Source organism: Haliotis asinina, chromosome 1 (assembly GCF_037392515.1).
Source record: "Haliotis asinina isolate JCU_RB_2024 chromosome 1, JCU_Hal_asi_v2, whole genome shotgun sequence".
NCBI classification, from domain to species: domain Eukaryota; kingdom Metazoa; phylum Mollusca; class Gastropoda; order Lepetellida; family Haliotidae; genus Haliotis; species Haliotis asinina.
Genome location: NC_090280.1, coordinates 51,963,613 through 52,035,701, shown reverse-complemented (window position 1 = coordinate 52,035,701; position 72,089 = coordinate 51,963,613). Strand labels below are relative to the sequence as shown.

Genomic DNA, 72,089 nt, shown 5'->3' with positions numbered 1-72,089 from the left:
TCACCAAGACTTCCACAAGTGGTGGTTGTCACGAAGACCCGAGTTTGATTCCCCACACGGGTACAATGTATGAAACCCATTTTCTGGTGTCCCCCGCCGTGATATTGCTGGAATATTGCTAAAAGCGACTTAAAACTAAACTCACTCACTCACTAAAGAGAAATGGCTTTGGAATGAAAGTTTGATGTGGTAAGGAAGTGAACTCTATTTGTGCTCCCATAATGGATGAAAGTGTTCCAAACATTAGACAAGTGAGCGATATTTCCTGGTACAAAGTTATCTTTGCCATCAATAAAATTATACACTTGTTTGATTGTTTCGCCTGTATGTCCATTTGGGACACACTGTCCACTTGGGCTTCCTCTCTCCCTCCCTCTTCTGTAAGAAAAGGATATTCAACTTCTGTTGATGAGGCATGGTGTTACGGTCACTGTGGTTTCGAAATCTATTTCCGTCACGTGTATTGTCATTCTCTTCCCACAGAGGTTACTTGTCATATCTTCCTAATAACCTCTGTTCTAATACGGCCATATTTCTCGGTTCTCATAAAATCCCCTAGCGGCAAAAAATGGTAGCAGATTTATCTCCCTTTTTTCTGTCCAATCAGAACACGTGTTACATGGACTTAGATTCAACTTGACAAATGCAAGTAATGTGGAGAAACAAAATTGACATGACTGAGTTCTGTCTAAAAGAAACATTTGAGTATCGCGCTCGGGAAGAGGTTCTAGTTTTCACGATGCATCTGGAAATTACCGAGATCTTTCGAACGATCACTTTTGAAACAAGGTCGCTGATTGCACTACTAAATCTGATTGCCTCCAATCACTAGTCTTGAACACTCGCACCATGAAAGGATCGTATTAGAACAGAGGTTACGTTGGAAGATGTAACCAGTAACCACTGTGGGAAGAGAATGGTGTATTGTTGACCGAGTAACTCTCATTTTCTGACACACTCATTTCCTTCAATGCTACGTCGGTCTGTTGCTCTTGAGTCACCTGTGACATCGTGTATCTGTATTGTGGAGGTTAGTAGGAAAGAGGGGTCTCTCATATTTCCTCCTATGTCTTCGTAGGCCCCACATGCACGTGATAAGAGAGCAAGCATACATTCCGAAACGCCGTGTTATTCACAAGAATGAAGCTGAAATAATTAATCTTCCTATTAATTTACATATAACACTTACTATATCAACAAGTCAAACCACGACTACGCTTGTCTTCACGGGATCGGGTGGTCAGGATTGCTGATTTGGCTGTCATCGGTTCCCAATTGCGCAGATCGATGCTCATGCTGTTGATTATTGCACTGTCTGACCCAGACCCCATTATTTACAGACCGCCACCATAGAGCTGAAATATTGCTGAGTTTCGGCGTCAAACTAAACCCACTCACTCACTCAAATCAGTAACATGAGTTGTACGTTATGCAGAAAACAACATTGTTTTCAAACAACTGTCTACTGATCAACAAGGTGAATCAGTAGAATGAACTAACCTATTGAATAGTTAGTTATTAGAACAATATAGCAAGGATGTAATTAGAAGTGACGACTACATTATAATAAATTGTCGATAAGTGAGTCGATGCTAGCCCTATTCCACTTAAATGTATAATACAACCGTTTGTGTTTCCAAACAATAAATCACCCAAACGGAGCAATGTATCCTCATTCTGGACATTTGTTTAAACACAGGAGGCAAACCTGGGATATTTGTAGCTTTACCAGCTCATGGTCATATAAACACATGAGCATTGATTCAGATTGTGTTTAACAGAACACACTGGTCATTCATGATATTGAAACCAAACACATGGTTATAATTTCGTTAACTGAACCATCTAAAGTGTCAGTGCATCAACTAGCAACACTGGCTCATTGACGGTCATAAGGGGGCACTAAAAACGTTACAAATAATCATGTCCAAAACTATGGTCACACAGACAATGTCTGTGGTCCAACGTACACAACGTTCTAAAAACATCGTTCACTGTTCAGTCCTAAGCCAACAGTAATGGTGACATCAATACTGCTACAACCCTCCTCTTCATGCTGGAAATCAAACGCCGAGTGCGCATCATTAGAAACCTCTGCCATTCGTCATGAAGAGCCTGGGCTAATTCCTGTAGATTTTGAACAGGTTGATCCCTTACTTGAGCTTGACGCCCAGATGGTCCCATAAATACTCAGTTGGGTTGAGATCAGGGCTCCTCACAGGCCAAGGTAATATGTCAACTGCTTGTTCTGCAAGTATGCGATAACAGCTCTGGAACGATGCGTCCTAGCATTATCGTCCATAAATACTGGTATACTAGCTAGGGGATGGTTATCGGGATGGTTATCAAAATGCGGGACAACAGCAGCATCCAGTACTTCCTGTTGATATCTCTAACCATTGAGTGTCCCTTGAATGGTGATAAGATTCAGCTCACAGGCATAGGAGACACACACCCACACCATTACAGAGTCACCGCCAAAGGATTCAGCTGCATGGATCATCCGCTGTTGATAAGCCTCATTACTCCTTCTCCTAATTCGCCAACGGCTATCAGTAACACGAAGAAGAAAACGGCTTTCATAGGACCAATGGATCAGATTGTGGTTTTTTCGTTGATTACACCACGCCAAACGTTGAGGCTTGTGTAAGTAAGGGACGTCTGACTGGACACCGTGCACGGAGTCCAGCGGACCTGAGCCTCCTTTGGATGGTGCTGGTTGAGAGGCGAACACCCATTTTCCATTGTTCTCTGAGATCTTTGGCATTGGTCATTGGCCCGCGTCTCACTAGGCGAACTAGGGCACGGTCATCACGGGGAGTGGTCTTTCTCGGCCTTCCTGATCGTGGACGATCCTTGACGTCACCAGTGGCCGCATGTTTCCTTAGAAGGCGACTAATGACAGTATGACTGATATTCAATTTGAACTCAATTTTGCGACAGGACAGACCAGCTTCATGCTGATACACACGCATTAGTTCAATGAGCATTGTGTTACTGTATTGTATATGACACTGCCTTCAGTGTCAAGTGTCGTTGTTTGTCGACTCTGAACAATTGACCTGTATGGTGTGACTAATCGGCTTATATATTACGGCAAGGTACGAGTTATACCGAATATATCCGAAGCAGCACCAGGAAGTAACAGTTCAGGGTAGTGTTGGGAGTGTCGACCAACTCCGTCTACTATCCGTCTAACTCCGTCTAACGTCGTTCAGTATTCAGCAGTATTGCTGTTGTGTGACAGGTCAACCTTGTCCGCCGTTTACTTAGTTCTCCATTGTACACTGGAACCGTGTTTGTGAGGCGTCCTTGTAACCCACCCGGATATCAAAGGAGGACACTGACAGAGGTAAGTCAGATTGTCTGTCTGTCTGTCTCTATTAGAGTGAAACATTCCAACATGCTTTGTGTTTCGCAACAACAAATCACTTACAATCAGAGTACAGTATTTATATACTATAATCCATGTGTGTGTGTGTGTGTGTGTGTGTTATTTACACTTAGAGAAAGTTACCAGAACATTCGTGACACACGTGTGTTATTCCGGGACAAGCCGAATCATGCTTGTCAAACTACTCGTCTCTTTCCGTGACCTACAAGAAGCTTGCCGGAATGACACGAATACTTTTGAATGTTCTTCTTGGAGTTAATGGAAAGGGACGAGTGGTGACGAATGGGGACATTCCATTCGTATGGAATGTTCTAGAATCACACTCGGGACTGGAAGGGATGTGCCCTCAGTACTTCATGGGTCGGTGGAATTAATATTAAACTTCACCTTACAGGTAAATCTTGTGTAATAATTTAGTTCCACCTCCCTATTCCGTACTATCAGAAACCCGTGAGATTTTCAGAGCAGGAAACAATTTTCGGCTAGAATGCAGTTTACCGAGCGCAGCACCAGCCAGCTACCACCCTTTACGATCCTTAGAGTCAGGGTTTGGGGTTAATGTTTGGCTTCCTTTACGACTCTTAGGGTCAGGTTTTGGGGTTGGGGTTAGGCACCCTTTCAGAACCTTAAGGTTAGAGTTTGGGTTTAGGGTTAGGGCTTTGGTCTTTCCGATCTTTATGGTGCGCTAATTAATCTGATAAAGTGCGCCCAGTAAACCGTAAAGTGCAGTACTCCCCATATTTCCACAAAGGGTTTACCTAAACACATGTCAAAAGAACTCACATAGGGCTCATTGTCTTGCAGTATGTATTCCCAAAGTACAACGAAACATGTTAGTTTGAAAGAGGGTTACCTCTTAACCTGTGCATTAGAGATATCCACATTTCTGTTGTCAATGGAATGGAGTGACTGGATTATCTGTCCTGACAGAGGTAGGATCAATGTTACAACCTTTATTGATAGAAACAGCAAGGATTTATTTTCGTTAACACTTTTAAGAAAGTTTACCGCCGTGCTTCATCCCATGTCAAATTATAACGAGGTAAGGAAGGTCTCAAACAGAAAATACCTCTCATAAATCTTGTGACAATGGGGTGCTGTCCAAAGTGTGGTCAGTTCTGGTGTCTTTGCAATAGTAGACAGGGCTGATGTGGCAGTGTTAGTTGCCGAGTAGCTGAGCCTAAACTTAAACGGATGAATTAGGAACTAAAAAGCTTGCCTCAAAGTGGGTGAAAAGGGATTAATATTCTATTTGTTGCAAAACAACCTCCACTTGGACAGATATGTCCCATATTGTCTGTAAGTGGCATCTCTCCACGAATGCAGTATGACGCCCTCAACTTCTGTTGAAAAAACCTTCCGTTTGGGTAGATCCCCTGATAATTTGACGGCTGCTAGTCACAGTCTTTGGTGGAGTGGGTGTAATGCTTGTGGTCAGCGTCAGTAGGTTTGTTGATCTTGGCAATTGCTTGGTGAACCATGGCTGGGTTGTACGTATAGGCATCACCATCAACATGTCGGCAGCTTCTTTCTGTATCTTCTGGAAGGCTGGTCCGATCACACTAAAAGGACAGAAGATATAGTCATAAGAATTGCGCCAAAAGAGTATGGATCCACCGCTTCTGCATATGGGTAAGGGTGCCAGAACACATATCTATCCAATTGTCTGTTAAACCGTGAGGCAAACAAGTCTCTAGTTGGGGTACCATAGACGGATGTTAAGGCTTTAAATAGGCAGTAATTTCATTGCCATTCCTTATCATCACCCATATTTCCAAGGTGCCAGACTGCTTCAGACGTTTTGCGTCCCTGGCAAGTAAGCTGCAGAGGTCCAGATGTCTTGTTTGATGCACCCCTGCCAAATTTTCCTTTTTATGCTATTGCATCCTGTTTCTGTACCATTCTGTTTCAGATTAATATAGGCAACTGCAGTGGCACTGTCTATCATTATTCTAATGTGAAAATGATTGCATTCTGTGCAGAGGGATTTAAGCACTAACCAGGCTGCATACAGGTCTAGGTAGTTTATATGCATATCACTTTGCTCACTGGACCACAGTCCCTGTGCACTAGCTCCGTTCACAACTATTCTATCTTTGAGGCATCAGATGTTATCTCTACGTCCGGTTGACATTGGTCAAGCGGCTCTGGCAATTTTCCCACACTGTCCATCCATCATTTTGATTAAATAGTGGATACAAGTATTATGAAGCATGACTTTCTCATAGCCTTCCCTTTTTCCCTCATGACGACCTGGCTCTCGACAATTTCCAAATGTTTATAGCACAAAGGTGCAAACATCATCCCGTGTCCATTAACGATAGCTGCAGCCAGAACTCTGACTGAGATGGTTTTAGACATGTTGGAGTTCAGGAAATCGTGACACACTTTCTTAATTTTCTTAATCCTTTCTTGTGTTAGAGTTACTGTCGTGTTTTCACCGTCAATTACAAAACCCAGGTAGGCTGTAACACCGAATTTCGGGATGAACTGTAAACCCTAATTTGCCTAGAGTTTTCACTGTGCCTTTCACATTCTGCATGCAGAAGTCTTCTGTCTCCCCCATCAACAGGGAATCATCAATGCAAGCAGTGTTATCAAATCCCTGTTTCCTTAGGCTTGAAAGCACCGGTTTCATAACATTTGTGAAAAGCCTTGGGTCAGGTGCTAGCCCATTTGGTAAACAAGTGAATTCATGTAAAATCATTATTCCAGTAAAACCTTAGGGATTTCCAGTCTTGCACATGTATTGGGACAGACATCTTTCAAATCTAACCCATGCAAAATAACAGTCTCTTTGTACCAGATAGAGCGCTGATTTGAAAGTGTCCATGAAATGTGACGAGACAGCATCTTTTTCAAACATTTTAAGTAAAAAATATTTCTCACGGACTGGCACTCTAGAAATATGGGTGATGATATTCCCCACGGGAACATTTTTCAATCGCACTTCTGTGAAGCAAACTGGAAGTTTCTTTATATACCCGTTCCCACACGTCACTGTATAGCCGAAAGGGTGTAGGTATGACAGACTGGTATGTTTGATGCTTATACCCTATTCGCGCTCCCTGAATGCATTTTAGTGTCTGACGTGATAACCCTCTAATTGTCACAATACAAACCAACTTTCCCTGTCATAAAATTCTGGGGCGTATTGCCAATACCATCAAGTAGGCAGCTCACCTGAGCAGTTTCCACATCACAGTACGGCTCCTTTGTTTCCGCCACCTTTCCTTTGTCCTGTATGGTGAATCATAAGGCATGAATATATGTTTCAAGGTGGGATCCAAGTGAAAAGGACGGTGAAGCAGTAAAACACCTGTTAGGTTTGCCAGCGCTGCGCAGTTTGTTACTCAGTTCTCAGTTGTCTTTGGGAGGTCATTCCCAAACTAGTTTATTGTAGTCACAGTTTCCACTGAACAAAACCGTTTATAAGGAATACACAGCCTAAAATGCTCTCGCCTTGTGTTGTTCATATCACTGTGCAAGCCCACAAGCATTCTAACAGCATCCTTGGTCTTCCCCAGGAACTCTTTAGAATTAACGTCCTTCTTGTGAACGACTGCCGAATCCATCAGCTGAATAACTGGGGTAGTGGCCTTATCAAGCCAATTTTGAATTCGATGCATATAAATGTGTTTGAACCTGGTCATAGCTCTCGCCTCAAGTCAAATGACCAAATTTATGCGGGTTGCCCTTAGGTAATCCAGGTTTTGGAGATGATTACAAGCTTCCATAAGTGGCTTACGTTTTTCCATGTGCGGGCTTTTTGTGAGCACATCGTTAATGGACTTTGCCAGGTCGCTGTTTATCACGGGCCCCGATGAGTCTTCTTCCCCGAAAACTTAAACCATATCTTTCATGAGACTATTGAAATCGTCTGTCTCATCATGGTTCTGCGTTTCCTCTCCTTGATCAATACACCTGTGAATCAACGTGTCCATTTCAACGTGTCCATGTCCATTGCGATTGCGCCTACTGGCATGCAAGTGGAGAGCGCAAGATGGCATCAAAGGGGCAGTGTTCCTCTTTCTGTTGGTTTTCTCTTGAAGCCCTCAGTTTCACCCCGGAAAACTTCCGTTGAGTTGGTTTTACCTCTCCTGGAAGTACTGTCCCAAGGATTAGTGGTAACCTCCGTGAGTTTTTAAAAAATATTGTCAGTATCGGGTGCACTCCGGCCCATTTTGGCAGACCACGGCCCCTGACAGAATCAGTCTGCTGAGTCTAATTATAAAGAGTAATTTAAAAGAATGGAAGCCAGCATTTTTCTATGCTCAATTGGTATAATATTTCTTCTATCACTTTGAGTGATGTACAGCGAAACATGTAATCATATCAACTATTTAATTACGGCTAAAGTCTCTCCTGGTAGTGTTATACTTGCTGCTAGCCGGACATTTTCCTATGGAGATTTAACATAGGATATACTACCTCGCCAAAAGTTTTTACACAAACCTATAAAAATACATGTACATTTAATCTGGGGAGTTGCATTTACATGCTCTACAAGTACCGTCAATTGTTTGGTTTCATTTTTCCCCCCTAGTTACAACAGATGTCTGAATATTCGTGGAGTGTGGTATGTATACCACCTCCTAAGCACACAAGATGCTTCAAGAACCACCTTCCCAACAAGACTTGACTGCTTAGACGATGTCACACGCACATTAAATGAAACAGATAGCGACACCCCTGATTCGTAGGGAGAACCCATCATCATTAGAGAAGGACACCACCTTCACTGCTTACTCCTATACGAAGTATGATGATACAGTTCAACAATGAAATGGAATCGGTGTTTATCATACGAACACTACATCGTCTACTGACGTTACGGCATACGTCGACGTCATTTCCCAAGACTTGAAATCGACGAAACGCGACACATTTCAGCACACAGGGACTTGTATCGCTTAGAAACGGCGTTCGAAAGACACATAAGTGTATAGACCCTACCCTAGTGCTATATAAAAGGAAAGGGATGTAACGAAGAAACCACCCACTCCTCGATCAAAGTTACATGTCACCGTGTCAAATATTTTTAAGGCCCCGTCGAGGCCAACGGATCGAAAGCCAGATGATTTGCCCGCAAAATGAGCTATAAATGGTCACAATCGGATCATTATTTCAAAATGTATACGCCACGAATCATCGAAAACAGCTACCTCCGCAATTTCACGCCAAAATCATAGAAATAATCTTTTAAATTCGTTTATTAATCCCAGCCACGTTGACAGCACCAGCGTTGTGCTGGATTCGATCGGCTGCGGCATTCCCTGGGTCGGAAAACTTATTGCAACATCTACATGTCATTTTCTCGACAGTAAACAAGCATTTTCACCAAAGTCGGCGTACAAGCAGATGCTGACTTATGCGACGTGTCAAATAACGCAGACAGCAACGATGGTGTAAGATACCTGTTTATTATCATTGACTGTTGTATGGATCAAGCCCGTGCAAAAACAAAAAATCGGAAACCGTAGCCCTGGCCGTGAAATCCCTATTTACAAACATGCACACAAAACCACCATTCACGCTGAGAACGGATAAAGGCATGGAGTTCCAGAATAAAGCAGTAAAACAAGTCTATAGACAGTATCATATCAAACACTTTGAAACACAAAACGATGATATTAAAGTCAACTCCGCTGAACGTTTTATTCAAACGCTGAGAAGTATGCTATAGAGATATTTCATGTACAAGAGGACCTATAACCACCACCCGCACATATCACTACCGAAAGTCTCCCGCTGACATTAATCACACAAACGAAGCCCGCATATGGTTGGATATACATGACAGTAAAAAATCAATATCCAACAATATACCTAACGTGAAAGAGGTAAAGCCGAAGAAACCACAACCATCGTATCATCATCCCCCGAGATACGCCTTTAAGGTAGGGGACGTAGGACGACTATCCCTTAGTAAGAGAACCTTCGAAAAAGACTACGAGGAGAAGTGGACTCAAGAGTCGTGATAAGAGAGCGTCGAGACGGCATTCCTATCTACAGCGTGGCAGACCTGCAATCAGACCCCATTCAAGGCACATTTCATCAATTCGAGCTAAACAAATTTCATAAGAACTCCAGGGAATCACTAATGCGTATAGAGAGTATTCTAAAGCGCAGAACAGTGAAGCGCAGTGGTAATAAGAGAGGCACCAAACAAGCGTTTGTTAATTGGGTTGGTTTTCCAGCGAAATTCAGTTTGTGGGTTGACGCGAAGGAGATCGCGTAATAAAACAAAGGAGAAGAAGAACCCAACATTACAACAATATAAAAAACTATGTTTTTGACGAGGGAGTGAGTTACAAAGAATACCCGTTACCGTGAAGGATCAAAGGATAGTCGCCCACAGTGATAACAGTACGTCCCAAAACCAACCGCACAAGTTCTCCTTATATCTACAACAACCGTTGTTTTTTGTTTTAGATATATGTACATAATAAACAGAGAAGAGGACCAAAAAAACACTCCAAGATAAGGACAAGTCAAGGAACAATGTCGGATACATACACAGGAAAAGATGAAAGCAATCACGGTCTATACATACCAAATACATCTATGGGGCGAAAATATTATGTTGACATCACCGAGGGAAAGAAGAGGAACAGTGACATAACACGCCCACAACACTGAGAGCGGTACCATCAATTTCAAACCGACATCTAGTATGATCACACTGGATCCACCTCAACATCGCGCGATCTATTGCCTCTACCACCGACAACTTTTTCTTCTACCAAAGCAACAGCAACAGTCAAAGACGACGTCATTCCACAAAAGGACATAGGAATAGTAAGCCCGAGTGAACAGGTCGTAGATCAAGTGAAGGCGGAGATCAGACGACACCCCAATTCAGTCTCCAAGAGCGCAATGGGTTTCATCAACAAGACGAATAAAAATAGCAGACGTGTGCGTGTAGGCAACAGTGCGCGACAATCACTCACGGGGAAAGGGAGAAGGAGAAGACGGAGAATAAACCACCTCACTAAGCGAAGAACTACGCGACTCACGAAGAAGAAGAGGAAGAACACAAGTAGTGGTAAGAAGAAGAAGAGGAATGCGACATCACACACACAAATGAAGAAGAGAAAAATTGGGGACATTTTTGGATATTAACTGAAATAAGAAAACGAACACAACTAGAGAGATCGGTCATGACGGGACTAACAAACGATCCCAAGTTTTTTACCGAAACTCAACCAGCAGAACTATCCTTATTCGACCTAACACAAACGTAAACAGCTGATGAAAGGACCTATCTACAAGACTGCAGGCCGATATCGCCTTTATCCGCGTCCTCACCATTGAGTTTCACATCAGTGGTCAAAACGGACTGGAATACACTGACCTCAGTAGGACGTCCCTACACGTCAAATTTAAGATAACTCACGCCGATAACTCACGCCGATAACTCACATCCGGCTGGAGACGAACAGTGCGGTCCCATCGACCTTTTCCTACACTCCCTTTTCGCGCAAGTAGACGCATGGCTGCAAGGGCGTTTGGTTAACTCGAAGACAAATCACTATCCATACAAGGCTATCATTCAAGCGCTTTTGAACACCAATTACATCGACAACAAGACGAAAATGCAGGCGCAACTGTTTTTCAAGGACACAGCAGGACAGTTAGGCGTAACCGACCCGAATGGGACTAACATACACATGTTCAGCTGGTATGTTCACTTCCGAGAGTAAAACGTTCGACCTCGAGTCCCCGCTGATGAAACGCTACATACTGAACCAAGTCTGAAAGTCGACGTGCAGGTGAAATTATACAGATCCACTCCCCAGTTCCTGCTCATGGCAACTAAAACGGATACTGCATACGTCGTACACATTGAGGACAACATTCTGAAGGTTATGAAGGTGTGCGTGAATCAGGGTGTCATATGGGGTCAGAACGAGGCGTTATCGAAGACACCAGCCAAATACCCGTATCGCAGGACGGAAGTGAAGATGTTTTCTATTGTCAAGGATCAAACCAGCTTCGCGTGGGACAACATATTTCAAGGGATTCGTCCCAACAAGGCTGTAGTAGGCTTCATCTCCGCCAAGGCCACGGGAATGGGCAACTACCACAAGAATCCGTATAACTTCGCTAATTGGAACCGCAAATAGTTTTGTTCTGCGACGTGGGAGAGTCTCGATGTGTGAAACTACAGTTCGGAGAAAACAGTGCGGGAGGGTCAGGATGAACCATCATCCCGACGTGCGTCTCTTCATCCGGAGGAGTACTATAGTTCTAGGTAGGCATGGGTGATATAGTCCGGGTCGCGCAGGTGTTAATGTAATTACTATCCGTCTGCTCTTCTGGTGGGTGTCACTGGTAGATGTATCATCTACTTTTGTTTACGAGGGGATGTCAATAAGTTTTGAGCCTTGAGCATTTGTCACTCCCAGGTGTCACAGTCTATGGTACGACATTGAACCTTGGGGTGTAGCTGATGTGATATATAAGTTTTGGTATCCTACTCTCAGAAGTTTTTGAACAGCTCACATTGGCAGAAAGAGACTTGTGCTGGAAAATCGTCGAATGCACACTCCACGAGTTAGAGGAGACCACAGGCATTTCTCACGGATCCATCGAGACAATTCTTCATGAACATCTCCTCATGTCTAAGGTGTGCGCAAGACGGGTGCCAAGAATGCTTACAGATGAAATGAAGCAAACAAGGGTCACCATAAGCAACTCCATGCTAACCAGATAGAACAAGAATCCAGAAGATTTTCACTTTAGGCTAGTAACCTGTGATGAAACCTGGATCCACTACTATGATCCTGAGAGCAAACAAGAATCCATGGAATGGAAACATGTCACTTCTCCCAGGACCAAAAAGTTCAAAGCCTCCAGATCAATGCAGAAGGTAATGGCGACAGTCGTCTGGGATAGCAAAGGCGTCATGCACATAGATTACTTACCAAAAGGAAGAACAATGAATTGGGAATATCACGATAACTTGTTGAGGCAAGTGCGACAATCAATCAAGGAGAAGCGCCGTGGCAAGATCAGACGTGGTATTCTTCTACATCAAGACAATGCTCCAGTACACACCTCTCGCGTAGCAGCCGCTACTGCCCAGGAATGCGGGTACGAAATCTTGCCGCATCCCCCTCACTCTCCAGATCTGGCACCAAGTGATTGCCATCTGTTCCCAAATCTCAAGAAACACTTGCGTGGTCGTAGATTTCAAGATGATAATGAGCTTATTGCTGTTACTGAGGCTTGGTTTGAGGACCACAATGGCGCCTTCTACAGAGATGGTATCAGCGCCTGGCAGAAAAGATGGAACAAGTGTCTTGACTCTTAAAGGGACTATTTTGAAAAGTAAATGTGGTTCATACCAATATTTTGTGTTTTTCTATGCAAGTCTCAAAACTTATTGGCATCCCCTCGTATCTTTGCAATAGTATTTTGTGTTTGTTTAGTAATGAAATGTATTAAACGATTAGTGTTGTTTATTTGTTTATTTTGTACATAGATATATGTCGGTATATATACCTTACAGAAATATTAAATTTGTAATACCATTCCTTTAAAACATGGTGTAATGTATCGGACCAATATCATGATCTGTATGTTGTGTTGAAGCATATATATACAATAAAATTAAATCCACTCTCACGCTTAAATGTCTGCTGTGTCTATGTTTTCTCCCTGGGTTGCAGCAACAAAAAGACTACGCACACACATGCATGTTTGTGCAAGACTATGCACAGACACAGACACGCACACAATAATTTAGATATGGCATGACACGCACACACATGCACACACACACAAATGCACGCACGCGCATGCGCGACCACATGAATGGTATTCATGTACGATATAATTATGAATAGTTAAGAATAAAATCGATATATATAAGCATTGGTTGTCTATGCAGAGCCTTATTTCTTGGTGTTGTTATAAATATAGTTTGGCTCGAAGTATGGATATCATTGAGACGTCAACAACGACTGGCGTAAGAGCTTGTTTGTTTTGGTTTTCCTGGGATCATAGCTAGGTACGTGTTGAAACATTACGACACACGTTGAGGAAATTCGACAAGACATCTTCGAAATGAACAGACAACATGTCCTTGCCGTAAATGCTATCGTCAATAGATTATTAAAAGGAAGATTACCAGTGACTCCATATGAAAAACGTCGTTTTCTTAGGATAAATGATAGAAATAACTATCTAACAGTGTTACGACGCTTAGTTCAACCCCTATGAACTACTGTAGGTGTAGTCTTTTTGCCAGTTACATGCCTATCGTAGCATTTGTTTTAAAACCACAGTTTCTCAACTCGTTCAGAGATGAGACCATTCAAAATGCATGGTTGCTTGATAGAGCTCACCATGGTTATTATTCAGAGGCGTGGAAGAGCATGTTTATGCCGGATACAAGAAGAAGTTATATCAAACGCCTGCTGTGGGGTATATCTATATAGTAAACGAAAAGAGACCAATTTATGCTGATATTTCTGCAAGTACAAAACCTGTTTGCGAGAGTTAAGGAATCCAGAGATATTGCTTTGAATGCTCATTATGTCACACTGTTTCATTCGCCCATAGATAGACAACAAAACAGGGTCTTTGCTCGTAGAATCTTCCCTGAAAACTTTGATCGCTTTATGTCCATGTATGAACGGGTTGCAGAACAACCTTTTGGACAACTGACTATTGATCTGAAACCTAACAGGAAGAATGACAAGGACCGTCTGCACGTGAACGTTATAAAAAAACAAGGAGGAAGTTGCCACTAAAGCTCAGACGCTGAAAGGGCAGTAAATCGCGGATTCTGCCATGAATAGTAACAGTAGCAGTCGGTGTCTGTTCACAATGAACAAGGCTTGTGCTGATTGCGGGTGCCGATAGAAAACATGTACGATCTACAGCGCCATATCAAATATTGGTGTCCAGAAAATACTACCTTAAACTCGTGAAAGCGTGACAATGATGATGAGGAGATGGACAGTGATGATGATGGTGTCAGTGACTTAGGCTTCCCAGGAAGGTTGGTCGAGGTGGAGGAGGTCGTCCTGCTGTCAAACGTCATCGACATCGTGGTAGGAAGCAGCAGTCACCGCCACTCGCTGATGAGGAAGCCGAGGAATGGCAAGATGTGGGTTTGCAATGCATCTGGAAGCGGTTGTATAACTTGCGCCATGGCGTGATGAAACTCAAGAGAAATAAGTACCAGCAGCAGGGTCGAACGGATGACTGGTTGGACAGATATATCAGATGCAGTTGTGGGCAAATGAAATGGCTAATATCCTCACCTGCGTGATAGAATATACTCACTACTTTCAAAAGGCATCTCTGTTTCAACCAGTTCTACGCAGTCTGGATAATATGAATCCTTCCACGGATCCATTAATGCTTAAAAATAACATTAAGACCCAGAATGAGAGGCATCCTGACTCGTATAGATATACCCGAAGAAGCGGCGGTCTCGGAGGTGGAAAGTGACTCTGTCTCTGACATGGCTAATGATGATGATGATGGTGGTGGTGGTGGTGACGGTGACGGTGATGGTAAAGATGGGGATGGTGATGACCAGAGGAATTAAGTGTTTCTGATGTGCTGAAAGTGTTAAATGGGATTCAGAATCGCTAATAAAGTATTCCATGGAACTCTGAACTCTGCGTTGGTCTTCTTGTAGCGATATTTTACCGGGTAGAATTCAATTTCTTTTTTATGTAAACTACACATACATGTATATCATTGTGAGAATATATATTAACTTACATTACGACTTTAGGTTCACTAAAACAATATGTTACATAGCTCATGCATGTTGTTTGGTTTTCTCTCAGTAATGGTACAAACTACGGGTCTGGAGCTGCATGGAGGTGATTCCTAATCAGATCAGAAACTCGAACACATGTTGCCCGATTCAGATTGGCTGCAATTTGATTTGCCGTTTGAGCTCGATTCCCTGGATGTTGCTTGATGGATGACGGCGAAATTCTCAACCGTGTCCATCAACATATAATAATAATAACTTCAATAATAAACCAGAGGTGTGGATAAGTTGAAATAAGTCAGTGTTAAATGCACAGGTACCTGCTCTAAATACAGAAGCATTTTAAGCTTGTGTGAGTTAAAATGCTAACGTCACCTCGACAATATTTCAGTCACATGGTGGGGACGTCTTTCAGAAAAGATCCCTATCGTTAGAGTTTCCCGATTAAGTGAGCTTATATTAGGTATTGTAGTTAGTTTTGATCCGGGAGATTTTTTAGTAGTTGTCAGCACATTATATGACACTACACTGTAAACATGTTAATCGTTGCAGTGACTTTTCATACACACTTGGACATCATGTCAAAAGTCACTCAGGAAATGGTGTGGCTATATTCTGCCCACCGATATATATTATATGACAAATAAGCCTACGCCACTACGACGTTCATACGAAGCTTTATACTCCCCATACAAAAACCTCTGGTTGGTGATCTTTTTACATTGTTGCCTTCACTCATATCACTGTAATCATTACCGAGTAAGTACTGACGGTTCTCCTGGGGTGGGCACTCCAACAATGATTCTGTTCACTTTTCCTCGATTCAAGAAAGTTTTATGTAAAGATGATTACATATATAAGCCAGATATTAGAGTGTGTACTAATATGTGAGTATTTATTTCTACCGCGCGGCACGCGTCGCAGAAAACGAGTCACGTGGGGATTACTACCTTAGCAGTCAAATCGAGCGGAACGAACCGAGCCTCTGACTCGGGACTGTCGAGGTATTGAAAAGACCACGCACCTAAGCTCTGTGTATATTGTCACAGTCAGGACTATCAAAAGCTCGTTATACAACAGCAAACAACAAGCCATGCAGTTTTATGTTCCATTTCGTCCTTGTACTGTATCATCACAGGGTTTTACGTGACCCGTGATTCCTGTGTATTAGAAGCAACAATGTTGTAAACGACTCTCAAAATATGATCTAACTTGACTCAAGAATGAAGATTTTATGGATATCAACTTCTTTATTATGGGAACACAACGTTTCGGAGTTAATGCTTACTCCTTCATCACCATCCTCCTTCACCTGATGAAGGAGTAAGCATTAACTCCGAAACGTTGTGTTCCCATATTAAAGAAGTTGATATCCATAAAATCTTCATTCTTCTGTATTTCACTTCTAAATGCCCTTCAAAGACTTAACTTGACGCAAGTTTTAAGGGGTGTCGATATCTGTTTCATCTAATGTGCGTGTGACATCTTCTAAGCAGTCAAGTCTTGTTGGGAAGGTGGTTCTTGATGTTATAATTTCGACTTCTTCGGCGTAACGTAGTGTGTGCTTAGGAGGTGGTATACATACCACACTCCACGAATATTCAGACATCTGTTGTAACTACGCGTGTGTGTGTGTGTGTGTGTGTGTGTGTGTGTGTGTGTGTGTGTGTGTGTGTGTGTGTGTGTGTGTGTGTGTGTGTGTGTGTGTGTGTGTGTGTGTGTGTGTGTGTGTGTGTGTGTGTGTGTGTGTGTGTGTGTGTGTTGGGGTTGGGGTTGGGGTTGGGAATGAAACCAAACAACAGACGGTACTTGTAGAGCATGGAAATGCAACTCCCCAGGTTATGTACATATATTTTATAGGTTTTCTGTAACCCTACCGGCTTGCAGGCTTATTTACAGGGTTGGTGTAACTCTGCACAATACCTCATTCAGAGACTTTGTGTGTACGTATGACAAAATAATATTTATAGCACTTGTGCAATTTCGTACAATATCCTTTCAGGTTGAAGGTCAAATTAATGCATCACGTGGTGCGACAATGAAACACCTCAGTCAGAGATTTGTGTGTATGACAAAATATTTATAACACTATAAATAGTGTTTCGAGGTCATCACGTGGCACCGGGGTCTGGTCGTTCCGCTCCATTTGGCGAGGTAGTAACTTTTGGCGCCCTCGCCTGCTTGAGCTGTCGTCCGCGGTTGCCTGGTTACCTCATTCAGAGATTTGGGTGTATGACAAAAATATTGATAGAACTTGTGCAATTTCGCACAATATCCTTTCGTAGGTCAGGGGTCACGTTCCGCTTAATTGGCCGAGGTAGTAAACCCTATTTTAAATCTCCACAGGAAAATGTCCGGCTAGCTGTACGCAAAACACTACATCTATCTCAAGTAGCTAGTATAACAATTATAGGTAATATGTTACGTAATTACCGATCACAAAATGTAATCATAAAGTTAGTAAGTCTTGATGGTGTATAATGCAAATAGAAACATAGAAAGCTATAACTAAGAATATGCAACAATAAGAAGAAATTTTGAAGATCTGGAAGAAAATATTAGAGAGGATTTCCAAAGTATTTATGAAAACTATTATCTTAGCTGTCAACCATGAAAAAAAAACAAGTAGTACAATACCACGAAGAGGACATCAGAGGAATCCAGAAAGAATAACATGGTAGAAAGGAGAGAAACCAAACAGTTACTTTTGCCATCTCGAAAATAGACATTATACAAGCAAACTTATAAATACTATAGGAAAAGAAATTTTTATTTTAAACTCTCCTAACAATCAAACAGCCATGTTAACAGTAATAAAGACTATTACTATTACAAAACTATTACAAACTATTACACCAAAACTATAAACGAGTAGGAATATGATGGCCTAAGAAAAAAACTGACAATGGAAGAAATAAAGAAAACAGTTTTATATATGAAAAACAATCAGAGCCCAGGTATTGATGGTTATCCCGATGAACTTTTCAATTTTGTTTGGAAGGACTTAAGCCAATGGATATTTAGACCTTGACTAACAATTCATTAATACGTAAAATGAACAGAGGAATTATCACCTGTCCTCCCAAACCAAAAGAGGTGAGAAAGTGTTACGTTGGCGCCCAACCTCATTGCTCAATACCCCATATAAATAACGAGTACATGCACTGCAAACAGACTGAAAGAAAATCTTGAGTTATGTAGTTATACATGAGAATCAAACAGGATTTATTCCTGGGAGATGTAATAGTGACAACACAAGGGTGCTCTGTGATATTAGTTTTTAAACTGAAGCATCAAATAAACCAGGTTTACTTCTCTTGATTGACTCTGAAAACGCTTTTGACACCATCCCTAAATATTTTTTGAAAGAGGAATTAAAAATCGTTTCGGTACAAATATTATAGAACGTGTAGAAACCAACTAATGATATTCGCACAGTAGGTGTTAATATTTGCACACTAGTATATTTGCACAGTAGTTTGCTATATTCTGACAGTGGTTGGCTATGTTTGCACAGTAGTTGCCTTTATTCTCACAAAAGTTGGCTGTATTTGCACAGTAGGTGTCTGTATTTGCACAGTAGGTGTCTGTATTTACGTGATTAAGATACAAGTCCAGACTAAACACAACTGTGTTGTACAGGATAATAATATCGTAGGTCATCGATATATAAGACAAACGTTCTGACTGTACAGGATAATATTATTGTAGGTCATTCATGTATAAGATAAACGTACTGACTGTACAGGATAATATTATCGTAGATCATTCATGGATAAGATAAACGTTCTGACTGTACAGGATAATATATTATCGTAGGTCATTCATGTATAAGATAAACGTACTGACTGTACAGGATAATATTATCGTAGGTCATTCATGGATAAGATAAACGTTCTGACTGTACAGGAAAATATTATCGTATGTTATTCATGTACAAGATAAACGTTCTGTCTGTACAGGATAATATTATCGTAGGTCATTCATGTATAAGATAAACGTTCTGACTGTACAGGATAATATTATCGTATGTTATTCATGTATAAGATAAACGTTCTGTCTGTACAGGATAATATTATCGTAGGTCATTCATGTATAAGATAAACGTTCTGACTGTACAGGATTATATTATCGTATGTTTTTCATGTACAAGATAAACGTTCTGTCTGTACAGGAAAATATTATCGTAGGTCATTCATGGATAAGATAAACGTTCTGACTGTACAGGATAATATTATCGTATGTTATTCATGTACAAGATAAACGTTCTGGCTGTACAGGATAATATTATCGTAGGTCATTCATGTATAAGATAAACGTTCTGACTGTACAGGATAATATTATCGTATGTTATTCATGTACAAGATAAACGTTCTGACTGTACAGGATAATATTATCGTAGGTCATTCATGTATAAGATAAACGTTCTGACTGCATGGGAAACGGCCATCATGATGTAGTTTCAGTTGTTTAATGTCCATATTTGTTGGTTAGGTCCTGTACTGTAACTTCGACCACTGCGAAGGGTGTAAACATAAATTGGTCGGTTTGGAGGGATGCATATGTAAGTTCGACCTTTGCGAAGGATGCAAAAGCATATTGGTCGATTTGGATACATATATATGTATGTGCGTGTGTGTGTGTGTGTGAGAGAGAGAGAGAGAGAGAGAGAGAGAGAAAGTGAGAGAGAGGGAGAGCGAGAGAGAGAGAGAGAGAGAGAGAGAGCGAGAGAGAGAGAGCGAGAGGAAGCTTGAACTTGTGTCTCCAATCAAGATACACGTCCAGACTAAACATACAGGTGTTTGTAGGGGAGAATGTTATCACGATGTACCTTGAATTGTTAAATATACATATAGGAAACATGGATATGAGTAAGCATATTGTATTGTGTTAACTTGCATCAGTAAGATGCATGGGTAAGTCTTGATGTGAGCTAGGGTTGTTTGTTGCAGTCAGCTACAGATACTAATGGGGCAAGCTTGACACCCAACATGGCAATAACAGAGGTCTGGTAGAAGATCTGGATAAATCTACACATCTTGTTTCTGTTCTAGGACATGTGAAGGTCCAGGGTAGAATAGGCTTTCGGCAACATATGCTTGCCATAAAATGTGAATATGCTTGTCGTAAGAGGCGACCAACGGGATCGGGTGGTCAGGCTCGCTGACTTGGTTGACACATGTCATTCCCAATTGAGTAGATCGATGCACATGCTGAGTGCGGTATGAAACTAAACTCACTCACTCACTCTGTTCTAGATAGTGCGGGCAGACGTCGGTGGACCACCAAGACCATGATCGCCAACCATCCGCAGCCAAGTAAACAGAATATTCATATTAAACTCACAGGGCTTCGAATCACTGTTTGGACAATACTTTATAAAATGCAAAAACAGGCGTTTGCAATTATATACTATTTTATATATTATGATTAACCTGTATTTCAGATTTGAACGAAATTCGTGAAGAAATAAAGATATGAGGAAGATCTAACGCTGCTGCATTATATACAATACACAAGGGTTTGAGACCGTTGACGCTTTCAATGACAATAAGTGATCGAAAACCGGATGGACCAACATTTTTAACGTGCAATTCAATCAAACCATAGACGATATAATAGATCTATTATATGGCCTCTGATCAAACCTAAAGTTGTATCTTTTTCATAGAAACGTAATTGCGCTGAACTGTCCTTTCTGTTCATATTATTTACTTTAATTTCATTTCATATATGACAAGCTCAGTGTACAAGTTTCTGTTACAGTGGCACTAAGGGACCTCTTAAGCCAAAATAGTCGCGGCCTCCATGATGTCGTCCGGACTGGGGGCCTGGAAGCGTTGAGGCATGAACTATATCAGGATCTGGAAACCATATACAGTAAAGTAGATAATAACGAGACACCGTTAATGTATGCAGCCCGGGAAGGATATAGAGATATCGTGGAGCTGCTTGCTCGTCAAGTGGCTGATATGTCAGAGAGGGACGGTGACCATAATACAGCCCTTCACCACGCCTGTCTAGGAGGAGATGTGGAGACGGTGAAGCTGATACTGGACCAGAACGTGGACGTCAACTGTGAAGGAGAGTCAAGCAGGACACCGGTGATGATGGCAGCACTGGAAGGACACTCGGGTGTTGTGGAGCTCCTTCTGAGAAGAGGTGCAGATGTGTCACTGGTGGACGTTGACGGTAACAACACCCTTCACTTGGCCTGTCAAGGAGGAGATTTGGAGACGGTGAAGCTGATACTGGACCAGAACGTGGACGTCAACTGTGAAGGAGAGTCAAGCAGGACACCGGTGATGATGGCAGCACTGGAAGGACACTCGGGTGTAGTGGAGCTCCTTCTGAGAAGAGATGCAGATGTGTCACTGGTGGACGCTGCCGGTAACAACACCCTTCACCACGCCTGTGAAGGAGGAGATGTGGAGACGGTGAAGCTGATACTGGACCAGAACGTGGACGTCAACTGTGAAGGAGAGTCAAGCAGGACACCGGTGATGATGGCAGCACTGGAAGGGCACTCGGGTGTAGTGGAGCTCCTTCTGGGAAGAGGTGCAGATGCGTCACTGGTGGACGTTGACGGTAACAACACCCTTCACTTGGCCTGTCAAGGAGGAGATGTGGAGACGGTGAAGCTGATACTGGACCAGAACGTGGACGTCAACTGTGAAGGAGAGTCAAGCAGGACACCGGTGATGAGGGCAGCACTGGAAGGACACTCGGGTGTAGTGGAGCTCCTTCTGAGAAGAGGTGCAGATGCGTCACTGGTGGACGCTGACGATAACAACACCCTTCATCACGCCTGTGAAGGAGGAGATGTGGAGACGGTGAAGCTGATACTGGCCTTGAACAAGATGGACGTCAACGCCAGGAACAAATACGGGAAGACAGCGGCCGACGTGGCGAGAGACAGGGAATATCATCAAGTGGTGGATCTGCTCTATGAAGGTGTTGGTGACAGTGGCGTGAATGTTTTCTTACAGACACTGATGTGGTGTATCATTTTGTCATGTGTTTTCATGTGGATATTTTCATGATCAGGTGACTGAGTGCAATATTTGTATACGAGGTGAAAGCTGGATGTGGAGGTTGGCTTGCATTACAGTTTCTCCCAATGTTGTTTACATTTACCGTAGTCACTCAAATAGTTCACGTTGAAACAAGGCAGCAAAACTATATCTTCTCTCCCTGTAGTTAAATACTTGTATTAACACGGGAAAATTGGACAAGATTTTACCAATACTTTATAACGGTATGTGTTATCGAAAAATGGAAATTTACAGACCAACTGACCACGTTCCTCAATGTTAAACCTATCAAGGGTCACAATGCTAACGAGTATCAGACTAAATCCGTGCCCAGCATCTCTTAAGCTAACAGAACCAAGGTGCAATGCATGTATCTGTCTCTACGCTGGTCAAATCACGTGCGTGCCACGTATACCTTCGAGGCATACTCACGACTGACCATCGATACTTTAGTCCATCTAAAAGACATAATTCCAGGTTCACAATAACAACATCATCGTAAGTTTTATCTGTAAAGCGATTATCTGCGGTAGCTGGAATATGTGTATTATATTAATGGCACCCACAAATCAGAGGGTAGCTGTCTAGTAAATTTTATCTATTGTATTATGTTGTGAATACTATGCTGTTATGTAACTGTGTAAAACTTATATTGTATAAACGCACTCTGGCTTGATGTGTAGTGAATTTAATAATTACATTACATTGTTTACTGTGGAATATGTATCGTGGTTAATATAGTGTGTACAACGAATCTACGTATAATGTTTATGTTCTTTGAAAGCTGATTAATAACTATAATTGTAACATATTACTATTGAATTACCATGTAGAATCATCCTGTGACTGCTGGGCTTTAAACTACTTGTTTGTTCTACTCAGGTGTTGTGTTGTGTTGTGTGTGGGTTGGTATATAGTCATACCTCTTGCCAAGCGAGCCAATTCCTCGAACTCGAGATTTAATACTTGTACTAATATCTAGTATCTACTATCACTTATTAATATCACGTACCGCATCTAGTAAAATTATTGTATTGAGAAAGTATAATCTAACATTGCAGTTAGAAGGCGGGTTGTCAGTACCGGAGTTAAAAGTGGCTTATATCCAATCTCAGCACTGCACACCGTTTACCGCATTTGCTCTTTGCGGGTATTTTGAAAAGTGAAAATTACTTACATTAGTCGTAAAGCCTTACCGTAGTTAATGCATCACCATAACAGTCATTAATCTCAACCGTAGTTAACGCAATAAGCACTACATACAATAATTATCATAAACCCATTATCGTAGTTAACACACTAGACGCTACAGCCCCTAACAGTCATAAACCGTTACTGTAATTAACTAACCTGACACTGCATGCTGTGATTGAATTTGAACTGATTAGGTGTTCCTCTCCCTACTGTCATCTGCAACTGCCGGTGATGATTAATCTATCCGTGAGATTAGGTTATTTACAGGACCGTAGTTACTTAAAGAAATATATAATTTACATTATGTTTCTGTAAGCAGTGACCGTACATACCCTGTTATACCACACAATGCTTATATTATTTGACTTATTAGGATATCATTGATTATTAATTCTATTATTGATTGTCATTATTATGTATGAATTGATGTATTTTAGATGTAAGCAGTTACCGCACATACCCGGTTATACCACACATTGATTAAAATATTTAACTAATTCTTAAATTTAATAATAGACGTAATGATCATATCCTAATATTATTTAAATTATATTAGGATATGATCATTACGTCTATTATTGTATGTCATTATTATGAATGAATTGATGTATTTTGAATGTCATGCGACACTTGCTTTAATAAACCCAAGATAAATCCACGGAACTCATTCCCCAAATCGAGGCCTGACAGCACCTTTAGCGTACTAAACATGAAAGGTTGTCCTAACCGACACAAACGAGCTGTCTTACTCTTTTTGAGGACCTCTGAATTGCTTTTAAGTCATTACGAGAGTTGTTTCCCTTGACATGTGACAGTGAACGTAAATTTGGTCTTGTCACATTTAAGCGCCCTGAGAAAGTATGAAGATCATTGAAAATCGTTCATCCAATGGTGGGTGTGTCTTTCGGCGTTGAGGGTGGATCTTTCCATGAGCTTGGTCACCAAATAAAGTCAAAACTTTGTAGCACATGAGATCGATGATAAACTTAATGGAGATGATCAGGCTCTCATTCGGCGTCGCCGATTGGAAAAAATAGAAACCTACCTAGCAATTCTAAAGGTTAAATTTGAATTTAGTGATTTCAACCCATGGCTGAAGTAAAGCGAGTGTATGTATGTTTTTCTAGATATCATGAAAGAGAAAGACTTATAGTTGATTTACAATTAATTTCCATTAGATTGTCAAGATGTTATGCAAACACATGCAAAAGTATTTTTTGTTAACATTTCAAACTTTCATTCAGCTTGGCTATATAGTTGAAGGTATGGTTAAGGCAGCAACTTGATACCTGTGCCCCTGAGCGTGCGAAACACCCGTGAAGGCCCAGGGTAGAACAGGCCTTCAGCAACCCATGCCTGCCACAAAAGGCGACTAGTCGAAAAAGGCGACTAACGGGATCAGGTGGTCAGGCTCGATGACTTGGTTGACACATGTCACCGGTTCCCATTTGCGCAGAATGGATTACGTACATATCGCCGCAATATAGCTGGAACATTGCTGAGTGAGGCGTAAAACTAAGCTCACTCACTCACTCACTCACTCACTCACTGAGCTTGCGAAAACTTGTTTCTTTAAGTAATTGAGATAACTTTTGGTTTATGAAACATCACAAATGTGTCTTTAAATTAACACATCACAGTGAAATAGGACAAACATCTAGTATTATGACCAACGCCTACACCAACCGTTTAGAAAAAGTGACCCACCCTGCAGTGTATTCCAACCCAACCCGTACACTAAACGCATTGACTGACGTTGGAAAACGCATTCCCATATGGAGCAGTTTGTGTCAGCGATACCGTACTGCCCATGCAGCAGAGGGTTCCCCTACAATTATGCATGGTGAAACTGCCCAACTAGCTGTTACACGTTATCAAGAAAGAAGCATTAATACACCAGTTTGGGTGGGAATCTGAAATTCAACACAAAAATCCTGACATTTTGTCTATAATTATGCGCATTAATAGCTTGAGTTCATTGAATTGTATGGTAGAAAAGTATTCCAATGAATGATGTAAACATTCGTTTGCTGGCGCTAAAAACACCTTATTAACCTCCCTTGGATAAAGCGGATGGCAGTCGCTGAGTGGCAGCCATATTGGATTTTGATCAATCCGGAATATCGGCAACCAACCCAAAACTGTCCTCCATGCTTTCTCGCACACCTGGCTGTCCCTTTCTCTGCCCTCCTCTCTCGTAACAAATAGTGAACTGCATCAATATTTAAATGCTAGTTTCTTAAACAACTTTTTTATTTCAAGGAAACCTAGTCTGCAAAAACCTGACAGAGTTGGTATGATGTTCTGATTATGATCAGCGTTTCGTTGAGTAAGTTATGTTTCCAGTCTAAGCAGAGACCATATACCGATATATGGTCTCTTGTCTAAGTAAACTTTGTCTCAGTGGTATTCGTTACACCCCACCACTGAGGCGAGCAACCCTAGTAGAAGTTCGCGTCAGGTGACCTTTGAGCGACCCATGACTGTCCAATCGAACGCGAGACGGTTAAGTAGAATTAACCTACGGGATTTACAAAATATTCAGGTCACTGACACAGATCTCTCCACAAACAAAAATCCGCATATAACACAGTTAATTGGCCTGCAGTATACACGCTTGTTGTTTCTGTTGGTTACCATTAGCTAACATTTCCGCAAGATGACATCCTTGAATACTGCCCAAAACACTATTTTTCAGCGACAACTGTTTACTCACCGTTGTCATGGTTGTAACGTGTGCGTGTGCATCACCAGGAAGGGAGCATGCGATAAATAGCTTTCGGAATCGTTCGGGTACGAACCTTTTCGAGATAAAAAATTCAAAAGGTATGTGCGAATGTCCACTTTCGCAGTTTGTTAAGCTGTTTTCTGATTGGTCAATCTCAAAGTTTACCTGATGCGACCTCCCACCAGGTTTTGTTAGACCCAGAAGTGGATTTTAACGAAAAGTACTGAGGATAAAATTACTTAGACTGTTATGTTTATTACCTTTCGAGTTACAGTGCAATTCATCGGTGCGCTTTTGAGCCAAACGGACTATAGAATGGAGATAAACGTACTGTGTTGGAAAATCGGAGGTATATAACGAAATTATAATAGCTCAGGTCGGGTTGGTACATCAGTGGTAGGGTACTGACGCTGGTTATTAACGATGTCAGATCCTCGGTTTACATGGGCCTAAAGTGAACGCACTGGCTAAATCGTCTTGAGTCGACTTTGGAAAGCATAAAGAACATAAAGAACACATGGGGATGCCCACTTCTAATATTAGGTAAAAGCTAACAAATAAGAAGCTCAGCGCAACATGTGTTCTATACTGAACCACAAAAGAAACATCGCCTTCAACACCAAATGCACAATATTGTGGTGGTGATAATAGTATTATTATACCGTTTGTTAACATGTTTTTCAATCAAAATTGACAGTTCTTACCGACATCGATGTGTTTTCTGACGAAAATGCATATTGACAGAACGCACCGAAAAAGGCAGTTATGGTAAAAGGTTCCAAATATTATTAATGAAAAAGCACGTGCATGTGGTGTCAACCCTACCAATGAAAGCGAGTCCCAAACTCGCCTGAAATCATTTTTGTTTTGCCACAATCACAATGTCACGAATTACGAGAAATGCGAGGAACCAGACTACACGGAGAATATATAGTCAAACATTTTAATGTTCATGTTAGGACAATCTACGTACTGCAGGAGTGGTATCGGGTCACAAGCATCAAGTCCGCCATCGCACTTGGCGACCTTCAGTAACATCACAAGACCGACTATCTGCAGGATCGCTTCCCCAGGCCAACGGAAAAAGCACGGCACACCATTGGGACTCACAACAGACCCATTTGTGCCGATACAGTCCGTGGACCTTTGCGGGGAAGAACCCTCTGCTGTCCGAGACCATTCCGTGGTCCTGTTCTCACAGCTCGTTGACGCCCAGACCGACTACAATGGGCCAATCAGTATGGTAATGCACGTTATCGACAATAGGGAACTGTGCTTTTATCTCCAGAAAGCTGATATTATGTTTCGTCATGAGTGAGAACATGGTGAAGGCGTGGGGAACTGTATTGTTGAAAGAGACTTGTGTGGTGGTCCAAGCATCATGGTGTGGGGTGAAATCGGTCTGAACCAGTTAGATGACACCGCGGTGTCCCAAAATCTTGGTCCAGGATGAGCAAATGCCTGCTGCTCGCACTACTGACCAAGTCATAAGACCGGATTTGGTACATTTTGGATGTTACAGAAGTCACATCTTCCAGCACTACAACGCTTGTACCCACTGCTGGAGCAACACTGGCATCGAAACCTTACATGGGTAAGTAGTCCGTATTTAGGACGAGATTCAAAGATGACTGACTGATCTCCAACCAAGGCCGACACCTGCGACTGGACTCGATCAGGTCAGTACAGACCCAAGTGTCTATGGCCTTCATCAGCCAGCTAATTCATTCTATGTACAGACGATGCAACGCGTTCATTGATGCCCATGGAGGCCCCACAAAGTACTAACTTTGGAGTATCTCAATGGTACCATTTTTGGGGATTTTGTTTGTGTGAACTCTAAATGTGATTTCCGAAAATTTGTTAACCATAGTTGTCAAGTCAGAACTCAATCCCACGTTTTGATTGATAATTAGAGTTAATTAAAATGTGTGCTTCAATGGGCCGCTATCGGGGGACATTTCTTTTGTGGTTCAGTATATTATCTCAGTTGATCTCTTTAGTGAGATTACAAAACTTCAAGCAGAATAATGAAGTTTTCAGAATTCACATGGCACTGATTCTACTTGTATCAAAGACTGTCTGTGAATACTAATGTGAACCACTGTCTCTTCTTGCCGTGGCAGGAGCACTGAGATGGCTGAGTGATTAAAGCGGTCGCTCGTCACGCCGAAGACCCGGGTTTTATTCCCAACATTGTTACCGTGTATAAAGCCCATTTCTGGTGTCAATCGCCGTGACCTTTCTGGCATATTGTTGAAATCGGCGTAAAACTAAACTCACTCGCTCACGACAGCACATTAGAGTCATTCAGTCATCTCCACCGCTTTCTGAAACAGTGCCCTGGTCATGCAAGTTTGACAGTGATGACTTTTAAATATGTTAGAGCCCGGGTGAAATGAACACTGCCGATATTGTCCGATTGGTTTGCTAGTTGTCCTGACATGAAGATTGTTGGCAGTAGATGATATTTTAGTGATGCCATATGCGTGTTATAATACATTACAGACTAAAGACCTGTATGGTATGCATGGTTTATTACAAGATGGGGTGGAAAATGATATGTCGACAACACGAGTCTATGTGGAACACCCATCTGAAATAGAGGAGAAACACATGGTTTGAGTAATCAAGCTTTAAGTAAACGGTACGCAAGTCCACAGACATTCAAAGTAAATTAAAACTCTCCAACATTTATAATCGTAGAATGTGTGTCTTTTTGATGTGTGGCTAGATTTCCTAAATTACTAACGGCGAAAGGGAAGATGTAACGTCCAGATGTAATATCCATGCAGGAAGCAAATGTACTGTAAGTCCCCATGGTCCCTAGTATGGTGATCTACCTTCAGTTGTTAGTGATATATAGGCCGTATTTAATATTGTCTTGTCCAAATAGTGACATTAGTTTTAACTTCCCACTCTAGTTTTAAATTGTAACTGTGATAATCTAGTTGTTTTACTGTCCTGTGACGACCTATATTCCATTTCATTATAAAATGTTCTGGTCACGATATGGCTGAAATATTGCCTATGTGACGTTGAATATTAACTCACTCACTCACTTTAAGTAAACATGATGGTTTCCATTCTCAGATCATCCAGGGGGTTAATCTCTATCGTCTCCTAATACAAATGGGTGTCGTAATCAGTGGATGTCTCTTAGCGAAGCACAGAATGGTAAAGGAATATTGAGTAACAAGGAATGTAATAAACTTACTTGTATGTCAAATTAGTGTTACGAAACATGTTTAAGAACTCATGTCTTACACTCGCTAGGAAATAAAAGAATTGTGTGTTTTTGACTCAGCAATATTCCAGTCACGTGGAACCTCTGTGCATGATGTGTTACTAGTGAAGCAGTGTGAAATGATTATATTTCTAGGTATGCATGCTTGTTTCGGTTTATGTCATTAATGCATACGTGATGACATACATGTTCAGCATGAGATAAGGAACTTCCAGAAGGGTATATGCTGTGTTTATCACCTGTGGTCGGCGAATGTACCCTATTTCTAGTACATTCAGTATATCTAGTACCTAGCCAGTGTATATCTAGTGTATATCCAATTTATTTCTGGAGTCTATCCAGGGTTTATCTAGTATCCAGTGTACATCTAATATATATCCGGCCTGTGGTTAGTATATACGTTTATCTAGTATATATCCAGTGTATATCTAGTATATATCATGTCTAGATCAAGTATTTATCCAGTGTATATCTAGTGTATATCCAGTGTATATCTGGTATATCCTGTCTAAATCTGGTATATATCCGATGTACAGCTGGTGTATATCCAGTGTGTGGCTAATACATGTCCACATGTATATCTAATATATCTACCATGTATATCTAGTATTTATTACATGTATATCTACGGTATGCCCAGTGTTTATTTAGTGTATATCTAGTGTATATCCAGTGTAATTCAGTTGTATAGGTACTCACAGGTGCCAGAGGGTGTGGTGCAGACAGCGTGGTCGCCGAATTTGGTGCAGCACTTATTCTTAGGACAATCACTGTGAACCTGACACCCGCGAGTTAATGGAGAGGTACATGTTCCTGAAACAAAACAGTTTGAATGTCAGCCATGATACATGTACACAGCACGTAACTGTCCATAACGTTGTTTGTTCTTTCAAACATGAAATTCGATTTGGTTCTGAGCGCTCTTGTCAGAGCCACGCGTGAAAGGACCTGTAGCCACATGAAAATACACGTATACTTTAGCCACAGGACCATCCGATCACCAATGTACAGCAATGAATTCTGCTGAACAACAATGCAGAGCAATGAGGCCACCCGATCCACAATGCACATCAATGAGGTCACCCGATCATCAGTGTACAGCAACAGCCACACCGATCAACAATGTAGTGTCATGAAGATGCCTGATCAACAAAGTACCGCAATGATGCCCCCCGACCAACAATGTACAGCAATGAGACTACCCGATCAAGAACGAGGGGAAGTGAGGCCACCCGATCAACAATGTCTACCCCCTAACAACACGGCAACGGGTTACTGACCTTGATTTGAGTCGGGAGCGTCCTGGTTCGGTGTACAGGTGAAGCCCACTTCGCAGGCACACATGGCGTCGAGAGGGTTGTTGGTATTCGGGTTCAAGCTGCAACCTGGAACATGCATCATACAACTGAAACATTGTTTTCACAATCGCGACAAAATGCCAGTCGAACAGATATGAGTATTAACCTCAATAACTGTAAAATAAATTGAATGTGGGCTTCAGGATGGAAAGTCGTTAAACATTTTGGATTCATGTCGTAATTCGTGATGTTTTTCAAGAAACCCGTGGGATGTGACCAGCTGTTACACACATACATAGAACGTCATATTAGTGCATTTGGATGTTGTTTCTCTGCTCCCTTATTTATTAAATACTCTCGTATCTTTCTTCAATCTCATACTTAATAAACAAATCATGGCGTAGAGGCAGCGGTTCAATACACAATCTGGGGAGTAATACGGAATTTGACACCAGCATCCGTCTTGAGCCCCTGCATTACCATCCTAAGTTTACAAGGGTATATAATACATACCAGGATTCACAGGTAGAATAATGACAAGATAATATACGTAGATACTAACAACTATTTGACGTGAGTAACCTGGTTCAACTCCGCTTTAACAGTACGCCAGTCATGTCATGGCGGGTCTACTAAATGTGAAAGGAACATGCAAGTGTTCCATCCCCGACAGGTAATCTGAGTTTATTAGCAAAGCATTTGTTGATTGACCTTTAAACGCCATTACTGTAGGCAATTCGTGAGACAACATCTGCCTTTGTTTCCATAATTAAGTATTATCGGACATAGGAATATACCCTGTTGTTTCACATTTATATCTACAATTCATATAGTGAATGTGTGAAAGCTAGTGTGAAATATCTGTTAAACTAAGTTTGGCCTAACTATAGCCTCATTGGATGGGAGACAGGAAAAGTCAGAAAAGGACTTTATTGATGGGAGATTAGTAAAAAATGAACAATGGGTCCAATAGTCCAATAAATCCCAAGCTACTTATTTGGGACAGGCCATGGCTTTATGTAAATTAGTGTGCGTTAATAGTGTATTACAAAGGGCACTTTTTAAATGCCCATTTTGATAATATACTCAGCTTCATTATTAACAATAGCTGATGTAAAAATGATAACCTTAATTCTGAAATTATTTAGGATGCACCAGCCACGGAGTCTCACTATCACAATATGTACAAACAGTCAAACTGGGAAAGCAACAATCTACAAATAACAGCCAGTCCGGCCTATCTTCGGGGGGTCATGTCACTTATATGTTTTGAGACATTTAAAACGTTGCTTAGTTACGCCGTTCCATGAGTATCATACCTCAAGTTAAACTTTACGAGAGAAGGACACGTTAGAAGTTAAAACACAAGACAACGTACAATATACCTTAGAGATGACCACGTGTGCCTGAAGGCAGCGCGCGCCCGATTTTACGATTCTTTTTCTGGGTATCCAATTAGTCTGCATAAAAAATAAATGTTTCTCGTGCACATATTCTTCAGAAGTGACGAGGGCGGTAGGCCTTGGGGTTTTATTTTTAATTTTTCATAGAGAAAAGCTGACACACTATTTATTTTTTTACTGAGAAATACAGTTTGGAAGGTTTAGGACGAATTAATGAGTTGTAGATTCAGTCAAACTCGTTCATATATACACTCATTCTTATAGTGGACAAATGGATGATCGTGACATGGCAAAGTCAAAATTATGTTGTTTTAAATGGCAATAAAAATTGGCACAAATAACAGTGATGCGCCGAAGTCCGAGAAACATTTCACTTTTTAGTTTAGCCTTTCCCATACCATTGAGCGCAAAGTTAAGCCGATGTGAGTTATTTCGACATAAGCTATTTGCAGCTGAGTAATTTTAGGGATACAGAGTAACAGCCAAAAAAATTTTCTTTGGCACAGTGCTTTCGGTTGGAATGGTCCTTGTGATAGACGAGCGACCAAACTTACTGCTTTTCTCAAGGCCGTGAGGCGCACATACTCCCGTCGTACTTCCGGGAGACGTCTCCCTACAGCATTCGTGAGCTCGGCACTTGGCCCGGCTCATGCAGGGTTTGGGGGGACTGTTGCAGTACTGTGGGAAGAGCTCCCCTGAAACAAACGTTTCAATAAATGTTATCAAAGGCATGAAAGACGTCATCTTTATTTATTTCCGACAATGCATGGATGTGACGTCAGGTTGTTAGTGGCCGCTTCGAGAGATTTAACTATGCATCGATGACAGTGACTTAGTCCAACAGCATACGGCTGAAAAAGAGAAATTGTTCTATAAGTTACCCCATTGGCACGCGAGAGTTTCGTCTTTTACAACACGTGGGCGTAGCCCGAGATGCCACTATGCCTGTCAATCGAAAGCCAGGACAAATCGTTTTGTAACAATGCGAACCTCGAGTCGTGGGTTAGGTAACTGACATGTGCCGTGAGATTTCGGCGATGTGTTTAAAACAAAGAAGTTGGAAAATAAGTGCACCATTTCATGTCAAATGTGCCATCTTAGGTTGTTCAAGTTTTCAGAAATTAATTCTCAACCATGGAGGACGTGGAACTTTCATACCCTGTAGTAGTGATAGTCTGAATGACTGGAATGATGAAATCGATGATATTACACTTTCTCAAGTTGGTGAGTCTCTGGTTAAGGACCTAACTTTATCCCAGTCTTGGAACATTTTAGAAATGAGTGCAAGCGACCAAATTACAAATGTTTTAGAATGATGTTCATATTTCTTGCTAATTAAATTTGTCAACACTGTTCTTGTTTTTATGTTCTACGACATTTCTCCACTTCGAAACCTGTTTGCGATGACGTCATAGTTTTGGCACACGAAAGGGAGCAGGCATTATCCAATGACAATCAGTATGGTAAAACCATGCAATAACTAGCAGGTTACAACATGGGCAACATCAAAGAGACAGCCGCAAAGCCATGATACAAGAGCTATTACAATTAAGTGCACCGATTGTTTACAGCATTGATTTATCAATAAACCGACATTTTGTAATTGTGTGTTTATTTAAGCTAAAATGGTTTAACGAAAACACGGGCACTTTTATTCCCTGGCATGATATATCAACAGAACGTAATAGTTAGGGCAGGAAATATCTACTCACTCAACAGACAAACCCCTGCGGGAAACCATGAACTACGAACGCAGCACTGACCACTTGAACAGTAGGTGTCCGTCAGACAGTCACCGGAAACGCCCTGCTGGAAGATGAAGATACAGAAATAACAATAGGTACATGTAGGTACATATAGATGTATCATTATAGGTATATATAGATCTATTAATATAGGTACATGTAGACTGGTATAGGACGGCTGTTCTATCCTACAGAAGTGGTGAAAAGGCTGGCTTAATAAATGTACTATTTTTTATGCATCGTTCAAATTATAGAATTCTGTTGGTACTGTTATAAGGTCAAAATTGCATCCGTGATAACTGGCAGAAGGTTCGAACGCCAGGATTGTACATTTCCATAGTTGGTACAGAACTTGCTCCATCCTGTCCAGGCCAAAAGTAAACCTATGTGAGTATAGAACTCTGCCTTGTGTGATCCCATGGTAAGCCAGAGTGCCAGTACATGAATGCCATGTGTTAGTTAGGAGTCTCGGTCGTCAGACCACTCATTCCTAGATGTGGCAGCCCGGACGTTATAGGTACATAGAAAGTAAGAATATATGCTAAAAAACCGACGTGGCTCATACGATTTTCATGTGTTATGTTTAATACAATACAAATGATGGTAAGCATGTTCAAGTCCCCATCACATCTACTACCACATCACTCTATATGCAGGATGGTGGGGTAGCATCGTGGTCACAGAGTCCGCTCGCTCACCTGGGTTCGATTTCCCACATGGGTGCAATGTGTGAGGCCCATTTCTGGTGTTCCCCGTCGTGATATTGATGGAATATTGATAAAAAGCGGCATAAAACTTCACTCAGCCTCTCACTCCAAATGCGGCATAATACGAACGTGTTGTCCACTGTTGTGGCTATCTGGCAATGGGAGCTAATACTAGTATTTCACACCATCCCCAAAATTTGCAAACATTTCTCTGTAATTCTACTACGATTGTTATTGGTAGGGCAGTGACTATTTTACCAACGACTATTTATAAACGAGTAGGTAATTTATTACTCGCCCGTTGAAGATACTGCAGTTTAATATTTTCACTTCAATATTACACTGTGTAATACCGCTTGATGTATGACGGTAAAAATGGTTCAAAGTTTTGACGTCACAATGCTAATGTTGATGTCGCGATTTTACTAGACCTTGCTTGACTTGAAAGCTGAGAGGCCTCACACTGTAGGCAATTTCGCCGCAGTTTCTGTCAATTTATGTTGGCGAGTAATAAACAGAATACTGTGAAATACCATTTTCATTAAACTCGTTAAAGATTTAGTATCAAACTCACTTTCGCTCGTTTCATACGAAATCATTAACTCGTTTAATAAAAATGGTATTACTCGGAAGGTCGTTTAGCATCCTCCATATATTACCTGTCGTACAAACTGTATCCATCCAGTGGCAACCATCCTCTATATTTCCCCAGTCAGATTGTGAAATCATTCATTTCGCGTCACTTTGTGTAACTACAATCGACATATTTCAGCCATTTCATTAATTTCATGTCATCTATATGGGGTTTGCAAACAGGGTTTTGCGAGATGTAGCCGCTCTGAACACGGTAAGTGTCAGACAAACCGGTGAAAAGCTTCAAAGCCAGACTGAAGTGCAACTGTCGCTGCCACAATAGTTTTACCTGTTGGTAACAATAAGTGATGTTGAAATGACGGTCTACTTAAAACAATGTAGATTAAGTTATTGAGTGAAATTTCATAAAATGAGCAGTATATTGCCCCTCTTATTCAAAGAAATGACTAAATGTTTAGTCATTTCACGAAATGATTGATTTCACAATCTGACTAACATATATACGTACTGTTGATCAAATGTAACGAAGGTTCAACACTTACAGTGGTAGCAACAACGAGGACAGTTGTGAGGACCAGGTAGAGCTCCATGTTGACAAGTTTGGGACTGAAATGAAAGTCCCGTCCCGCGGCAGGTATTTCTACCCCAAATGAGTGATGGATTACCCTGGAGCACCTGTCACTCAAACCTCTATGTGTGTCACGTTATCACACATAACACTTCTAAGGGAGTTATTTCTATATCAACCCATCCCATTTGGGAATTAATTACGGTGTGATAAAGCTAATTAGTCCAACAGGGAAGTATACCACTGTATCTCATAATCACAATCATCTGTTTATTATAGCGTCAAAGCGTTTACATTATCTGAGATGGCGTTTTAATGAGAGAAAATCTATCCGAAATCCCACAAAGTAACAATATTTTGTTAAATAAAATGTGTTCTCAGTGACCTCAATATAACGTGTCATAATTTTCTTGTGAGAGTCGTTATAAATTAAAAATTGCGTGTTAAAGTCTTAGTATAGAATTAAAATAAATGTTTAAACATTTCGGCTGTCCTAAGACGACACGTCACGTCTTGTTACTGTGTGTTTTGTCACGTTGCATCCTGTCAAAGGGCCAGACTGACTAAACTACCAGTTCACTCAGGTCAAATGAACACAGATATTTGAATGTTCTTATCAAAGAAGGAAGACAAACTCCCACAAGAAAAATAAGAGAATATTTCCACTTTGTGTGAAAAATACTGTTTTTATCATCTTGTTATACATGATACTCTTTGCAGAACAATGTAATATTGAGTATCATGTGGACTTGTCAGGTCGCCGGATGAGTTAAACTTGTCATTTGACAAAACCAAACACAACAAAACATTTTAATGTATTGATTATATATTTTCATAAAAGGAATTCACGTACTTTCTTGGACAAGAAACATTATATATATTTTGTGTATTTTATCTATTTCGTACAAATTTTCAGAATCTTCTTTGAGAAAAGCACTTTATTAAAGTCGATTGAAACAAGCTGATAATATAGTGTTATTTCACCTGATCGTAAGCGTGATATCCAGTTTATATTTTCAGACAGTTTCTCACACAGACCCTGAATCGGATATACTTAATACAGCAGCCAATCAAGAAAGTCCCCGGGTTCCATTTTATCATATTTTATTGACAATGTTTTAGAATCGTTTCTTTCTGTAAAATATGGTCATTACGGGCACTAGGTGTTTGTCTAAATCCTTATGACAGCATTATGTAATCACCACACTTACAATACATAAGAATATTCGAGTATGATCGAAAAACAGATTGAAATAAATCTTCATTGATTTTATGCGACTAATACCTGCGAAGCCTGTTTATTATATCGTCGGGGATAGAAGCCACAAAATACACATTCCTGAAAAAAAATACGAAACCGCGTGAGGTTCGCCATTCATTGTAAACACGCCGGAAAATGACGTCATCATTTTCTTACCGACTCGTTTGACCATCAAGGGTTCGTCTTATCCTGTCAGCTTGTTTACGTCAATTCATTCACCTGTCAATCAAACTAAGTTGCCCAAGGCAACTGCAAGTGACGCATGTTCTCGCATGTATGCTTTTTCTGTTACATCTTCACAAACAGTTTAACCACTTTGTTGGCATGTCGCATTTCTAAATTTAATATTTTGGTACGTTTTGAAGGTAATGCTTAACAAGGATTATGGTTGTCACTTCCGGGTCAAAGTTTAACCCGTCTGTGACAGGTGATTTATGGAGCGTAGATCGGATGGCAAGTTTTTTCCGATTTCAGGTGATGAAATAGGTGTGTGTTTAACAAACAAAGAATGTGTGAACACATGATAAGTGTTTCCTATGTCAGGCGACGAAACAGTCATGTTGTTAAGGAAACAAAACACGTTTGTGAACACATGTAAATGTTTCCTATTGCACGCGATGAAAAAACTGTGTCTAGACACAAAGCATGTGTTTGAACACATGGTCGTGTTTCCTATTTCAGGCGAAGAAAAAGCTGTGTGTTCAAAAACAAAACACGTTGGTGAACACATGTGAGTGTTTCCTATTTCAAGCGACGAAAAGGATGTGTGTCCAAGAAGCAAAACACGTGTGTGAACATATGGACGTGTGGTGATTCACCTCCATCATGCAGGTTCCAATCAACCAGTCTCTGAAATGTACATATTTGAAACATACAAATTACACCATGTTTTTTGTAAAGGATCCCAGGAGGAGTGAGACATTCACATTCACTTATAGCTTTTATACCACAGAAATGGGTTGGTTGAAGAAAACATATTGTGGATCGGTGACTTTGAGACAGACTTCATCACAGAAGAATCGGAATTCGGCATCAAAATCAAACAAGACAGATATACATAAAATAAATTACCCATGGTATCCAATACTGTCAATCATTTATTTCTTTTCTTTTTTTATGTAATGAGTAGATTATTTACTTGTTTGTTTACACAACCAAGATTAGACTACAGCTCACGACCTCACACTCCGACCTTAAAGTACATGTACTATTTCATGCTCCGCGAATTCACTGCGCATGTGTTATGAGCGCAGCGCAGTATAACTGTTGAAACCACTTTTTCTCCCAGCTCCGGGGGAAAATTTGTGAATCGTTTGAACACCGACTTCGCAGGCGCGCGTTTTAAAAAACTTTATAGGCTGAATTGGCATTTGTGTCGGTAACTGCATACCGAAAGATTTCAGAATCTGCGAAGCTGTGTTTAACGTTGCATGTATGCATGCATAATAAACAGGCAGTGGTTCTGTGGACTGTTGGTTGGTTGAATCTGAACCTTTCCGACGACCTCCAGTAAACTACGACTGCAAAAAAACCCCCAAAAAACGTTATAACGAAGTGGCAGTTATAAAGAACTTTTTGGTCCCATATACGGGCTGTAGATTTAAGATGAACTGGGTATGATGAACTACAGCTACAAAGGCCTATAAAAGTTGTCTCCCCTGCGTCCGTGAGCGTTTGATGCATGTGACTACTATAACAGCTATCCTGACTGTTATAATACATAGCTGAAACACCTTGCACATGCTGTATGTCTTTCCCTGGAAATAACTTTGCCTAGTTCGACCGTAAACTCTGTGACAAGCCTGGTGTTATCAGTGATGACGTCACACGTGACATAAGTGCAATATGCGACGCACAGGAAGGATAAACGTGGATTATGTCACAAACCATCGCCATGTTGATGTTTATTGTTCTCGGTTTGGCGGTAAGTTTGATAACCATAAACAGTAAATTTGTTTTCAAGTACTATGTGACAATGTAAAAGAAAAATGTTATTTAATGCGCAAACATTCATTCGTTTTTACAGTTCTCATATTAATAAAATAGTGCATGTTCATTTAAATATGTTATCAACAACTGAATCCGATCTAGAAAACCCAGTGGTTGACAAAGTAGGCAAAATATTGCCCTGACACTAAACCCTAACTGTATTGTCATAACCCTCGATTTACTTCTAAATTTTTCATAGATACTGAATTGATATTCCCAAATAATAACTGAACGTAAGCGAAACCAACTTAACCCCTTCACCGCCAGATTCAAACACAAAGGAGATCGCGTAAGGTAACATAACAGTCACAGATAATGACACGTAAGGGCTAGCTTCAAAGACATTAATTATGACTCACTTGAAAGAAGAAACAGATTAATATGAGGCGTTACTTCTGAAACATGGTTGATTGTGTCACATCGGCGTCATGAAGTTCAATTATGGCTTCTGAGGACCACTGGTGCTAATTATAACCACGTAAAGGTCAAAGGGGGGTCGGCGGTGCTTTGTTCAAACCTATGGGAATGGACAGGTGCTGGAAAACTATTTTGATTGCAGCACATGTGGGATTTAAATCCCAGATCCTTTTCACAAAGAATTGCCATGTGTCTTGAACGACTTGGTGCCAGCCAAACGGTGGATGTCTGTTTAAGCCGACTTCGGTGTTTTTAAGATAACGCTGACTGATCCTCCAGCTTTACTCTGTCAATTTCATTGTTTATCGTTAAGGAAGGCCATAGCCCCATGTAGTGAGTGAGTGAGTTTAGTTCCCTGCCACACTCAGCAATATTCCAGCTATATGGCAGCGGTCTAGAAAACATCGAGTCTGGACCAGACAGTCCAGTGATCAACAACATGAGCATCGATGTGCGCAGTTGGGAACCGATGACATGCGTCGCCCATGTCAGCGAGCCTGACCGCCCGATCCCGTTTGTCACCTCACCAGCATAGTCGCTGAAGGCCTATTCTAACCCGAAACCTTCACGGGTCCCCTATGTAGTGAACACAGGGCAGTATCGGATCACTTAAACAGAATATTCACATTTCATTTCTACTCTTGAAGGCATATTGGAGCATGACATTACAGATTTTATATCTTGATAGTTTGTGGTTGTCATAATGCGGGCAAGTTGTACTGAAGATCGAATTCAATATATATTTGGTCTGTGTTTCCTTCGGATGTTCCTTAAGGATGGCCATATAAGGGTGAAACGGTACTGAATCTTTACAATACGTGCATACCCTTTCAGATTTTGCAATATTACGATGCCTACCGGAATCAATATTTAGCCTTGTACATCCAACTCGACCACGAGCCAAGTCGGTTGCACATGTACACTGGGTCGAGTCTATTACAGACCTGTTGTCCTCAGGTTGGGGTGGACCAATCGACCATATTACTGGCACAATGCATTGCCCTCAGGTGAGGGTGGACTCCTCGAGCACTACTCTCCCATTGTGTTGTCCACAACTCAGGGTGGAACTGGTGGAGCTCCTCGAACATTATTGTGTTATCCTTGGGTCGGGGTGGCGGGGGGTGACTCTTCGACCATTACTCTCCCTATATGTTGTCCTCAGATCGGGGTAGACAGCCAGAACATCCTCCTCCAACTGTCCAGTTGACCAGTGCTGCGTGGTCATCGTCACTAAGCGATCAGCGGCGGTGGACAGCAGAGCCCTGACCCTGGGAGTATGCCAGCAGATTGGCGTCGATGGGTCCAGTATGTATGACCAGCTTCTGGTGGGGATTCTGTGACCATGTGTGGATTCTATGATCACGTGGGGATTCATGTCAGATCCTGTCCCCGGTTCCTCATGCTTGCTCCTCAGTGTTGACTGCAATGTGGGTATTACTGCCAGGTTCCAAGTGACGAGTGAGTGAGTGAGTTTAGCTTTATTCCAGCAATATCATCATGGGGAACACTGGGGAAATGGACTTCATACAGTGTACTCAAGTGAGGAATCGAACCCTGGTCTTTGGCGTGACGAGCAAAACGCTTAAAGCACTGAGCTACCCCACCGCCCCATAGGATGACAGTGTGTGGGGATGGTTTCCTGTCTGGGAAGATTGCGTGTGTATGGTGATTGTGGGGAAAGGAGGATTATAAGTCTGGAATGACTTTGGACGCGGATGACTGCGTGTGTAGAATGACTGCGCATCCTAAAGTACTCTAAACAATGCCCCTTCTCTCCACTCCTCCATCGTAACAAATAGTGTTAAGATGGAGTCTGAATCTTATTAGTGCTGTCTGGAAGAAATCACAAAGCTTCAGTTTTTCCGACTTTCTCCTCTGTAAACAATGGTACTGGGTTGGTGTTATCATTAAACCTTGAAATCTCAATTAGGCAGTTGTTACCAGAGGTGACATTTTACACCAGCCCTTTGATGAGAGTTGAGATGAGAAAATACAAGGCTATAACCATTGTAGCATTGTTTCTAGTACTGTTTTCAGTGTAGTCGGGGCACGAACTAATTGCTATACAGTCACCCAGCTGATTCTGTGTAATTTCACTATAAGCATTCTGAAGGGCGCCCCTGTATTAAAACATTGAACCATGAGTGCAGACATGTATATACAGAAACAGGTCTACTGCTTATGTTGTAAAGATAAGGTACGATGTGAATGTCGGAACATTGCAAAAGTCAGATTGTTGTTTGGGTACTTTTTGTCATTTTCTTGAATTCTGCACGCCCTTATCGTAGCTTATACTTTAGACTAGGTCTGTTTACTGTCAGCTGACAATATCAGCAGGTGAGCTACAGTACCTATGGTTGTATTGGTGGTCATATATTCCACAGACTGCTTCATGGCGTCTGACGCCCGACCAGACGGCAAGTATAACTTCAAGTGTCCCTGTAGGGCCGATCATCACTGTGTCTGGAATGGGTTCTTCTCCAAAGGAGGAAGTACTGGTAACATCCCATAATAACTTCATATAGTCATGTTAGCAGTGCTGTATGCTTAGTGCCGTCTGTTGATAATGTACGTAAGTGCCTACATTGAAAATGTAAGTGTTGTATGTTAGTAACACACCTGAGTGTCGTATGCTGGTAATATAGCTGTGGTGGATAGTGATAATATAACTAGGTATTGCATAATGGTAATATAAGGGTTGGATAGTGGTTACAACATTAAGTGTTGTATGTTGCTGATACCACTAGTGAGTGAGTGAGTGTTGGGTTTTACACACTTTTAGCAATACCTCAACAATATCATGGGGAATACCAGAAATGGGTTTTAGACATTATACCCTCATGAGGAATCAAATCCGGGTTTTTGTCATGACAAGAAAATGCTTCAACCACTAAAATGGAGGACGAAACCCTTTTAGCAACAATATCAACATATTTTGCAACTCTCGATCGCAGTATCAAACTCAGTTCTTTACATGGGGGCTGGTATTTCTGAAAATAATACGTCCTGGGTCCAACAACCCTACTCTGATATCCATACACATTCTTTATATGTGAATGGATATCAGTGTAGGCTTCTTTGACCCAGGACGTATTATTTTCAACAATACAACCCCCTGTGGTTCTTTACAACCAGGCTACTGTCGACCCGGAAAAGCTGTTCCACTGCTGACGCCTGACCTCAATCCAACAGCCATACAGAGCACGACCGCACCCCCCTTCGCTGTTCCCACCCCAATGGTTGGCTAGCAACTTTATGTATCTAGTAACATCACAGCAATAAAACTGTTAAACACTGTAAATTCACATTTTTATAAAGGTTACTTATTTCTAAGAACACAAAATATAATCATCAAATGTGTTTGTTCAAGGCAACACTGCAGTATGCTGCCTACCCATAAATAATCCTGTCTTCCTAGGGTAGACAAAGTTTTAAGGTTTGTGTGCAACAATTCACAAGTTGGTACACTTCATACAACAAATAACTGGCCACCAAATCCTTTAAATCCCTTCTTATGGCCTGTTAGGGACTTGAGATCAACTTCAACCTGGGGATTGAACATGCTTTCACACTGCTTTAAGTAATATTCAAGCAACATCACAAGTTTCAAAGACAGAAACACAATATATCACGTTTACTCAATAATATACATTGTCATATATACATCAGATTTCATCGATGAATCAATGACATATATCAAGAACATGGGGTGATTGCACTGATGACTTAACAGTACATTTCAACTGCACTTGATGAAGTATGAGAAAGTTCAGAAATTATTCTGTGCCCTTGTGAAACACTCTGGTCATTATTTCTATTCCCAGAACGACTTGCTATTTCTGCACAAGGCACTTCAATTAGTCCCAGCCTGACAGGGCACTCCAGGCGTTGCTATAGTTACACAGTTCATGGGGTCCTTCATTACAACAGCGGCATGATATTCTGATATTTCAAAGGAAACACAAGATGACTGCCCGGTTCTTGCCCGAGCAGGAACATTTGTTTTGTGGTTCCCGTGTTCTCAGTTCCAGTGTGATCCATGCGTAACTGCTTCATGCTGTCTGCTTCTTCTTCTTCCTCTTCTCCTGCCTTGCTGACCGCTCAATCTTCGCCCTCTTCTCCTGCAGCACACGAGCCTGGAACAAAGGTACATTGGGTGGGTAAGTGAGTTGAATAGGTGAGCGGGTGTATGCGGATGTGTGAATGGGTTTGTGTTTGTATGTGTGCATGAGTGTGTGGGTGGGTATTAAATTCTTTCATAACAACATCATCGTTAGTAACATTAGGCTCCTGTTCCGCCCTCATTGACCCACCATACATCCTCCCGTCCCTACACAGACCCCCACCTACAGCCTCTCGTCCCTACACAGACCCCACCCACCCCCCATATGGACAGCCACCTATCCTAATACAAACCCCACCTAGAGCATCTCTTCTCTACATCGACACCTCCTACAGCCTCCTGTTCCTATATGGACACTTCCCACAGCTTCTCGTCCCTATATGGACACCTCCCACAGCCTCCCGTGCCTATATGGATACCTCCTACAGCCACCTGTCCCAACACGGACCCCAACCTATAGCCTTAAGTCCATACATGGACCCCTAATACAGCTGTTCATCCTCTTGTCTCTACACTGACATCTCCTACAGCCTCACTTCCCTATATGGACACCACCTACAGTCACCTGTCCCAACATGAACCCCTCCTACTGCCTCTACTGTCCATACATGGATCCATCCTAAAGCCTACCATCCCTACATGGACCCCTCCTACAGCTACCATTCCTACACAGACCCTTCCTACAGCCTTTTGTCTCTACACTGACATCTCCTGCAGCCTAACGTCCCTATATGGACACCTCCTACAACCACCTGTCCCAACATGAACCCCTCCTACTGCTTCAAGTCCATACATGGATCACTCCTACAGCCTCTACGTGAATCCCTCCTACAGACCTCTTGCTTCTGCTTCTTGCGTTTATACATGATCTTCTGGTACAGTCGTTTCTTCTTTTTGGGGATCATCATCTCTGCCAGACGACGTTCCTCAGCTTCCTGTCTCATCAGTTTCGCTTTGACATCCACTTCCTCCACGCGGCCCCGGTGCACCGACATCGGCTTTGCTTTCTACAACAAAATCTCAGAGTGAATGATTCTGCCTTTGTGGCAAGATAGTGAATTAACTTTGCATTTGGTAAAGTCTGTGGACTTCAAGGGTTCCTCTAAGTTCTCTCTTACAGTTTTTGATGCTCACAACACAGAGTGTCAGCAATCAAGTTTCATGTCCGTACTACACTGTAAATATATCCATTAGCTGTGCCCTTGTGTCTACAGTTAGCAAATGAGTGACATGTCCTAATACAGTCTGCACCCACCTTCACCTCTGGTTCAGGCTTCTTCTTCTTGGCCTTGCTGGGACTCTCTGCAACAAGGAGTGAGTGAGTGAGTTTAATTTTATGCCACATTTAGAAATATTCCAGAGACATCCTGGCAGGGGACAACCTGTGTCTTCTATGTGATAAATGAGTTTACTTTTACATCACTGATAGCAATATTTCTGCAATATCACCGTGGTGGACACCTGAATTAGGTTCATACATTCTACGCATGTGGGGAATTGAACCTGGGTCTTTGGAGTGAAAAGCACTTTACTCACTGGGCTACCCCCGTGCCCCTCCCCCTGACAATCAAAATGCTGTAACCAAAAGGCTACCTCCCCACTCCTCTGCAACAAAAACATGGGCTGAAACTGAACCTACAACAATGAATGAGTGAGTGAGTGAGTGAGTGAGTGAGTTTAGTTTTACGTTGCACTTGGCAATATTCCACCTATTTGGTGGCGGTCTGTAGGTAATCAAGTCTGGGCCAGACAAATCAGGGGTCAACAGCATGAGCATTGATCTGCACAATTGGGAACAGATGACATGTCGAACAAAGTCAGCTAGTAGCATGACTACCCGATTGTGTTAGTTGCCTCTTACGACAAGCATAGTCACTTTTTGGGGCAAGCATGGGTTGCTGAAGGCCTAATTCACCCCGGATCTTCATGGGTCTCTACAATACTGAAAGCACATACATGTGGAGTGATGCCATTGTTGTCAAGTACAATCACATAAACGTCCAACACTTGCATGTCATGTGACAACCACCATCTATGTTAGGGGGTGACTATTGAGGGGGAAACAGCTATTGTGATAGAGATACTCTATTGCAAAACATTACTGCACGAACAATGTCCATGGGTGACAAACTATTGCAATGCTACTGGAACAGTATGTTTACAACCAATGGCAATGCTACTGAAACAGTATGTTTACAACCAATGGCAATGCTACTGAACCAGTATGTTTACAACCAAAGACAACCAAGTACAAAATGCATCAGTTTCATGATCTCACCTTCTTCATCTGAATCCTCTTCATCATCTGATTCTTCCTCTTCATCTGAATCTTCCGCCTTGCCATCATCATCTTCTTCATCATCCTCACTGTGTCCATTGTCTTCACCTTCATCACTTTCTCCTTCTCCATCGCCCTCCTTGTCTTCATCATCTTCGTCACCTTCATCCTCTTCCTCATCTTCATCCTCTTCTTCTGACTCATCTCCAACACCTGGGCATATAGAAGTAGGAAGGAGTGTTTGAACAGATATACAACTATACACATTATATTCCCTACCTTCCATATGAGGATGGCATGGATGGATGGATGGATGGATGGATGGATGGATGGATGCCACACTCAGCAATATTCCAGCAGATGGGATACTAAGACATATGAAAACAAAGTAAGCAAGTCTAAAATCCCGATCCCATTAGTCGCCTTTTATGACAAGCATCGATTGCTGATGATCAATTCCATCCCGGCTCTTCACGGGAGACAAGCATCGGTTGCTGATGACAAATGCTAAACTGGATCTTCACAGAGACAGCACAGGTGGCTGATGACCAATTTTAACCTGGATCTTCATACATCACCTCATTCAGCTGTGAAAACAGGGAACACACATTCTTCACGCAAACTGTGGCGACATCTATAACTCCTACCTGAATCAACTCCTTTCTGTTTGTCAAGGATCTTCTGTTTTTCTGGTGGAATGTAGTTCCCTTCTTCTTCATCCACGAATGGTGAGAGATGAGGTGGTAACACTACCCCAATAAAGTAGTCCTCAACTGGGAGGAGCATGCAGGCATTCACACTGTCGAAAACCCACTGGGGCTGAATGTAGTACCTGGGGAAATATACCATATATATCATATGTCACATTGTCAAAAAAACCACTAACGCTGAACACACTACCTGGGGAAATATACCATATATATCATATGTCACATTGTCAAAAAAACCACTAACGCTGAACACACTACCTGGGGAAATATACCATATATATCATATGTCACATTGTCAAAAAAACCACTAACGCTGAACACACTACCTGGGGAAATATACCATATATATCATATGTCACATTGTCAAAAAAACCACTAACGCTGAACACACTACCTGGGGAAATATACCATATATATCATATGTCACATTGTCAAAAAAACCACTAACGCTGAACACACTACCTGGGGAAATATACCATATATATCATATGTCACATTGTCAAAAACCCAACGCTGAACACACTACCTGAGGAAATATACCATATATATCATATGTCACATTGTCAAAAACCCAACGCTGAACACACTACCTGGGGAAATATACCATATATATCATATGTCACATTGTCAAAAACCCAACGCTGAACACACTACCTGGGGAAATATACCATATATATCATACATCATATGTACCCAAACATATTCACTTGGGCTAAGCATGGGGAAGGATATGATATCAGTGCTGATCCAAATTTACCTGATATCTACCCCATAATCCACACTGAACAGTAGTTCATGAATATGTATCCAACCTTATAAACTTGAAGCAATGTACAGCCTGGACTGTTACCACACTGGTGCACGAACAAAGGTATGGTGCGACCAAACCTAGAGATTTAAACTGAGGATCCCCAGTGAAGCGATACAACCCTGTGTGGCAACTGAGCGGCTAGATATGATGCATCTTAATACAGCCTACAGTGGAAAGTCTGCTGTATACTCACCGAGATAAGTACTGGTTGTCCATTTGGGGTCTATCTACCACCTGGTGCGTGATCGTCTCATCAGTTTCTGGATAAGTAGCCCCAACAGCAACCGAACTGAACCATGACACCTCTCCTCCAAAACACCTGTCATCAACATGTCAAAATACTGAACCATGACACCTTTCCTCCAAAGTGTAATTAACATGTCAAAATACGGAACCACGACACCTCTCCTCCAAAACACCAGCAATCAACATGTGCAAACACTGGCAACCAATTTTTAACTAAGCAGTTATTTTGTTGGGTGAAAGTGTGCATGCATGCTTGAATGTGTGAGTGATGTTTACCACCTCTTTAAGCCATATTCCAGTAACTTCATATGAGAGATGCCGGAAATGGGCTTCACACATTGCACCCATGTGAGAAAACAACTCCAGGTCTTCTCTGAGTCTGACCACTAGCCTGCCCCACTACATTGACCCTTACAACTGATCATGCGATAACCTGGGGGTAATTGGTTACAAAGCACTGATAATGCAAACAAGGCCTGCCAACAGTCATACGTCACATAGTGTTGGTTATAGTCCGCCTTTGTGGACTGACCTGATGATGAAGGTGAGAGCCTCCCTGGGCACCTCTCTGTTGAGGAAGAACTTGCAGCCCTTAAACAGGCTCTGGAGCTTCTTGATGTTGTCTGCTTCCACCTTGGCCCTCTCCACCACATCTGGGTCGTCAGACTGGAATAGTGAGTCAGTGGTTTTACGCTACCTTCAGGAATATTCCAGCAATATCACATGAAGGGACGCCTAAAATGGGCTTCAAATATAGTAACCATGCTGGGAATTGAACCTGTATCTTTTATGTGACAAGCAAACGCTATAATGACTAGGCTACCCCTCCAACCTTTCAGAAAGAGTCAACCAACCAAATGTGATTCAACGGGAACAACACAGTACAACAATGTGATTAACACAGGTGGCAGTGTGGATGAAATACGATCCTGATCTTTTGGAGCCCCACAGTTAAATTTCTCTTTAATTGTCTTTACCAAAGCATTCATACTTTCAGATCAGCTGTCAGATCAGTCATGGTTGTGACACTAAAACGTATGGTACAAACAAACAGGGCAACAAGAGTTGTGTGGAACTGATCAGTCAACCATAGGGGTACAACTCGTGTCAAAATTGTTGCAGAACTCAGAATACAGTACTGGGTACAGAAATTCCTTGCCCTCATTATCTAATGACCCAGAATACTTACTGCAGCTGTAGGGAAGTCATCGATCAGGTGATCATCCAGGTCCGGGCTTCCGACAGTTTGCAGAGACTGAGTGAATGCTGCCAGACGCTGGAAGGGCAACAGATGAAACATCACACACACACTAAATACCAAAATTCAGACACTGCAGAAAAAAACTAGACACACTGAAAACCAACATCAGACAATGAAGACAAACATCAATAACACTGAAGACAAACATCAGACACACTGAAGATAAACATCGGCAACACTGAAGACAATCATCAGAGACCTTGAAGACAAACACAATACACTGAAGGCAAACACCGGACACACTGAAGACAAATATCATACACCGAAGAAAAATATCAGAAACACTCAGCAAACAGCATTTTTCCTTTATCTACATATGTTCCACATGTAATCTTTCTTCCAAGGGACACACCTCTGTACCTGTTACAGTCAGTGAGGGTCTATGGTGTGCTCTATATTCATACATGTACTAGCTTCAGACAGACTTCTGGTATGTACTACAACTGACTAAGTTTGGTTTTACTGCTTTCAGCAATATTCCAGCAACATCATGGTGGGGGACACCAGGAATGGGCTTCATACATTGTACCCATGTGGGGAATCGAACACGGGTCTTCGGCGTGATGAGCCAAGGCCATAACCACTAGGCTACCCCACCTCCCCTGTACTACAAGGTCTAACAACCTATTGGTCCTTTCCATCTGACCCAGGAGAACTCCTGCAACTCACCTCACAGTACATCTCAAGTTACAAGAAGACCAGAAATGAGTGGAGATCATTCATACTTTGTATGTTCTGGATAGACTTTCTGACAAATCGTGACCAGACAATCCAGTGACTGACATAATCAGCCTCAGTTCATGACTGATATGCTACATACACTGACAAATTTACCAAGTCCGATCATCTCACACTGAGATAAGCATGGGTTGCTGAAGTCCAATTGTAAACCCAATATTTCATGTCCGAGTTTATGCTTTTGCCAGCAATACCCCAGCCTGCCTCACCTCCTCCCTCTGTTCGGACTCGAGGCACTTCTCCTTTGTGTCTTCTTCATTCTTCTCTCCTTCAAGAGCCAGCTGAAACACCCAAAGCAAGTTACAGTACTGGACTGGCTATATCTGGGCCATGTACTCAACTCATCATAAAGTGTGTTTCAACAAAAACAAATGCCTTTCGTCAGTATTTACTTTCTTAATCTATACTCAAAGACAGACAACAGCTTGTTCACTCTACTGCTCATTTTACTGAGTGAGTGAGAGAGTTTGGTTTTTTGCCACTTCTTGCAATATTCCAGCAATTTCATGGCAGGGGAGACAAGAAATTGGTTCATTTTCTTGGCAAGATGTTGGATGAAATTATCATGGTGCTCTGGACTTGTTCACAAATGAAGAAAACCTTCGAACAATTGTTACAATGCTCAGTGGCAAATACAGGATCACTAAATCTCAAAGTGAGTGGTAGGAGGCCAAAAACCAACCTCTGGAGGATAATGAATGTTGTGAGAGCTGTACAACTTGTAGTTGATGAATCCTAATAAAGTTGTGTAGAACTCCACAAATATCTGCATGATTTTGAAGTCAACATCGGGAGCTTGACCCTGAAAAAGAACATAAACAAGCATTGTCAAAAAGGTGACATAATACCCCACCACAAATGATCAAACCAAACTCAACTCCCACTTAGTGGCAGGGGATGGTAAAGAGTTCCTCCAGAGTCTCAAATGCTTTCACACTTGCATGAGAAATAGTGACATTGAGTTGACATTTGCCCGCATTCATGGTCAACATCTGACCACCCAGTCCCTACTTGAGGTTCATGTTTTCTGTTGAAGTCAGCAATTTTCCAACTATGGCAGTAGAATATATATAATCAAGTCTCGGACAGTGATGTTAAAACAAATCACAGAACCACTTTGTCCAAATAGTCTCCTGCTATGGCAAACAGTAGTGAGTGAGTGACTGGGTTTAGGCTGCACTCAGCAATATTCCAGGTGACGGTCTGTAAATAATCTAGTCTGCACCAGTGATCAACAGCATGAGCATCAATCTGCACAATTGGGAACCGATGACCTTTGTCAACCAAGTAAGCGCACCTGACCACCTGATCCTGTGAAGTCACAAGCATAGTCACCCTTTATGGCAAGCATAAGTTGCGGACCTTCACGGGTTGACAAACAGTAGTATGCTACCGTTACAACATAAGTAGATATAGGAATGGTAACACTGCTGACTGCCAAATGAAGTGGTACCTGAAAGCCAACCCTGTGTGGAGTGACCCATGTGATTGTCTGGCCATGGAACTCAGCCTGGTAGTAGACTCCCTTGATGGAGATGAACACCTGAGGAATAACACAATAGTCATAACAACCATAGTCATAACACAAACATAGTCATTTACATAAAACAACCATAGTCATTTACATAACACAACCAGTCATGACACAACTAGTCATAACACAAGCAGTCATAATACAACTGATTGTGACACAAGCAGTCATGATACAACTAGTCACAACACAACCAATCATCACATCACTTTGTAATGTGTTGAAACGCCACCTTAAAAATATGCTACAATGCTTACACATTAAGTTAAGCCATGTTTCTGCTGTCAGCAACAAAATGTTCTTGGGTATTACGCATGCAAGTTGACAAGATCTAAGAGCTAGACTAACACTGATGCCAGGTATTACAGAATGTATGAAAGGATATTCTACACAGTAAAACCCAGATATAGTCTCACACAGAAAGCACAAGATGCTCCAAATTCTTGTGTCAAAACTCACGGACAAAAAGAATTTGTTTCAACAAGGTGACACTATTCCCCTGCAATAATGCCATATTTTTCCATATTTATTTACTACCATAACTGCCAACAAGCAAATCCAAAACAAACCTTTCTGAGAGACTTTGATGCAATCACGAAGTGCATGAACTCCACTGAAACAGACAAACACATCATATATTAAACTAGGTAAGGTAGTAAGTTTAGCCTGATTCTGCTTTTAATAGTATTCCAACAACATCACCTGATTATGGCAAAGGGTGCATCAGACAATCCAGTGATCAACAGCACTGACCTATGCAATTGTTGTATCTATTGTTGTATCTGTTGTTGTATCTGTTGTTGTATCTGTTGTTGTATCTGTTGTATCTATTGTTGTATCTGTTGTTGTATCTACTGTTGTATCTACTGTTGTATCTATTGTTGAATCTATTGTTGTATCTATTGTTGTATCTGTTGTTGCTCTATGCTGCTTCTAGTAATATTCCAGTAGTATTATAATGAGGAACACAAGACATGGGCGTTACACATAATACCCACTTGGGGAGCTGCACCCTGGTTTTCAGCGTGATGAGTTAACGCTTTACCACCAGCCTACGCCACTGCCCCTTTCCATTAAATACCTGTTCATGACGGCAGATATGCTATGGCCATTAAGTAGTGTAGTACAAACTTACTATATAGTACCCGTGAAGGTACCGGGGTAGAACAGGCCTTCAGCAACCCATGCTTGCCATGAAAGGAGACTATGCTTGTCGTAAGAAGTGACTAATGGGATCGGGTGGTCTGGCTCGCTGACTTGGTTGATACGTGTCATGGGTTCCCAATTGCGCAGATCGATGCAGTTGTGGTCACTGGATTGTCTGGTCCAGACTCAATTATTTACAGACCGCCGCGATACAGCTGGAATATTGCTGAGTGCGGCGTAAAACTAAACTCACTCACCTGCTTATTATATGGTTATTATGACGAGAGTGTATTGCTCTATATTTGTCTATAAATAACCAAAACTAGAAGCAAAGCACAATTTACAACTTCAAACGTGAAAATTTATATAGGAGTGTGAGTGAGTGAGTTTAGTTTTACGTCGCACTTAGCAATATTCCAGCTATATGGCGACGGTCTGTAAATAATCGAGTCTGGACCAGACAATCCAGTGATCGACAACATGAGCATCGATCTGCGCAATGGGGAACCGATGACATGTGTCAACCAAGTCAGCTAGTCTGACCACCCGATCCCATTAGTCGCCTCTTACGGAAAATTTATATAGACAAGAATAAGTATCACATAATTATGAGAAAGCTGTTAATTTGAATTCAACTGCTCTACAAATCAATCTTTCTTTAAAGACTATTACAGAGGTCGATGTTAGCATTAATGAGTTACTGCTTGGGTATGACTGTGGCTGAGTACAGAAGTTACCACAGTGAAAACAATACTGTTGTCTGCAATCAGTCAGTGTCTATGATTTACTCCGTCGCTATGGTTACCTGTAAGTCTACGACAGAGCCGTATAAACTCAACATGTGTCTTTGATGACTTGGGGAAAGTGGCAAAGAGGGCGCACATAGACAGACAGTCGTCCACATCACGCAGGGCATCCACAAATGTTGGGTATCTGAAACATGCACCATACCACCAACAGGAAATCAAGGCAATGTTTTTTGAAACCAACACTGACAGCATTATGCTTCTCGTTGGTTTGACTTTTCAATAATAATTATCAACGTATAGTGGAGTGGTGTCTAAACTGTGCTCAACAGTTTCACAGGGACTTCAAAACTTACCCACGTTCCTCAACACAAACACAACCTACAGTGACACACGACACGTCATGTGTTAGACGTAATTACCTGCAAAATGATGAAGCTGGATGTTGATGGATGAAAATGATGCTCACCAAATCAGGGGTTAAAAAATCCCATTGGCCAATGCCCGGGACTAGTCAGTTTTCAATTTGGGCAATCAAATAATGGTATCTTACTTGTCCATGGACTACTAGATAAGTTCCACTTATGGTTTGAAGCTGTATATAATCTTGGATTTAATTTCATATCTGCTCATAATGAAGTTATTAAAGTTTGCAATAATAATAAAGTAGAGATAGTAGAGAGTGAAATTATCACTTTTCAATAAATAGTCCAGTAAACATTAACATCATGCATTGTGTCATAAAATCAGGGTAAGTGGAAAATTAGTCAACACAAATAACTTTCTTGAAGTCACTTACCCTGCACCAAGTGGCTTTTCAACATATTTTTGAATCCCTGCAAATGCTCATGGGAACCAGAAACAACAATTTTTTCCTGGCTTAACAAGTTGTGTTTTCATGTATCATATGTATTTTAGAGCATATCTAATTGACCAAAACTACTAAGATACGCACTGTATTGTACCATTACAGCACTACAGTACTACAGTGACATCACTGATGTTTTCACCTGAACGAAACTTAACAGGAAAAGAAACACATGTTTCGACAAAAATAAAATCTCATAAAAGTAAGCATTTATGTTTAGGTCATCTACTTAAAATCTTGACAAAAACACAGAGTTGTGTTTCTTTAGCTGTTTAGTATATAGAGGATAATACATACCTTTCTTTAACTATATGATCCAATTTGTATTTTGGTCGGTTGGCACGGATACGACGAACAGCATTTGAATTTTTCTTTTCAATAGCTTTTTTCAATCTCTTAACAAAATGCTGGAAAAGATACAAAAAGCATGAAGAGTATTGGTGACTCTGTGACTTTGTAAAGATTGGGTATATGGACAACTTCTCAATTTATACTGACCAGCAAAGTTTTGATTAGATTATCACATCATTATCAAGTAAACTTTGTATTTCTTCTAAAAGCATGCTGGACAAAATCCACCTCTTATTTGTTGACGAGTGAGTGAGTGAGTGGGCGAGTGAGTTTGAGTGAGGGTGGGTGGGTGAGTGTGAGTGAGGGTGGGTGAGAGTGGATGGGTGGGTGGGTGAGTGAGTGAGTGAGTGTGAGGGTGGGTGAGTGAGTGAGTGTGAGTGAGTGAGGGTGGATGGGTGAGTGTGAGTGGGGGTGGGTGAGAGTGGATGGGTGGGTGAGTGAGTGAGTGTGAGTGTGAGTGTGTGAGTAAGTGAGTGTGAGAGAGGGTGAGTGAGTGTGAGTGACGGTGAGTGACGGTGAGTGAGGGTGTGTGAGTGTGTGAGTGTGTGAGTGAGTGAGTGAGTGAGTGGGTGAGTGAGGGTCAGCTTAATGTTGTATGAGTGAGTTAGTGAGTGGAACTGCTGCTGCTCGACGCCAAGTTCCATAAATTATAAATAGACTAGCAGTTGGCACTAAGGTGACATTATTCCTGGCTGCAGGTCAACATGGTGAAATCTTCAAAGTGCTGCCGTGACCTTGAAAATTATGTGAAGGTCACCAAAGGCTACTGGGCCCAAACCATTCACATACTGTAATGAACCTAGGTACTAAGTATGTAATGAACCTAGGTACCAAGTATGTAATGAACCTAGGTACCAAGTATGTAATGAACCTAGGTACCAAGTATGTAATGAACCTAGACGACAGTTCTTTAGATATTCCATTTCATAAGAACAGACGAAGCCTGTTACTATATCCACAGCTATGTGCTAATTGTGTGTCAGGGATAATAAAGGTAGCACTGAGATGCTAAATGGCTGTTCAAGATGGGAAATGCACAAACAGAAAGTAAATTTACTTTCAGCCAAACAAATCCTTTATTTGCCTTAAAGGTCACATGCAACCAAAAAATAAAACATAATCAAAACACAGTTATTACTCGTTCATGACATATACAATGCATTGGTGAGTGTGAAAATACAAATAAACAAAAATGTAAGCTTATAATCGCAAATCAAAAGTGCAATATTTTGTACTTCGGTTTACCTCCTTCTAAACGAAGCTTCTGCAATACCGAAAGCAGTCAGGGCTGGTAGATGTGCACTCATGTGTAACTACGCCGTGTCTTTGGCCACTGATTCATTTGCAGAGACACTTAGCCAGCTCTTTGATGAGCCCAATAGGTGTTAATTTGAAATTGCAAATGGTCAGCAATTGAAGTTGTGCATTGCACATTGCCATTAGCAGTCAGGCAGGTTGACAAATAGGTGTCAGTAAACCCGACATTGAATTTCCCTGTGACAGAGTCTGCTTGCCACAATCAACATGTTTTTATCTATGTGATGAGTAGATTATTAACTTTCTTATGTACACAACCAAGATTAGACTACTGCTTACGACCAGGCATATTCCGACCAGGCATATTCCGGGCAGGCATACTGCGTCAAGCTCCGCGAACCAATTCACTGCACATGCATTATGAGGGCAGCGCAGCATAGCTGTTGAAACCACTTCCCCGCCAATGCTAATGGAAATTTAGTGAATCGTTTGAACTCGTTTGATTTCATCAGCTTTTTTTTCATCACGTTTTTTATAGGTTGAATTGGCATTGTTGATGATTTGTTTAGGTAAGATATCAGAATCTGCAAAGTTGTGTTTTACATTGCATGTGACTTTTAAACAAGTCTCAAACATGACAAAGACTTGTACCATATTTAACTCTTATGGTCTGAAGCAGCTCTATTAACTAGAGCAACGTAGGATGATTATAAGATGAAGCTTGATAGATGAACCAGTGACAAATACGTCTACTGTATTGTCCCCTTACCTTAGTCTCCCGGAACTTGTTGATGATTGGTTCGTGTGAAAGGAACTGGATGTCTTTGACAAAATAGAATGTTTTGGGCGCTGTGCTGCCTTTGTTGGCCTTCTTCTTGTGCTTGGGTTCATGGGGGTAGATGCCTTTGAGGATGCACAATCGTCTGTGACAGAGATAAACGTCATTTCTGATCAGTAGGGGTTACTATGGTTACTGGGTATTTCCTGAGAGGCTGTCATGGACAGCTGGGGTTATTTCTATATTCATATTTTTTAACAGGAAACAATGGAATAAACATATATATGAGCTATCTTGGGGCAATATGCAAATGGGCTCATTTCTTAGGGTGTTAACTTTAATCAATGAAATGAAAAAAAGACTGAAATCACCTGACACCCAACACATTTCTTATACTTGTATGCTATAAATGGTTACAATTTGTGTCAAGCCTGATAACTATGAGTTCAGGGATTGGGAAAGGCAGGGGCCATGGGCCATTTTGCACATTAGAATGAAAAACGGTCCATTAAAATTTGGAAGTCTACTATTGATACAAGGGCAGTAGCCCATTCAAAATTCAGGAAATGGCTAATAATCCTGAAAATGGCACATTTACAAAGTTCTCTTTCCCAGTCACTGAGAGATGCACAAAACTCAGTGGTAAGAGTTATTGTATGGTGCTAATTTATTCTTTGACAAATAGCTTAATTTATGTCATGATGAAAATGAACAGTAAAATAGGGGGAAGACTATACTTTGACAAACATTCATATCTAAATTTAGACTACTATTTGAGGGAGCACCTTCAGAATTCAGCACCACAGTCTCTCGTGAGGAGATTCTCAGCCGTAGGTCACATGTCACTGAGACAGGCAACCAGTTTGTGAGAACCCACCGGGGGCAAACCAGCGACCTTCGGATTGCTAGCCCGACAGCTAACTGACTGAGCTACGTCCACATTGTTGCACAATGTGCAAATTTAGCTAGTCATTCATGTGACGTCACGGAAATGAACAGAAAGAGTCGAATAGGTTACAGACAATTACGAACATCACAGGCAGACTTGGTGTCTCATGCTTTCAATCTAGTGAAGGTGGCCCCGCTACCATTTGGCACAATCGTCCTATTCCGTGATCTGTAAGATACTATGTTGTGCGGAATGAACAGATATGGTTCAAACTCAAAACGGCTGTTGAAGTCAGGCATCAGACGTCGGTATCGCGGTGCACACATGAATGACATGCTTGTATAAAAATCATTGGGTGTTTTTGTGACAGAAAAGTCTTGTAGGGAGCACAGTAAGGATAATGTGGATCGAGCTAAGGAATGAGCTAGACATGGGCATGTCTAGTGACGGCATAGGGGTGAGTTAGACTTCGAATCATTACTGAAAATAGGTAGATCTAGAGGTGAAAGTGGCTGGAGTGCAAGTTCGAGGCTGATTTCCATTATCCCAAAATTTCTACATTAAAACATTATATTCTTTATTTAATTTTTGACGTTTTTGGTCTTTTAAGTTTTGTGTGAACAAAGTACTAAAAATGCAAAAGGAAAACAAATGGTATTCATGCATCCTGGTCCCTAACCCGAAACCCTTGAAATAACTCTAATAAATAGAATACACTGACCAAACCATCACGAAAATGGCTGACATGTCCAGTGTAATGCGTTCTTACTGCTTCAAAAAACAAATATGAATAAACTCCATTTGATTGTAATGGTGCAAATTACTGAATGACAAAGATATACAGTCGAACCCCGTTGTGTCGAACTCGTCGGGACCAAGGGAAAAGTTCGACTTATCCGAGTGTTCGACACATCCTTCAGCATTGAAAGGACCAAGAACCAACACAACCACGGTGCTTAACACATCGTTATTTCGCAGTAGGATACACATACGAACAATATATCTTTGCAATAAACGTTTACGACAGTATTGATCTTTGAATTACAACATATACAAATGTAAATCAATTCAATCACTTTATTCGTCATGGCAAATAAATACGCATACAAAAAGATAAGAACAAGAATAATTTAACAAACTCACAAGCGATCCCGTTTAGTTGGCTGCACTAATTCATTTTCAGTCAGTATAAAAAGTTGTATAGTTCACACAAACGGAATCGGAATGTACATACGTGTACATGTGGGGAATTTATCTCTTAAAAAAATCCGAAATTACAGTCTGTTTGGCGTTCGGGCATGGCATCACAGCAGAATTGCTCAAAAAGTTTCTTAATGTACCAAGCTGGTTGGAAAAAGTGTCAGTGTCACATGCTTCCACAAATCTGACAAGGGTGTCGAGGGCGGTCCATGCTGCAGCTAGGGTAGGGGTGGGTGGTTCAATTTCATCAGATTCAGTGTCACTCTCGGGATCGCTGTCATTGTTAGGTTTCTCCGGTGCCGGGGCTGATCGGGTCCTTTGCTGAATTGCTCTGCCATGTTACTTTTGATCTTATGAGGATGACTTCCGATTGCGCGACTGCAGTTTTCAGTTGCAACAACCAGCTTTGACAGTTCGAGACAAAAGGGTAAATTTGTACTTGTTAGAGCCTTTGGGGACCCTAAAATGAGTTCGACACAACCGGGAATTCGACACATCTAGTTCGACACATCAGGGTAAAAATAATGATAAATATAAGGAAATCGGCAGGGACCGAGATGTCAGTTCGACACATCCGAGAATTCGTCTCAACCGAGTTCGAGACAATGGGGTTCGACTGTATATGCGTATTAGTTTACATTTAACATTCATTTGATCCAAACGGTTGTTTGAAATAAATTATATATATATTATATATATATATAAATTATATTTAGATCATTTAAATTGACCAAAACTGCGAATAATAGAACATGGCAAAATGTGATCAGTGTAAGGCATTCTTACTAAATTTAAAAACTACAAAATATAAAAATACACAAAATATAACAACTCGGTACCTCTTAATACAAAGAAATATGAACAAATTAGTCAAAAAAAAAAAAAAAAAAAAAAGACTGGTGCGTTGAACTACTACTTAAACTCGCAACATTGTTAGGTTTCTGCATTGACATGGCTGGTAGTGGTAGAGATAAAACATCACTGAGCAGAGCTTACGCGTACTCGCTTAGCTTGACAACCTTGTTGCTATGCTGGCATCATAGGGTATAGTTTCAAGAACCTGCTTTTGAACAAAATCACCTCCAATTATGTAAAATAGTATTATGACGTGTCTTTAAAGTTTGTGGTGCTGTATTTCATAAGTATGCCTGTTTGAGTTTTGATACTAACCACCAAGAATTGTGATGAGAACTGTCCACCATATACAAGTGATCATTTGTGGAAATCCCTCAATTACTGTCTAACCAACAAACCAACTGGGTGATCAAACATAATGCAAATAAAGATATGAAGCAATGGAAATCACAGTTTACATCGTCATTATTGTTGAACTGAAGGACATCACATGATGCAGAACATTACCGTAAATGCAGACTTATTCATCCCTAGAAACATCAGCAATGGTTATTTGTTTGTTGTTAACACTACAGTCAGCAATATTCCAACCGTATGACAACAGTCTGTAGCATGTGTAGTGAGCATAGTTTCACATCACTCTCAGCGATGTTCCAGCAATATCACAGCAGGGGACGCCAGAAATGGGCTTCACACACTGTACCCATGTGGGGAATCAAACCAGGGCATTTCAGTGTGATCAGAGATGCCAACACCAAAGTGATGCAAATAGTAGTTTCCAAGTTCAAAATTCGTAGTCAACTAAATAAACAAAATCATAATGGATTCTGAGAAAAAAATGAATATTACTGTTACATGGTCAAATTATTTCCGCAGGAACTAAATGTGTCAAATCGCAAAGGTATTGAAATCAGCTTTGCTAAAATTAAGTTTGTTACTTGCAATCATTCCAGTTCAAATATGTCATTAAATATGATGAATGGAAGGTATGTGAAGTCCGAAAATGTATTTCATCGTTGAAAATATATGTTTTAGTGTATATATCCGAATTTTAATGAATTTTATTCAAATTCCGTAAGATTTCAAGTGGAATTGTATTGGCGTAGTTTGAAGTTAAAATTCGTAGCGACTACGATAAAATCGTAGAGGTTGGCATCTCTGTGTGATGAACGAACACTTTAGAAAGTTTAACCACAAGGCTACCCCACCTCCCCAATGATGGTGGTCTGTAAATAATCGTGTCTGGACCAGATAATCCAGATATCAACATCACAAGCATCAATCTATGCTGATGATTGATTGATTGATTGAGTTTAGTTTTATGCCGCACTCAGCAATATTCCAGCTATATGGTGGCGGTCTGGAAATGATCCAGTCTGGACCAGACAATCCAGTGATCAACAACATGAGCATCGATCTGAGCAGTTGGGAACCGATGACATGTGTCAACCAAGTCAGCGAGCCTGACCATCCGATCCCATTAGTCGCCTCCTACGACAAGCATAGTCGCCCTTTGTGGCAAGCATGGGTTGCTGAAGGCCTATTCTACCCCGTGACCTTCACGGGTCCTATGCTGAGGAGTTTTAAGGGGCGGTCACTCATTTTGTTCTGAGTGAGGGGACTTACTTTGTACATAAAGTTAACTTATGGGAAGGTCATTCACCTTGTACATGCTTTTCAATAAAAACTACTGTCTATGGCCCCTAGTTATAAAAACTGATATGGTAGCAAGTCACCTGTTACGTCACACCCTTCTATAGACACAACGTGTGGCATGGTCTCCCATGACCAAAGAAGCTGATTCAGTCATGAAACTTGTAACTGTGACGATGCCATCTGTGAGATCGTGCTACGCCCTTTTACAAATGCAGGATCTGGCTTACTAAGTAAGGAAGACATCTATGTATCTGTAACACTATACCCAGTGACAGTATTTGAGCACCTTGTAATACCCCACTTCTCAGGCCTCAAGAACATCTAGAGAGCTATGAATGATGAACTGCCACATAAACAGGATCTACAATCCAATTGCTTGGTGGGGTAGCGTAGTGTTTCAAGCATTTGCTCATCACGCCGAAGACACAGTTTCGATTCCCCACCTGGGTATAATGTGTGAAGCTCATTTCTGTTGTTTCCTGCTGTGATATTGCTGGAATAGTGCTAAAAGCAGCGTAAAACTAAACTCACTCACTATATTCACCTGAAATCTGGGAGGCTGAGCTGTAACTTTTTGATGGCCTTGTTCCTAGACATGTAGGCAGTTGCCGTTCCGCTTTCATACTGAAATCAACGAGAATTCCATATGTAATATTGACAGGACAGAGAGTAACAGCAGCACTGCGTGATAAAGTGTGTTTTCGTTGAATAATATCCTCTACTGCTGGAATAATTCAGTGAACAAACAAAATCACACCAAACAATCAAAATAATTATCATGTACATGTATTTATCATTCTGTAGGAAATGTAACTTGTAAGGAAAAAGGGCCCCTGAAAAATGACGATTATTGTCGACATAATGTTCTGATGATGTCACTGCGCAGCTTTTTGGTAAAAGAATGATGTATTGGTAAGTGTATCGTCACGTGATAGGTGTTAGAGAGAGTAAATACCTTTCTCTTTCGGATAACCATTTTGTCTGTGCAATAATCTCACGAATTTGTCAAAACACAAGCACGTGGATTCGTCGAGTAAAGGGACGTTATTTACTTCCGGTGGAAATCACTGCATTTTCTAAACTGAGTTCCGTCTCAACGCATAACACTTGCGCACGATAACAAGGTACACTGGGCTGCGGGATTTTATTTCCATATACAGTTAATTCACCAGAGAGTCTGTACTGAAGTAAAAAGAGCGCCTCTAGAATACAGCATCAGAATTTCTCGTCAGGACGTTAGGGTTAGGTTAACCTACATGTAACCTAACCCTAATGACCTACAATTGCGTAAAAAGAGTATTGTGAAGCATTTTCAAAGTTTGCGGTGCAGTATTCTACAGGTAGGCCAAATAAAACATACAAGAGAGAGAATATTTGAATTGCAACCCGACGATGTTCGTGAAAAACGCTTGCACGAAATTTGCGTGTTTACACTAACTGCATAACAGCAGGGATACTTTTCAACGCTTTCTTTACCTTTTGAACTAATTGTCGCGTGTCTCATCACACTCCAACGCACACTAACTAACGCACAACCAGTTTGTTGTATCAGTCAGAATTTTACAATGAATGAACGAATGAATAAATGAATTATAGCCAGAATTAAGGGCAAGAATTATATGTGAATGGATGAAAGAATCCAGAAAAAGAACAAAAGAAAGAAATACATGAAAGAACGAATAAATGATACACAAGGCACTCAAACAAGGCACTGTAGTGTTTCTGTGGCGGATTAGATCAGATCGGCGATATGTCTTAATTTTCACATATGTCTCTTTTTAGTTGGTTTCAACTAAAGGTATATATCTTCCCTCTGAATATTAAACGAATGTGTGAAAGAAGTTTTTAGCAAAAAAAAAAAAAAAATAGTCCTTTTTCGCTGTGTACCGAGAATTGAAGCAAGTGAGCTATAACATGCTGACAACAGATCCACTGAAACAGTACTGACACTAATAACAATTATTTGACTCAACAGTGACAGAATAGGTAACTTTTCTTCTACATGTAGCTAGTTTTACGTTGTCACAACACTAACCGAATGCAATCGCCTGTAGAAGATAAACTGGGCTACATCTTAAACCTGTGCTGCCGCCACACTGGCTACTCTGGTCACGATCAAAGCTCTTATAGACAACTTTCTTATTATCGAGTGATAGATTATGACAATTAAAATCGTCAGTGGTGCAAGTATTATAAAGCCTCATACCAAATTGGAAACGGATAGCACTTATAGTTTTAAAGTAAAGTTACCAAACACATTCTGAAACATTTTCTGCCAGACTATAGCGGCCCCAGCAAAAGAGTTTTTTGAGGAGTGACTATTCCCCAGGTTAGAAAAAAACCCTAACATATTGTGAGTCGTGCAGTGCCAGAAAAAAACCAGCTCTTTTTGAGCGATGACTATTGTGGATGATAATTCCAAAGTATTCGGCGTTATATGAGGCGGTTTATCACGATTAGAACTTCAAAACGTACTAAAAGTGAATAAACCAGTTACAGTCAGATATGAAAACAGTGGGATAGGTATTTTTGCTTTTGTCAGTCACGAATTTTCAGAACTATTTATTTATTTATTTATTTATTTATTTATTTATTTATTTATTTATTTATTTATTTATTTATTTATTTTATGCAGATGATTCGGAAATAGTTTTGGTTATGTACAGAAAATTGAAAGTGGTGAAAATGCATTTTCGTTATCGAATGCATTTCGTGAGTGGCTTTGTTTTCACGCTGCTTTTTGCAATATTCCAGCAACATCACGACCGGGGACACCAGAGATGGGCTTCCACACTGTATACGTTTGGGGAATCGAACCCGTGCCAATCACGGGAATAAAACCGAACAAATATGAAACGGACGTAAAAGCTACGTAAAGGTATACATATAGGTTTTATTGCCCGGACCTGGTGGAAGCTGGGTTTGTCGTAAGCCGCATCCGGAAACGTTTATATTTCTAGAGAAACAAGGGTATTCTACGAAATGAAGCCCTCATCCATAAAAAAAGAAGGAAACAGTACACAACCAAACCAAACTAAACAGAACAAACATCCACTCCCCACCAAATAAAAGAAAACAAACAAACAAAAAATAAACAACGAAAAAACAATCGGATAACGACAGCATCGGTGCAAAATCAAAACGTTGAACTTTGCTGAACTGTACTCACAGCTATTATGTTATATATGGAATTACATTTCCTCAGTAGAGTGCAGATTCTAGCACTGTTGATGGATTGAGCCCCATTACCTGTACTAGGATCTGTACTTTACTGAGAAAGTGTAGCCCCAAATATAACATATGTCATATTGACCACTTTCTTAATGACATTATGTAATCAAGTACTCACAGATTTTAAAATCTTTGATTATTGTCAATTTCCACTTACCTGTATCCTTGGATCTATTTTCAACTTCTAAATACCTGTATCTTGCTAAACCTAATGATTACAAATGTGCATCATGTTCATGACACTCCCACAAAAACGCCCAGTGTATGTGCACAGCTATGTTATCCTTGGATAAAGTGTGTATGGTACATTATTACTTGTTGAAGAAAATGCTTGAAATGTCAGCTTGTGACAGTACGAGAAGTCATAAATTTGGGTACACATTTCGACAAGCTGCTGTTTGTCCAAAATGCCCACCTTGGCAATTTACATTGCAAGTATCTTGCACATGATATGTACTCTTAAAAAAGTAGAGGAGCTTCATTTTTAATTTACGATTGATACAAATGGGTGATACACCGGAGTTGTTTGTTCAGTTATGGCTCCAGTTGTCTGTACAGTCATGGCTCTAGTTGTCAGTACAGTTATGGCTCTAGTTGTTTGTTCAGTTATGGCTCTAGTTGTTTGTACACTAACAACGGTGTAATGCAAGATGATTCTCAAAATTAATAATCAACAGTGATTCATCGACCTTATTTATGACCGTTATAATAATAATAATTAAAAAAAATGACAACTACTATGTTGTGCACGTGCATCTGATGCCTGGTGGTGGTAAAGAGAATGGCGGTGCTTTCATAATATGTCTGCATTTGAAACTTTTGTCAATATAAGTTATTACATTGTGTCGAAGGAAATACGGGGTTTTATCAGTCCCAAGTAAGGTTGTATTCCCCGAGCCGGAGGCGACTTATAACAGCACGTATTTATGTGTGATTACGTATATATCTAGCCGAATACTTTTACCAAATCAAAAGAAAACAATACGCATCGAATTGAGTTGTTGTGGGAAAACGTTTCCTTGCTGTCTTGTTGACACCAGCTGATCGATTGACTTCAATGCAGAGCACGGTATTAAAGACTTGGCGAAGTACGCTTTTCTCAGTTCGCCTAGTCATCGAGGCGAGGCGGGATGATACGACTTTTGTACTCCCTGCTCGTGGATCGTGACGGATGTACATAGTATTTTATCAGAGTCACGTGCATCAATCAAAACTCGACATTCTTACATGAGGTTGGATAATGGTTATAACTCTATCCAAGGTCAGCTTTCCTTACATATTTTGAAGAGTACATAAGAATGTAATGATTTCAAAACAATCAAGACCCGTGAAGGTCCCGGGGTAGAACAGGCCTTCGGCAACCCATGCTTGCCATAAAAGGCGACTATGCTTGTCTTAAGAGGCGACTAAGGGAATCAGGTGGTCAGGCTACCTGACTTGGTTGACACTGTCATCGGTTTCCACCTGTGCAGATCAATGCTCCTGCTGTTGGCCACTGGATTGTCTGGTCCAGACTGGATTATTTACAGACTGCCGCCATATAGGTGGAATATTGCTGAGTGAGGCGTAAAACTAAACTCACTCACTCACTCAATACAATCAAGCACCCGTTTTTGTCGCCAATACAGAAGCGTATGTAAAATCTCCTCCATGACTCCGAGCAGTGGTAAGAATCATTGTCGTCTGCCATTGTGGAAGATCTCTTCTGGAATGGACCTCTCATCCGTGCATTTGTGTCCACAATTGACAATGTGTTAAGTACACTCGAGATTTTTGTTTCTACCAAGATGTGCAAGAAAGTCTCTTGTTTAAGGGAGTTTGATCAAGGGTAAAACTTTCATGATCTCAGCAACGATTAAAAGAAAGTTGTCACATGCTTTGGTGGACGCGAAACCAAAAACGAACACTCAAATTAGTTTATTCATTTATCTTTATTTAATCATCAATGAACCTTTAATCACAAATCTCAAAGCTGTACAGTTGAGCAATATAGTGGAAAACCATACTTGGATGACGTACACTAATTTCCAGTAAATCCACAAATAAAATGTATATAAACAAAATATGGTACACATGTATCTCTGATTTGAGAAAATTCACTTGTCAATAATTGTCATTATCAACTGTATCTGTAACAGAACCTATGCGATCTGAGTGATTAATACTGGTCTTCACACATGAGACGTGCAAAGTATCGTGAACGTCACACAGGCCAACGCTTAGTTTCATATAACCCTGACAGAAAATATAATTTTATTTAAATTGAAAAGGAACCGTTAAAGGTGGGAATCCAGAAGCGGTGGAAAATCTACACTTGCTTCATACACAGAAACGGCTTGCCGGAAGCGAAATAATGTGGTTCAGGGACGGTGAGACAGATTACACACAGCGCTAATGATACCATGATATTTTATAAACACATCTTCTACTCATGAAGTGTGCGTGTGCGTGTACGTGTGCGTGTGCGTGTGCGTGTGCGTGTGCGTGTGCGTGTGCGTGCTCACATACCTTGAGAATTTTTTGCTACCTCGTGCTATACCTAATACTTTCCATACATTGCTACATTTCATTTCACGTTCGAGATCTATACATGGCCCAACCTGATATACACACATGCATATACATATTATACCACCTTATCTCCTTGTTTTCCATATATAACATTGCCAAAGGCACAAACAGTTTCAACATCATGTTAAGCATGTTTTATATTAAATGTTATCTCACATTGTCGAAGGATATACGTAAGCATTAATTTCCGTTTCATGTTAAACACGTATACACAACATAATAGATCTCTTGTCGAGAGGATACAATGTATGTCAACGAATATTGATACTTCTATATATGCCATAAATAGGGGTGTTATGCCAAATTGTATTAACTGTATCAATGGCATGAGCTATACACATCCTTAAAGCAATAAATTCAGCCAATATTACCCAGATTGTTTAACCCGTAACAATGAAAGGTGAGCTTGACACTGATGCCCTGAATTACATGTCACATTACTTAATAAACACCAGAAAATATCATAACCAATTGTACTGTTTGTATCAGTGAATACTTGTATTGGCCCCACGTGACATGATTAACATATTTATTCTTTTGACTTGATAGATTTAGAAGGTATAATACTATTGTATAGATGAATGATTTTTTTCTTTTCTTTTTTTTTTTTTTTTTTGGGGGGGGGGGGGGGGATCAGAACACATCAGCTATACGTATCAGATCTAAAATATTAGGTTCTCTCAATAGATTATGGAAGGATGACCAGAACGCATAAAACTTGTACATGTTTCACTGTATTTTGTTGCTGCATAGTATCTGATTATCTCCCTTTGCACGTGCTTGAAATGTGAAATTGCTTTTTTACCGTTTATATAACCTGCTTAACAACAAGACATAAGAATTATCATTTCTTCCTTCAAGTCCAACCCAAGCAAATTATTTTCTGAGTTGAATTCAATGTTACCTCCTGCTGCTGTTTTAAGTCATGTGGTTAAATCATTCTAGATTTCTTTTACATATCTACATTTCCAAGAAAAAAGTGAACAATTGTTTCTGGTTCTTTTGAAAAAAAGGTGCACAAAGCAGTTTCACTAATACAAATTCTATGTGAAAACCTATTTGTAAGTATGACGTTACATAACATCTCCATCTGTAACCAGTTTAGGTTACTATTTCTAACACATCTGTTTCCCCATCATGTATATATTTGTTCTATTTTACTGTCATATTTCACCTTCAAAAAGACTCTCCCACGTTTTGTTTACATAATTTCTCTTAAGTTGATTCTGGGAGGGAGAGATAAAATATCTAGTTCCCTTGCTGTTGTTGATAATTTTTGATATAGTGATATTGATATTGGTATTGTGAGGTGATGGACTTATAAATAAATTCATTAGTATTTGTTACTGTCATACACTGTCAAACTGTCGTTTTTTTCACACAACGTGTAAAAATAACTGGGATTATAACTGGTGAACCATGTGACTAGGGAATTGAGAGACGCCATCATGACAAGAATGGCTGCTTCACACGCCCTCTCGTGAATGACGTCAACCGTCTGATGACGTCAGCTGGTATGCGTTCTCTGGTATCGTTTAAGGCTTTCTCCAAGTCCTGAAGATTAGTTGGGTGGTTAGGACGTCTCCACAGCTCCCTATACAGATGACCCCACAGGTGTTCTATAGGAGTCATGTCGGGGAAGCGTGAGGGTCATGGGAAGGCGGCTTCATTGGCGTTTTTTGAGAAACTTCTGATTGATCCTGGCCATGTGAGGACGTGCATTGTCTTGTTGCTGAAGGGTCTTCTTTGGTTGATGTCGTAAGAATGGCACGGCTACCGGTCTCAGAGCTTCGTCAACATACGGTTGTGCATTCAGGTTGCCACAAGTTGCGTCTTGCGGTTATCACAAATCCCACCCTTGACAATTAGACCACCTCCTCCATGGGAATGGACGGTTTGGGCACTATTATCTACTGGGGTAAACTGGAACTCGCGTCCGCATGGAACATATTAAAACTACACTCATCAGTGATGAGAACACGTTGCCATTTGTTGCCGACTGCCAACGTCGTATAGGTGGGGTCCATTGAAGTTTCGGGAGGCGATGTTCCCGCAGAAGACTGGGTAGGTCCTGATACAGACATGACGCAAATGTGTGCTCACTGTATGTCGGCTTACCCGTTGACCCAGTGCCGTTTCTGCAGATCCCGTCACTGTCAGGAACCGTTTGCGTAGATGTAGAGATCCGTCTTGTGACGTAACGCGTGGTCTGCCACTCCGAGGTCTGTCACAGGTTCTGTCATTCTGGTGCCGATGGAACAACGTAGTGATGGTCTGACTTGAGAGACCCGTGAAGGTCTCGGGGTAGAATAGGCCTTCAGCAACCCATGCTTGCCATAAGAAGAGACTATGCTCGTCGTAAGAGGCTACTGTCAGGATCGGGTGGTCAGGCTCGCTGATTTGGTTGACACATGTCATCGGTTCTCAATTGCGCAGATCGATGCTCATGTTGTTGATCACTGGATTGTCTGATCCAGGCTCGATTATTTCCAGACCGCCGACATATAGCTGTAATATTGCTGAGTGCGGCGTATAACAAAACTCACTCACTCACTCACTCACTCACTCACGCACGCACGCACGCACGCACGCACGCACGCACGCACGCACGCACGCACGCACGCACGCACGCACGCACTCTGACTTGAGCATTCAATACGTGTCTTTGGCGTCCCTGTCATGTCTTTCTTCCTCTCTTCTTCACTTAAACGTGGCATCGCTTTAATGTTTTTTGTGTGATGTGACAGTGTGTGACCATTTAGATTGAGATATATAGAGGCATTTGCATGGATATTGCATGGCAAAACGAAAAACGCATTTTTGGTATTAGTGTCGCAGCACGTGTATTGCCTGGTGCACGAGCTGAGCTCTTTGCAGATGGGTGGTTTGTGTTCGCATAAAGTGTTTCCATAAGTCACTAACATGTGTTCTATCCCATTTTGGGATCTTTTGAAATCTTAAGGTCAGAAGGTAAACTTGACAGTTGAGCACCCAATGAGTCATCGCCCATTAATAATAATAATTAAGATATACTGACTTTAGGATGTGAAATGAAATTCCGACTTATGCCCAGAAGAATACAGACCTCCTGAGCTGCTGAAAGAAATTTCTGCAATGCATGCTGAATTATGGATTATGTAATATTATTCATGAACCCTGAGTAGTTCACTAAATAATTCATTAAGTCGTCGTCCGTATCAGGCTGTTTACATTGTCACCAGCTGTGTCCAGCAGCGAATACTATACGTACATGCATACAGAGAAAACCAGTTTTTACAACCCTGACCCATGAATAATGCCATATTCCTGTCTTTATAGTGTTTCCTTTTGTATGTGTCCATGGTGACTGTGCGTGGCGTCACTGTGCAAGTCTCCGAGAACTTCAGCAATACGTGGACGATTAGCCGTGTAGTACAATTCCTGAAGGAATATACATATAGTTTATTCACTTTAACATTCTATACTATATTCGCTAATGCTTTAACGTCCACCAGGCATGTGCAATAAACCTTTGCAAATAATATTTTCTGTTTCGTGATACTTCTGAGTGAGAGATGTGTTACACCCCTGGTGTTCCAGCAACCACATGACATTGACATCAGAAATAGTTCATTGCAAGTTTCTAAACACAGGAATTGGGGAAAATAACTAGAAGAGTTGTAAACCTGTCCAGAATGTCCAGATTCAAGAGAAACTTCATGAGTATAAATCTCGATTAAAGAAGCTATATGCTAGAAACAAGGTCAAAGCCACCAACACATTTGCTGTGTCTGTCCTGTATTAATCCTTTAGAGAAGTTGATTAGTTGATTGGACCAGATAAGATATAATGTTTTGTCCAAGTTGTTAAAACTGAGCACAATGGTTTGTTAAAACAAATCTATTTCAGAAACGTTTTTTATATTATGTTTTTACAAACGTCTTGATCTCTGTAATTCTACACCGGTCGTAATTCACAATTTGATTGCTGGATGTTACCGTCCAAGTATCACTTGATCGTGATCACAGGTTTGCCAACACTCCCCGTTGTGACAATAGTTTCAATTTTAGAGTGAGTGAGTTTTGTTACTCAGCAATATGACGGCGGTCTGGAAATAATCGAGTATGGAACAGGCAATCCATTGTTCAGCAGCATTAGCATCGATCTGCGCACTTGGGAACCGAAGTGCCAAAGCAAGTCAGCGATCCTACCTACCCGATCCATTTAGTTGCCTCATGCGACAAGAGTGGTTTACTGAAGGCCAATATTCTAACCCAGACCTTCACGGAATCACTTTTGAGAAATTCTGTGAATATCGGGTTCTACTGGTAGGTCGGGACATGCTTACCCATTTATCAACACATATTTTAAAAGTTTCACTGACCCTTTCATTTAAATTTCCTAGCTCTTATTCTTACGGAAGGTGATTTCAAGGATAATCAAGACTGTATTCTCTTGTATTAAAGTAAAAGAATCGACAACAACGCCAGTTCACGATATCAACTGTATGATAAGCACGTGTGTAAGAATCACCATCAAATAGTGATGACACAGATATTTGCGAACCATATACATATAAAGAAATGTCATGCACTAATCGAGCTTCACATGTCCACATTTATCCCAAGAGCATCATGGACAGGCGTTGGATTTCAGTCCATAGAATATTACATTATTCACACCACATTTAATGCTTAAATGTACTTGAAATACATAAAATATGTATCATGTTACGATCTAGCTCACATAGCTATTAACATCATTATTATGACATACATTCGACACATCTACATGATTGAATTATGTAGATGCGGAACGTCAGTCCAAGATAATCATTGGTCTCGATTATCTTCCGAAACAGATTGCTCTGAAAGTTAATACGGCCACGAAGAGGTTTCATTATACAAATAGCATCGCCACATCCTATATAAAGAGGCAGCACTGTCTCCGCCAGTGACAGACGCTGCAGGCAGTTACGACTGTACCTCTACTATAGGTAAGGTATTATGGTTACAGTTACAAACTGTTATTAAAGACAGTGGATGTTTTGTGATACCATACCGCTTTAAAACGAAAGAATTCACTTCTCCAAAACGTCAACTTCGCAAACCTGTCTGCAATCTCTACAATTTCCCTTCCAGTTACAACGATGTTGAGACTCTTCATTCTGGTGTCATGCGCAGTGGCTGGCATTTCAGGTTGGCTGTCAAATATAATATTATCTATTTAACATTTATATTTGTTATTTAATATTTCTCCAATTTTGGTTCATTTAAAGTTTAATGGAGACAGTGGTGGCAGGAAATACTTATGGAGAAATGTACCGTATTAGTGCCATTTTGGAAAACTCTTTCACCTTCGTCGATGGAATGGATGGTTCTTGAGTCCTAATATAAAAGTTACGTCTGTGGATTATGTTAAGTAGCAAGATATTTATAATATTTGTCCAAGCTTAAACATCTATTTAGTCCTCAATGTGTTTCAGCGTGACCGTGATTATCTGTCTTAGCCTCGGCCATTGTTGATTTATTGCTTTGCA

The 72,089-nt window shown here is 41.0% G+C and overlaps 4 protein-coding genes and 1 pseudogene across 5 annotated transcripts in view; 3 read left to right on the top strand and 2 right to left on the bottom strand.

Annotated features, from left to right (window-relative positions):
- The first annotated feature begins 3,110 nt into the window (after nt 1-3,110).
- On the top strand, nt 3,111-23,051 carry LOC137280334 (ankyrin repeat domain-containing protein 50-like). The gene is made up of 3 exons (XM_067811877.1): nt 3,111-3,352; nt 20,399-20,458; nt 20,907-23,051. The coding sequence occupies exons 2-3, from the start codon at nt 20,434-20,436 to the stop codon at nt 22,181-22,183; spliced, it is 1,302 nt and encodes a 433-aa protein (XP_067667978.1). The 5' UTR covers nt 3,111-3,352; nt 20,399-20,433; the 3' UTR covers nt 22,184-23,051.
- A 5,563-nt stretch (nt 23,052-28,614) lies between these two features.
- LOC137280308 (uncharacterized) lies at nt 28,615-35,742 on the bottom strand. Of its 2 annotated transcripts, none has more exons than XM_067811875.1 (6): nt 35,633-35,742; nt 33,757-33,853; nt 32,599-32,739; nt 30,624-30,728; nt 30,043-30,156; nt 28,615-28,692 (listed from the first exon to the last, which is right to left on the bottom strand). In XM_067811875.1, the coding sequence occupies exons 1-6, from the start codon at nt 35,678-35,680 to the stop codon at nt 28,676-28,678; spliced, it is 522 nt and encodes a 173-aa protein (XP_067667976.1). In that variant the 5' UTR covers nt 35,681-35,742; the 3' UTR covers nt 28,615-28,675. The 2 variants fall into 2 exon arrangements, with proteins under 2 accessions (XP_067667976.1, XP_067667977.1); XM_067811876.1 differs by having other exon boundaries at nt 33,757-33,850; nt 35,633-35,682.
- A 3,022-nt stretch (nt 35,743-38,764) lies between these two features.
- LOC137273417 (uncharacterized) lies at nt 38,765-42,573 on the top strand (annotated as a pseudogene).
- Nucleotides 42,574-42,944: 371 nt separating this feature from the next.
- Nucleotides 42,945-61,852, bottom strand: LOC137293584 (pescadillo-like). The gene is made up of 17 exons (XM_067824223.1): nt 61,725-61,852; nt 61,314-61,393; nt 56,161-56,314; nt 54,081-54,190; nt 52,975-53,102; nt 51,593-51,636; nt 50,946-51,035; nt 50,175-50,294; nt 49,702-49,773; nt 48,683-48,769; nt 48,026-48,159; nt 47,441-47,566; nt 46,374-46,558; nt 45,727-45,939; nt 44,704-44,750; nt 44,285-44,455; nt 42,945-43,461 (listed from the first exon to the last, which is right to left on the bottom strand). The coding sequence occupies exons 1-17, from the start codon at nt 61,743-61,745 to the stop codon at nt 43,378-43,380; spliced, it is 1,866 nt and encodes a 621-aa protein (XP_067680324.1). The 5' UTR covers nt 61,746-61,852; the 3' UTR covers nt 42,945-43,377.
- A 9,506-nt stretch (nt 61,853-71,358) lies between these two features.
- The window catches only part of LOC137293575 (uncharacterized), a 3,140-nt gene continuing 2,409 nt past the window's right edge, over nt 71,359-72,089 (top strand). The window contains exons 1-2 of the mRNA XM_067824212.1: nt 71,359-71,546; nt 71,692-71,748. Of these exons, the coding sequence (XP_067680313.1) occupies nt 71,700-71,748 (49 nt within the window). The 5' untranslated portion in view covers nt 71,359-71,546; nt 71,692-71,699. The remainder of the gene's footprint in view (nt 71,547-71,691; nt 71,749-72,089) is intronic.

Excerpts from the sequence above, each read along its gene's own strand:
- LOC137293584 (XM_067824223.1), bottom strand. The coding sequence starts at position 61,745 with ATGGTTATCCGAAAGAGAAAG. Across the intron at positions 48,770-49,701 it reads AGTCCGAACAGAGGGAGGAG|CGTCTGGCAGCATTCACTCA; the intron begins GTGAGGCAGGCT and ends TTGCCCTTCCAG. Across the intron at positions 44,751-45,726 it reads AGAGGATTCAGATGAAGAAG|AGAGTCCCAGCAAGGCCAAG; the intron begins GTGAGATCATGA and ends TCCTTGTTGCAG.
- LOC137280308 (XM_067811875.1), bottom strand. The coding sequence starts at position 35,680 with ATGGAGCTCTACCTGGTCCTCACAACTGTCCTCGTTGTTGCTACCACT. Across the intron at positions 32,740-33,756 it reads CGCAGGGGTTTGTCTGTTGA|GGGAGCTCTTCCCACAGTAC; the intron begins GTGAGTAGATAT and ends CGTTTGTTTCAG. Across the intron at positions 30,157-30,623 it reads CGCTCCCGACTCAAATCAAG|GAACATGTACCTCTCCATTA; the intron begins GTCAGTAACCCG and ends GTTTTGTTTCAG.
- LOC137280334 (XM_067811877.1), top strand. The coding sequence starts at position 20,434 with ATGATCGCCAACCATCCGCAGCCAA. Across the intron at positions 20,459-20,906 it reads CGCCAACCATCCGCAGCCAA|TGGCACTAAGGGACCTCTTA; the intron begins GTAAACAGAATA and ends TTTCTGTTACAG.